Raw genomic sequence first — 68920 nt, 5'->3', positions numbered from 1 at the left:
AGAGAGCCTAATTCCCACTTCCTGACTGAAGGTAGACAGGATCCTCCTGACCCAGAACCTGCCAGTCCAGACCACGGTCTTAGCAAGTCAGAGCCCACAGGCTGTCCAGACACTTGGGCTCCTGTGACAGTTGGAGGCCTCTCTCAATTGGAGAAGGTGGTAAGAAAGCTGATTTGCCCATAAGTAAATAACTGTTGTAATTATGGAAGATTATTCTCAACAGACCAGCAGACGGAAACCAATTTGCATAACAGACGCGGTTCTTCATGGAAATGTTTGTGATTTGTCTACTAAAGCAGATGAAGACCCTAAAATTAATATGTGTATGCAAGCGCCCGTAAACCAAACGCCACTCCTTCTCTTTCCCTCTCTTCTCCGTAATACACAGATGTTGCCCCCAGGTCAGATTCAGCATCTTCCGATCCATTTTCAGGGGTGGGCGGGGGAGCCCTGGAGAAAGTGCAAGTCCAAGAGAGCAGAGCAGGAAGAAGACTGCAGAAGTGCACAAGTGACTTGGTGCTCTGCATTGATCCAAGAGGTCAGAATTGCCAGCACTCCTCTGGTAGTATCTAATAGAAGTCTGGCACGTCCTGGAAATCTATGGCTGCAGCCCCTCTTGGAGAGGGATAGAAGAAATGAGAACTGACAAAGAAAAGTTGTCTGGTGGGTTCTGAAACATTGTCAGGGTTCTGCAAGCGTCAGAATCATTCAGGAGTTTTTCGTGAATCAAGGTGCCTCCTGCACACCCAGGGAACAAGCCCCTTTGAAATTCAGCCACCAGAAAATCATCTGAAAACCTGAGGAATGTGACATGCCATGGAAGTGGGGTTTGTTCTGATGAAAGGTGATCTATGGGACCCTGGAAGCTATTTAAAATTTCCCAGGTGATTCTGACTTGGGCTACCACTGGCGAGACCCAATAAGGCATTCCAGTATCCGACAAAATGGCACTAACCCAGACCCACTGAGTCAACTCTTTCTTTTCTTTTTAATTAGAGCATTATAGTTATACATAGTAGTTGGGTTCATTTTGATAAAATCATACATGCATGGAATTTGACTTCATTCTCTGTTCTCCCTGCTTTCCTCTCCCCCTCCCTCCCTTTATTTTTCTTTCTCTACCCTATTGATCTTCCCCTCACTCATTTATCTATAATTTTTATTGGCACTTCCCCTCACTCATTTATTTATCTATAATTTTTATTGGCACTTTCTACATATACATAAAGGTGATTTCATAGAGGTAAAGAACATGATTTTGTTAAATTCATTCCATATTTCCCCCCCTTCCTGTCTCCCCTCCCTCCCTCTCGATCTCTTTCCTCTACTCCACTGATTGTCCCTCTACCTTTATGGTATCTGATTCCCCCAACACACACAGCCTTCTTTCCTTTATTTTGCTCTAGCTTCCACATAGGAGGGAACATTCCAACCTTGATTTTCTGAACCTGGCTTACTTCACTTAGCATGATGTTCTCCATTTCAATCCATTTATGGCAACTCTTTAAAACCAAGTGATCCATTAAATCAGGAGGCACCATTTTTAAACCACTTGCCTTACCAATGGGATTTTACAGTGAAAACTCTTACAAACAATTCAAACAGGAAGCTACCGGGAGCAGACAGACAATCCCCAAAGGAATCTTTAAATATGGGAGGGTAATTCACACTGGAAGACAAAGTCCTGGGGTCTGTCTTTAAAGTTTTGTTTCCTCTATAAGATTAGCTCTTAAATGCCTATTCTTAACCTTTAATTGTTTGCTTACCTTTTCAAAAAGTCTATGTAAAGGATAGGAAACAGTTCCAAAACCTCAAACTCCGAAACTCAAAGGATTGGGTCTGCTTAAGCCCCCTGCATTCTATCTGTTGTTTTTGACTTAAAGGACATTTATATTCCCCTGGGTTCCTGGCACCATTCAACGCAGTAGCTATTAATTAAATAAGTCAACACTAGTGGCACTTGGAAGGAAGAGCAGGGTGTGGGAGGCTCTTTGATCAGGCCGAATGGGAACCCACGCTCCTGATAAGGATTAACTGTCTAAAAAGAAACCCTCCTGGGAGGAGATCGTGCTGGGTGGGTGACTGGGAGAGAGCCACTAGAAAGCAGCGACTGGAAGATGCAGTCAACATGAAACAATCTGTTAACCTAGCAGGTGGCCTGCTGTGGAAGCCCCCCATGTTCCAGTGAAGGAGGCGATGTCACAGAACGCACAGGCAGATGGAGGGAAGCTACTGACAGCCAATCTCTGCTCAGTCTTGGAAAGCAGAGCTCGCTGCTGCGGCTGCTGCGGAGGGCCGTCCGAAGGGACGAGGGCAGAGCACATCTGGCAGCACAAATGTTTAATCACTAGAAAGGCCAGTACTGCGCAGATCACTCCCGAGGCTTTAAGTCTGCTTAGCCATCTAATGATTTGTTTACTTTTCCAGGTGCCCAGAGGTGGCTCTTCTTAGCAGGAGATGTAAACATCTGGTCACTCCAACGCAGTGACAATTGATGGACTGAATTTCCAGGACACATTACAAGAATGGGAACAGGACAGGTAGGGACCCAGTTTGCCAGAGACTGGTCATTTCTGGTGCCCTATTCTAGGCATTTCTGATCAGCTGAGCCTGGAAACTGAACATAGCTAAGAAACGAGTACAGAGACAGTTTTGGCCAGGTGGGATGAGGACATAGAGCGGAGGTGGAAGGAAAAGCGAGCACATTTGGAAAGTGCAGCATCTGAAAACTATTCCAAGGTTGAGTTTTCTTCTCTATTTTATGAAGGTGGAGAGACTTATCCAATCTAGGAACAACTGACCGTGCTCAACTCTGCCCCCTACCTCCTGGGGGTGAGCAGCCTCAGAGAGGCCCCGTTCTGCTTTGCCTCTCTAGGGTCCTGGTCCTCCCCAGCCCCTCCCCTCTTCCTGGGCATTATCCAGCCACTTGATTAGCAGGTCTGTACAAGAAATGATACTAACTTACTAATGTCAACTTTCTAAGCATTTGGATAAGGCAGAGGTCGGTATTTATTGGGGACTGCAACAGACTTGGTGGCAGGATCCCAGGGTTCGAAGCTAGGAGTCCAGTTCTGTTGTCTTCTATTGTCAGAGAGTTTGGACAGGTCATTTAACTCAGCTGTCCTCCAAGGGTGGTGCTTGAACCCCTGGGGCTTCAGGATCCTTTCAGGGGGACTGAGGATCATAACTATTTCAATAATAGTTCTGAGATGTTATTTTGCTTTCTCATAGTGTTGACATTTATGCCGATGGTGCGAGTCACGGTGGGTAACACTGCAGATGCCTTATCTCAAATCAAGGCAGCAGCACAAACCCAATGACTAGTCACCATGATCCTCACTGCCACACACTTGCAGTAAAAAAGAAGGGGAGAAAAAGCCAATTTCACTTAAGAATGTCTTCGATGAAGCAGTAAAAATGATTAATTTTATTAAATCTCAACCCTTGAATACACGTCTTTTCAATATTTTCTGTGAGGAAATTACACAGTATAAAGCAAGCCATTTAGTACAGAGTACCTCTGGTGAAATGCCTTCCCCTGAATAGTTTCCCTTAGTGCCCGAGGGCAGAGTTCCAGCAAGTTCTGCAGCATGGCACCACAGTGACTTCTCTGCCATTCGGTGAGCTACAGCGGTTCTGGTTCCAATAAGTCTGGATCGCTCTGGCTGGTGGAAGGGGCCTCATCCCTGGTAGCCTATCCCAGCGCTACCTAGGGATGATGGATGCCCCTCATGCCTGCTATTATATCTGTATTGTTTAGCGCTCTCCTTCCCTTTTTCTTCCTAAATCCTCATTTCCCTGATACCCTGTTACATTTCCCTGATTTCCCTGCTCAACTTCCTGCATCGTATGTCTCTCCTGGTTGGATCCAGATTGATTCTACCGACAAGATGGTTTCCTCCACAAGGAACCTCCAGACCATCCCTGCCCTGTGTCCCGAAGTCCCTCAAATGTTCACTAATAGTCCATGGTAAGCCAGGAGTGCTGACATATACCTGTAATCCCAGAGGTTCAGGAGACTGAGGCAGGAGGATTGTGAGTTCAAAGCCAGCCTCCACAACTTAGTGAGGCCCTAAAGCAACTTGGTGAGACCCTGTCTCTAAATAAAAATATAAAAAGGGGCTGGGGATGTGGTTCAGTGGTTAAATGTCCCTGGGTTCAATCCCTGGTATCTCCCCCAAAAAATTCCATGGTAGCAAAAAGGGTGCTCTGGGAAGGACTGGTCTTAAATTGGACTAGGCAGAAATACCTAGTCTAGTTCATCGAATACTCCTTTTGTTTCTGGGGTTGCATCTGTGGCATCTGTTTCTTCTCACAAGATGGATAGAACAAAAATACAAAAATTGCCTTTCTAGCTGAGAGAAGAAAGCCAGAGCTGAACAGCGGTTCCTCTTCCTTCCCCTTCCTTCCCTCTGGCCCTTGGGTTCCTCCTGAGCATGAGACCCTGAGGCAGGACAGGCTTGAGGACAGCCAGGCTCGGGAGACCGCCTCAGCACCCCCTGTCCTCAGGCAGCCCCTCCCCCTCCCTGCCTCAGCCTAAGCTTTGTCTTGGTCTCTGGTGTGTGTGGGGGTGGGAGGTGGTGCAGACACAAGGTGGGAACTGACGGCAGACCTGACTGTAAAGACACCTGATGAGGGGACCCAGGAGTGACCATGGGGACCTGCCACTTCCTACAGTAGGTCACTTATATTCCCTGAACTTCTTCCCATTTCTACGGGTTGCCAGTATTTCCTCAGTTAAGCCACCAGAGTGACTTCTCCAAAGCATTCTAAGCCTGTTGCGAACCACCTGTCATTACGACCACTGTCACTCTCCTAAGGAAGCCCACTGTCTAAAGCTCTGTCACTGTCCCACACTCTTTCCTCTGCCCAGAGCACCCTTCTCATCCTGAATCTGCCTTTAGTTTTCAAATTGAGTATCAGGTCCTTCCAGAAGTCTCCTCAGACTTCTCTGGCGGATCTGAGGACCCTGGGCTTATTCCTCACTGCTTATTCTGGACTGATTTTCTTGTATTTTTCCCCAACCAGACTGCTAGCTCCCCAAGGCCAGGAACTGGATTTTCATCTCCCCATACTAGATCTTGCCTAGAGTTTGTGTGACTATTTTTAACTAAAAAAGTATATAAATAATAAAAATAAAGCAAGACCTATCTCTCTAACTGTGCTTGACTTTACTCAATAAACATCTGGTGTTACTGAAGTCTAGTTAGATGCCATTTTTACTCATGAAGAATCCAAGGCACAAGAGGTCCAGGTGACTTGAGTAAGTCACACAGCTAGTAAGTAACAGAGACTGTATTCTGACATTGACCTCTCTCGTGAATGGCATTTGGAGAGGCCACAGGAAAGCAAGGATCAGGGTGCTCTTGGAACCTGGCAAGAAGGTTCTTGGAGGCTGGAAAAAGGGCAGGAGCACCCTCCAGTTGTCTGCTGAACTCACCTTTCTCTGTGACTTTACGATTGGGAAGCTGTCCACAGTGCGTGCTCAGAAGCGCTGCTCGGTTTCTGTCTGGGGCCTGGTCCACACAGTTGAGGACTAGAGAGGAAGAAGACTGAGGTGTCTCGCCAGAGGATCAGCAGAGCCCCTCAGTCCCCTGCAGATGTAGTGCCCACGTCTCAGGAGCCAAGCTGGGCTGTTTGAAACCAAGTGTTCTCCGGCTCCAGCTCTGCCATTCCCGATCTGCCTCAGTGTCCTGGGGGAAGTTACCTTGCTGCGTTGGCAGATGTCAAGTCCACCAAAGGTACGTTGTGCCAGTCACCAAATGAAAAAGTAAGTGGCTCAGATGACATGACTAATTAAGTCCACTTAGAAGAGCAGGAAAGAAGGGCAGAGAAATGGCTGGGGACACCCTTACAGCACTGTGAGAGAGAGAGGGAAGGACCACGTATGGAATCCTGGGTTGCAGGATGCTCGGGACCTGTCCCTCTGCCATATCAGCATCTCCTGCTGCTGGCCTGGTTATGAGCATCTCAGCTGAGGTTTGTGCAAGAGACACAAATGACAGAAAGTGCTTGGGGCTCAATCACACATGTGCTCTATCAGAGAGACAAGGGACAAATATGATGACTGGACACAATTTATTGATTAATCTGCTGAATGCTGTGTTTGCATTTCTAGGGGCACCACCGAGGGTGGCTGATTGACTGTTGAATGCCTCACGGGTCTGCCTACGGTTGATGGACCCTGAATATGTGTTGCTTCATGTGCCTCATGTATATTTAGTGTGCATCATGAATATTCAGTGCCTCCTCAGCTCCTTTACCCCTTCCTATCTACGGTCACACACATGTGCTTCTCGTTCTTTATCTAGGTCTGACATGTCTCACAAGGTATTGGCTTCTACACTCAGTTTTAACTCTCCTCTTACTTCTTTGTTTCTCTTAGTTACTAGAGAGAATCCAACATCCTCGGACAGTCTGAGGAAGGCATATTGCACTAGGTTTGTGCACTAGAACAACTTGGAATCCCACTTACTACTTGCAAAGGTCTTCATCAGACCCAAACTTCTTTCACCTCTGCCCCCCTCCCATAAGGAAGGGGTTAACATCCTGATTCAGAAGATGAGCAGCCCAAGACGTAGAGGTTAAACAACTTCCCCCAAGCCCACACCACGCACCCAATGTGGGTAGAGAGGACACCAGCTGGAGTCCTCTGATTTCTGGTCAATGTGTTTCCTGTTTCACTAGCCACCCCTGGACTCCCAACTCTCATGGCAGAGTTCACAGAATTCAGATTCTTCTTCAAGCTCCAGAAAAAACCATCACTTCTGGAACCCTGGCTATCAAACTATCTCTCTCCTCTCTCTCTCTCTCTCTCTCTCTCTCTCTCTCTCTCTCTCTCTCTCTCTCTCTCCCTCCCTCCCTCCCTCTCTTCATGGAGATGGGATTGGCTTCTATGAGCAGCCCTGAGCATCAATATTAAGGACCATCTCCAGGCCAGGCCTGCAGGCCAACTGCCCGGTCACTCTGGCATGATGGGAGTCTCAGGAGGTTTCCCTGCAGCTCAGGACCCCTGAAGTGGATGTGCCACTGCAGAGGGGTGGAGGGTGTTCCTGCAGAGGGCCTGCGGCCGCTTGGGAACAGGAGCACCTGCACCCTAAGGACACCACAGTCCTCTCAGCTCCCGCCCTGGGCCTGGGCACTCTCACAGTTTCTGATTCCTCCCTTGTCAAGAAAGCCACCTACCTGGGGGAAATGTTCTGCATGAGTCCCACCCACCAAGCTGCTCCCAGGGAAGCCACCAGCATGAAACTGGAGTGTGTATTAGTACACACACCAGCCTTGCCAGGAGGCCTGACCAGGCCCACATCTCCATGTGAGCAATGCCAAGTGCGTGAGGAGGGCTGGCCTGGGGCCCCCAGTCTGCCCCACTGGGCCTGCTTGAGTGTGTTGCAGCTGACTGGGCCACTTCAGCAGTGTAGTGGCTGCTCATGAGCAAATGGGTCCCCACGGCTAGATGAAGGGAAAAGACTAACAACTCAGCCTCCCCTCAACCGGGGTCTGGCTCAGGACCTCCCACTACAGCCAGAGCCTCCACTCTGCAGCCCCAGCCTAAAAGCAACAGGCTCTGAAACTTGCCCCAACTAGCCTCCTGGGAAGATAAATTCTAGAAGTATAAGAGCAAATGATACCCAAGTTATGAAGAATGTTGTCAGATGGAGTCTGTGAGGGTTTGGGCTGCCCCCTCAGCCAGGGCCTGGTGTCTGGCAGGACACCCAACCCTATGCAGCATTGGGGGCCTTTTCAGAGAGATGTCCTATGTTCTTTAGCAAATCTCACATACTAATATTTTTGGTTGACAACTGAATAGATACTGTTTTGTTTTTGTTTCTTGTTGTTTGTTTTCTGGGTGTTTTTGTTGTTGTTGTTGTTGTTTTGTACTAGAAGTGGAACCCAGGGGCACTTAACCTACTGAGCTCCATCTCCAACCCTTTTTATTTTTTATTTTGAGATGAAATCTTGCTAAGTTGCTTAGGGCCTTGCTTAGTTGCTGAGGCCAGTCTTGAACTTGAGATCTTCCTGCTCAGCTTCCCAAGCCTGTAAGGAATTCCTATAAGCAATTACAGGCATGTGCCACCAAGTCCAGCAGGACTGGGTTTTTAAATGACAGGATTCACTTAAATTACCTTCAAAACTTTCATTTACTAAATTCTTAAATACTAAACATGAGCTAAGCACTCAAACAGACCCTGGGACACAAGGGTGCAGCCTGGGTGCCACTGTAGTCCTCAAGAAAATGACTTAAAATGAGTGATTTAGTAAATGGTTTACTTTTCTCAGAAACAAAAATGCAGGGTGTAAAATACAGTACATTAACTAAAAAACTAAGCAGAAAAAAGAGGCAAGAAAAGGTGAGTGAGTCCCAGTGGGGCCAAGTCAGGGTAGCAGGACACTGAACTAGCGGAGGGGTGGGGGGTGGAGGGGGGCGTTCCGAGGCTGGCCCTGGCTGGGGCTGTCCTCTCCCAGGGTCGTGAAGGAGCCCTTGTGTGGGGATAGCGCGCCATCTAGCGCTGGCGTCAGCCTCTGCATGTGCCGCAAGTGTGGAGAGGAAGGTGCCCCGCCCCCAGAAAAATGGGTGGAGCTCAATCAAGCCATTAAGCGCCAAAGGCCACAAGTGCTCACAGAGGTTAGGTGGTCTAGAGGATACGTGAGCCCCTTGAGGTGGACGCTGTTGTCACCATTGCATGGATGAGGCTGAGTGATTGAGAAAGGTTAAATCATTTGATCAAAGGCCTCTGAACCAAAGGCAAGGCAGGGATTTGACTCAGTTCACCCTGTGCCCTGCTGAGAGGAAAGCCTTGGGCTACTCGTTTTCAGACTTAGAATTCCTGGGTGACACTCAACCCCTTAGGATAGAGTCCAGATGCCATGGCAGGGCATGCAGGGGTCAGCCTCTGCCTGCCTGAGTGGCCCAGCTCATGCTGCTGTCCCCAGTACCTAGCGCAGTGTCTGACCCACTGTGCTAGGAGCTTGATAAACATTTTCCAATGAATGAATGGATGCTCGAACCGCCAGATGGATGGCCAGATGGGCGAAGTGAAACTCACTGCCCAACTGGCTTCGCCCTTCCAGGGCCTCATGAGCACCACATGCTGACCAGCTGAGTTCCAGAGCTGTCCATCAGGAGAGAGCGTCTTCCTGCCCACAGAAGCCTACAGGGAACTATTGTGTTCCAGGTTGCCTAACTTCCTTTCCACCACTAATGTCACTCCAGTTCTAGGAAACAACTGCATTGCCCAGCAGAATTTCTGGAAAAATTCCTGGTCAGCACTGAGTCACCTGAAGTCAGTTGGTCTATGATCCAGAAAACCCCTAGTTGGCAGCCTGGGGTTCTGAAGTATAAACCCGTTGCATCTCAGGTTAGAGGTAAGCGGAGGGCAGAGACCTCCCAGAAGTCTCTGCAGCTGAACTTCTTCAATGGAGCCTTGGGCAGTCCCCACCCCACCCCTGATGCCACACTCAAGAAAGTGGTTTCATACATTCAGAGAGGGAATGTGGAGGAAGAAAAGGAAAATATAACATGAAGGCTTGGGTGTTTCAGAGAATGGTCACTATGAGCGAACATGTCCTTTAAAAACAAAAATGAAAGACTAGTAGTACTTGTAAATATACTTGAACTGCCCAACAGGAAAAAATAGGAGCTTCATTTCCTGAGGGCTGTAGCACACTGGTGTTATTTAATCTTCAAAATGACCCAGTGACATGGGGATTCTGGGATCCAGTCTACCAATGAATGAACTGAGGTCCCCTGTCGCACAGCTAGACTGTTCCTTCTCAAACCCTCCTTGTTTTTATTCCTGTTGGATTCTGTACCCCTCTGTCCTGAGAACACTGGAGAAGAGGTGGTAACTTAGGGTCTGAGGCCAGAGATCCCGTTGGTCCTCATTCCAGAGCTCCCTAGAAGCTGGACACATGGCCTCTTCCTCCATGAAGCCAGGCGGGGCTGGCCCACCTTTACTTACCCACAGCCACGACATTCTTTCTCCTTTTTTTCCCATTATAAACACATATATTTCACCTGAGAAATATCAGATTGAAAGTCCTGGAGGCTAAAATCATTTCTCTAACCCAGCATGGTGACAGCAGGAAAGCAGTGCTATTTAGTCAGCCGCTGACTGCCCTGCCCAGGCCTCACCTGGTGTTTAGAAGGTTCTCTCTGGTGACTGAGCTTTTATATAAAATATGAAATAAAGAAAGAAGAAAACAAAGAATAAAGAAATGGTAGTGGAAGGACAGTGGAATGAAACAGACATTATTACCTCATGTACATCTACGACTGCATGACTGATGTGATTCTACAATATACAATCAGAAAAATGAGAAATTATACTCCACTTATATATGATTTATCAAAATGCATAAATGCATTCTCCTGTCATGTATAACTAATTACAACAAATTAAAAAATAAACTAAAAAAAAAAAAAGAAAAGAAAAGGTAGATATTTTAGCTGCCTCCTCTACTCCTTTTCCTTTCTACTTCTTTTCTTCTACCAGAGTCACGTATTTCCCCTGAGATTTTTGACCACCAAGAACGGGTATGTGCTCTGTGGACAACCTGACCTCTGGATTCCCTGACCTTCCTGGCCTCAGCATAGGAGGACTGACATTTGTCCCTCATTGGCTGCACACTTGCCCCTTATTCTTGGTCACACTAAACTTGGCTTTCAGCTTTCCACACTGCTGGTGTCCACCTCCCATAGCTTCAACCGGACCCTTGTCACCTATCTTGCCCCAGATCTCTGCTTTCCCTGGAATGACAGAAGATGCAGAGAGGGCCGGGCTCTGCTCCTGATCTCCAGTGCTCAGCTGTGGGGAATATTGCGGATAAGTAGCAGAGCACAGGTCATCTTTGAGGTGCCTTAATGATGCATGGACTCAGGGGGCTGGGGTGACACATGAGAGAATAAGAGGGCAGTGCAGACCACCAGAGAGACAGAACCCAGACTCTCTCAGACCTAACTGGGAAAGAGATCCATCCATGCCAAGCACAACCAGCACACTGTCATCTAAATGTCATGAATGGGAAAATGCTGTCCCCTTCCCACCACCTCAAATCTCCAAACATCATTCATGGATCATGACCAATGACTACTTTATAAAACAAACTTTATTAAAACTTTATTAATACAATGGCAGAATCTAAGGACAACCACACTAATCAATGAAAGGACATAATTTAAAAAAAAAACTATAAATATATGATCATCATTTATAAAATCAGTGACACCTCATGTATCTGGCACTTTATGGCAAGCCATTACATTTTATCATTTGGAATAAATGAAGGGTTTTTTTTTCCTAAGGAAAATAATTTTCTACCTCCTTGAACTTTGCTTTGAATGTGCTCCATTCTTCTAGTACACTGCTCATCTATCAGGCTGTCAGGTTTCCTGTGTCTTTAAGTGACACAATCTTAGCCCTGCATTCAGCTGCTTCCTTTAGTCCACTGTGGACCTGGAGACCAGGTAGACACATTTGTTAGACTTGTTCGTATATCAAGAACAAACAGAATAGTAATTAATGAAGGCGCTGGGGTGCTGACCTATGAGCAAAACATGTGGGCTTTGGAAAAACAGCCTTTGTTCTGCTTTTGCATTTGAGTTTGGGGTTGGTAGGGATGCCACAAATAATGACGTATCATAGTAGCTGAAAAAAATCAGATATGCCAACCATCTGCTGACAAACTCTATAACTTGGCAGGGATTTGTTATTCTTCTTTGCAGGAGGTACACAGAGAAGTTTCGAACTGATTTAAAATGGGTCCAATAGTGCATAGGTCAAGAAAACAGACTGATGCCTGTCACTAGCAAGAAGGCCTTTGAGAACTCAGGTTTCTTAAATCCACAGTTGTCCCAAATCTAGTCATCTGGAGATATTGTCAGCAGAAGACAAGAGTGCCCTCAGATGCCAGAGCCAGCCCACCCCACCTGGATCCAGTTGATGCTCTTATTTTCTATGTTCTTGAAAACCTACTCTGTCCCTAGCTCCACTCTAAAGAAAGAAAACTTAACCTATACCTGTCCATTTATAGATGCTGGTGCAGATATCTAAGGATGCAGCATTCCTTCTTCCAACCTTGAAACCTAGAGTGTTATCTCAAGTGTGATGACACCTGACAGATGTAAGGTCATTTAAATGGGACCGCCATGGATGTATCCCATAGAGACCAAGCACACCAGCTCCACAGTTGGATTGCTTGGGCCATATCAGGGAACATCTCTGATTGTGACAAGGTTATGGGCAGGACAGCTGGACTTAACAAATCCAATGCAATCTTTGCCACCTTCCTTTCCTTTTGGCATACTGAGCATCTGAAGGGGAGAGCTGCAGGAGAAAAATCTTCCCAGCTGAGAAGGTGATGTTGGTGCACAGTCCTGAAGAATAGTAACTGGGGTGAGCAAGGGTTATCCTCAGCCAAAGTACCCTTGGACCATATGCAGAATCCTTAGTGAAGATGGATAAGGCTCCAGACTTCTCAGGAATACAGGGTCATCATCAGCCACTGCACATGAGGAGAAAGCCAATTATGATCAGTTCAAACCCACCTGACTTGAGACCTCTTCCCCCTCATTCCTGGGGAGCCATGGAGATGAGACATTAAAGAATGGTTTAGCCAGAGGGACCACAGCACCTGGTAGTAAGTATAAATCAACCTGAAATATAATCAACCTTGACTGCTCACAGTGCCTGTGAATGATGACAGTCAAGATCCAGGCTGATTTTGTATTCAATTCTCAATGAGTTTTCCCCCCTTGTGAACTCAGTTTGGCATGTTCACCCTCTGCAGGTGTGCAAGCCGACTGGGTAGCAGACATCTTTCGAGCATATTCTATGTGTTTACAGTCCCTCTGATCTCTCATTGAGGGGATCTCTGGAGAAACTAGACATTGCATCAAAATGATGATGCTGATGATGAAGGTGATATTGATGAAATGACCAGTGGTGTCAGAGGAAGCTTCACCGGGCAATGGAGCTGAACCCCACATTCACATCAACTACTGGGGTGACTGGAAGGACACACATGCTTAGGCTCTCTCCATATCTTAGGATATAGAATATAAAATTGACATTTGAGATCAAGAAAGACATGTCATCTTTTACTGGGGCCTTTCTAAGCAGCTCAAATGCAAAAAGTGTTACAGAATAAACAGAACATGTGAATCAACTCCAGACTCCAATATCGCCGCAGTGAGCACTAGCGAGGACCAGCTCAAATCAGGCAGGTGCTGGATAAAGCAGTGCGTTTTGAAGAATCAGAGGAGACAACTGTTGTCATACATGTATTTGTCTTCTAAACATATCACCTTATTCATTCAACAAACATTTGTCAAGTGCCTACTATGTGTAAAGCACTACACAGGATGCAGGAAAAGGTCACAAAGACACTGAATGCAGTGCCTGAACTTGAGGTAAAGCTGTGCAAGTTCTTCACTGAGGTTTATTTCTGGCCTGCAAGTCTTGCCTGATCTGACCCTGATCTTGAGACTCACCTTGAGCCAGTTCCGCTCCCTCTCTTCTCTACCCAGGATCACACACACCAATCCATCCAGCAGAGGCCTTTCCTCCTCTCTATTCTTCCTGGCCGGTTCTTTCTTGTTCTTAAGGTTTTCGCTTCAATGTCACCTCCTCCAGAGAGGCCTCATGGAGTGCCCCATGGAGACTAGATCTCTCATTACTGTCTGTGCTGGAGTTCACTGCTGGACCCGGCTCCTCACCCATCTCTGTGTGCATGGTCTGCTGTCTGACGTGTGGCATGAAAAAGGAGACTATTTCCCCATCTGTTGAAATGAACTTGGTCATGTGACTTGCTTTGAATAACAATGAGCTGCAAGGAATGTTGTGTCAGATCAGAGCCGTGGTCTTGGAGGCTTTGTGTGTTAAGCTCACTTTCTTGTTCTCTCTCTGTCCTCAGAAGGGCAAGGTTGGTCAGAGTTTCCTCAATTAAGGTAACCCAGCAAAACTTCCAGCCAGCCCAGAGATGTATGGACAAGCCAGTTGAGACCCACTGGCTCCCAGTCATGTGGCTTGTGAGCTAAGTAAATCCTTGTCATACATTGTGGAAATTTTGTAGAGATGTCACATGGCACTATTGTGAACAGAGCTAGTCACTCCCCTGTCCCATCAGACACACCAGATACAAAGTGGGTACTTTGTAAATATTTCATAAATGAATGAAAAAGTCAATAAATGCAGTGCCAAATCTCCAACACAGTAAAATGAAGGGCCCCCAGAACCCTTCTACTTCACAAGAACCTGGACCTGCAATGACCACCTCTACCTAATCAATGACAGCTGACTCTTTGGGGAAAGTCTTACCTCTGACTTCCGGAGGTATATCCCTTTGCCATCTTGGGTTAAGTTTTGGAAGACATCTGTGAAAAATACAGCAGAAAGAAATACAGCTACTTTGTGTGTGTGTGTGTGTGTGTTTGTGTGTGTGTTTGTGTTTGTGTGTGTGTGTTTATGTGTGTGTGTGTTTGTGTGTGTGCGTGTTTGTGTGTGTGTGTGTTTGTGTGTGTGTGTGTGTGTGTTTGAAATTTTATAAACTAGTTCCTCCCACACCTCCCCTTACCTTAACCACATCCATGCTGAAAATGCAAGGGAAGCCAATTTCCACCTACATGTAACCACAAATGGCCACGCTTATTATAAGCGAAATACCTCAAACCTTTGCCTCTGGAGCAACGCAGGGTGTAAATTAGTTTAGACAGGCACATGGCCCACGATCTCCAGAGATGCCCAGCCTTGTGTCTGAACTGGCACTATGCTCTCTAGAGCTTGAACAAGGGACAGGTGGGTAACCATGGGACATGCAGAGAAAAGTCCCTCACCCCCACTCACTTACTTGATGCACGCAGCATCAAGTGCACAAAGCTGACAAAGTCAATCTGAAGTCTGGGGCCACCGTAGCGAAGGAGCATCAACTGGCAGACGTCATCTTTGAGCACGATTCCTGCATTAAGCACAGGCTCCTGTGCTGAGTGCTGAGGCTCTTGCACCCATGTCCCCACCCATCTGAGACTCCTTACATTGTCCCTCCACTTGAGGGACTTGAATCCTGATAGCATGGAGATCTTTTTTAATGATGTTCATTTCAAATCTTCTAATCATTTAATCAGTTAATTCTACCTCCATCCTCCATGCCTGCCCCTTTAGACCACTAGCATGGAGATATTTTTATCAAGTGGTCATTGGCTTTCAAGGCAGAAGACAGACTGCTTAGAGCTCAGACTTAGTGCTCAGTGCTTGACTTGGTACTCCTGGGGCCCAGGTGTCCTGCATTGAAACCCCAAGCAAGTTCTTTACCTTCTCCAAGCTTCAATTTCTTCCTCTGTAGGGTGGGGATTTCAACAGGGTGTTGTTGGAGATTAAATAAGAGACCAGATGTGCCAACCCTTGACAGATCTTAGCTATGATCATAACCATCATAATAATCAATGCTTTGTTACTTGCAGATCCACACCTTTGAGCCTCTGCATTTGGGGAATCACTTTGGAATGTCATGCGACCCCGCCTCCCCGTCTGGGGAGTGAGCACCTGTCCTGGCACCAGCTCCTCCATACCTACCTGCCTCCTTCACAGCAGTCCGCAGCTGCACCCAGTCCAGGAATCCTGACCTGCTACTGTCTTGCTTGTGGAAAACTTCCTGCAAAGAACCAAAACCAGAGGCTAAGGAAGCCAGGCATGCCCAAGACCATCTAAGAGCCCCCATGTGTGCCAGGGTCAGTCACAGGGAGACTGCTGATGGATAGGAATTAGGCAGAAGGTCCAGGCCAGGAATCTATCATCTCACGTCATTTACAGGCTCTGAAAAAGGCAAAGGTTTTCTTCTCTTGGGTTATAGACCGTCTGGGTGTAGGTAAATGTGCTTGATTTAAGTACATTATCCATACTTGGAAGTGGTTCCAACTTTATGACTCAGGAGAAAAGTGAAAGAGTAGGGAGAAGCCAATTTCTGAAGAACTTTAAATGCCACCTTGCTGAGGATGTTGAACTTCCTCTGAAAGTAACGGGGAATCTTTAAGAGGTTTTTGTTAAGAAGCGACCTGACCAGATACATGTCTTAGAAACTCAAGAGACCATTGCAGCAGGCTGACAGAGTTTGGGAGAGAGGAAGAGCAAGCGCTCACTGCGGGAAGAGCAGAGATGTGACAAGTGGTCAGGTTTAAAGGGGGAGAGGAGTATCTTGCGTGGTGTTGAAGAACTGCCATCTCTGTTCCATTCCCCAGAGGAGCATGGCTAAGGCTTGTCCTTACCTGGTAGAGCACCAGCTGCTTCCACAGGCCCCTGAACTCCTGGATGCTCACGGTCCCTGATGCATTAAGCTGATAACAGGTTAAGGTGAACTCTGACAAGAGAGCATTCCATCGTCAGCTCTGGAAGCACCAATGGGCCCTCTATAAGAAGTGTGCAATTTGTGGATGACTCTGATCAAGGTCTGATGTCCCTGCCGGGCTCCTTTCACTGGCCAGTCCAGCCTAGATTTCTCTTGCCCTTGCTAGGAAAAGACAGTGGCTTTGCAAGAAGTAAGGATGTCCAAAATGATGGTAGCAATGACAACAGCCATCATCCAGTGAGGCAGGAGATTTCGACATGGCCAATGGATGTGATTTAAATAAAAGCCAGTAACTTTCTCAGAAGAGTTAAAACCAATGTACAGAAGAACTTAGGCACAGGGTGGCTAGACGCCTCTTTTACTTACTCATTTATGAAAAGTTCAAAGCAGAATGGGTGGCCTTGTAGACAATGTCAGAATACCCCAGGCATCAGAGAGACTGGGTCAAAAAGCCACCACATGCCTTCTCTGGGTCCTCACTAGCACTGAGTTGCTGTTTTACCTGTGTTATGTCCTTTACACCTTGTAGCATCAGCCCCGCTGTGGTCTAGAAGATGAAGTGAGCTCCCAGAGCCGGGGACAAGGATGGAGCCTGTCCCATTGCCTCGACACCTAATCCCCATCCTGCACCACCTCTGAGTGTCTGCAAAGGATTTTGTTTGCACAAAACTCCTCAGACTATCTGTTCTCTGCCTCTCTGCACTATAGATTATCAAACTTTGATTTAACTGCCCACTCAGAAAGACGAAGCATTTGCTAGGAAAATCACAGGGTTGAGAACCAGGAAAGCTGAGGCACAGTGTGTTTTTGAATTCCCTGAGTTCAGGTTTCCTGGTATGTAAATGGGACCGCCACTACCCATCACCAGATGAAAGATTCAGAGCCCCGAGGCTCTTGGAAGGCCTCTTATGAAGGCTGTAGCATGACTACCAGGCAGTACTCTTTAGCTGCCGCGTCCTTACTCTCAGGAAATAAGATATGTTTTGGGGGTTTTGTTGGTACTAGGAATTGAACCCAGGATCTTGCATTTGCTAGGCAAGTGCTCTACCATTGAGCTACGCCCCCAGACTATTTTATTTTACGTTTTAAAATATTTCATTTGCTAAGTTGCCCAGCCTGGTCTTGAACTTGTGATCCTCCTGCCTCGGCCTGCTGAGCGGAGGGGATCACAGTCATGTACCACTGCACCCAGCAGATTATCATTATCGATAGTTAATGGATGGCAGTTTTTACCTCAGCACATTACCTGCATTATCTATTTGCATTTTTACACCAACCCTACAGAGTAGATTTAAATACTATCTTAACTGCATTAGATGAATATCTGCAGGCACGATGAGGTTCAGCGAAGTCCAAGATCAAACAACTCACAAGGGCTGGGGTTTGGATTCAAACCCAGTCAGGCTGATTCCAAAGCAAAGATCTCAACCAGCAGCACACACCCACCCACAAACCTGAAAAGATACGTCCAGGAGGGCCAGGATCCCCTGGCAGGCATCAAGGCTGAAGAAGGGCTGTGGGCTCCCCAGACCTGCAGGGAGCAAAGGAGTCTCTTTTATGAACAGAATGAGGCAGTGCTGCCCAGGGCAGCCAGAGAGGTTCTGGTGACACCATGTATGTGGGGTGGAAAGAGTAAGGAGAAAGCAGTGGAGAGGGAGGGGACCAGGTGGTGGCTCTTACACCCTACAGAGGACACCTGCTCCTGGCTGGGCTTTGCTTACACAGTGGGAGAAAGGAACATATGCTCTGCACCTAAGAAGGGCCAGGATCATAGCCACAGACTCCCACACCGAAAGGAGAGCTGTGAGGACAGCCAGTTCAAGTCTCCACCCACACTGAGGGATTCTCTCTTCAGGTTTCATGATGGTGGCTCTGTCAACGATAGGGTGTTCATTTTTCCACGTGCACAGAGTTTCCAGAGAAACTTTTTTTTGAGTCCACAGGATCCTCCTGTAATATTCACTCACTGACTCAGTTCTGCCTCCAGAAAAGCATAAAATGATGTTTGTCTCCTCTCTGACAAACATCTCTAGCCCCAACTGTTCCTCAGATGAAATGGTTTCTAAATCCTTGTCACCCTTTTCTGGAGCCTATACTTTGTCAGTGTTTGTCTGAAATATGACAACAAGACTTGAACGCACTCCTTTGATGCAATTTGATTGCAGCAGGTCTATTGCTTCCAAAGTTTTCAGTCAGTATTTCCCAATTATGTTCCAAGGGAGATGTTCTGTAGAGAGTTTTGTGATCAAATGTATATAGAATAATTGGTGTCTACAACCCCTTTCCTCCCTTCACCAAGCTCCTTGGCCGATATTGAAATTTTGTGTCCTTAAAGAAAAGGGGGACAGTAAAACACTATGTCCCTGAAAGCCCCCTTTCTGTTCCCAAAAACCTAGCCAAGTTAAGGGAACAGTGAGAGAGAGCCGGAGCTAGAAGGTCTAGATCCGTATTATCTTGAAGGACACTGTGTTTCTCTTGTATACACTGGGAACTAGGGCAAGTTACTATTATCTGTAGAAAGCTACTTTCTTGCATGTACGCCAGGACAATTGCTCCTTGGGATGCCGATCATATGAGCAAATGAAGAAAACTAATGTTGATGGTATCACTGCTTCTGCAGCCTAACACAAAACCCCTCTCTCAGTGGCAACTGGGGTGGAACTGGGGTCACTGTGGAGAGGATACCTGTCACTCAAATAGCTGGCTGCCACTGGAAATAGCACCATGAGGGACAAAGACACTCTTTTCTGGAACAGTGTCATGAGGGATGGAGGCACTGTGCTTGGCAAGGCACCTAGGGGGACAGAGCTGCTACCAGTTCAGCCTGTCGCTGCTTGAACTCCTCTTGGAACAGTTACTGATCTCTTGTGAGTGTTCCCCAAAAAATCATATGTCTCCCATGCCACGAGCAGGCACTTTCTTGGGCCTTTCAGCAACCTACCCCACTGGCCTGGCACGTCTGAGCTGTGGACATGATGGTGTGACATGGAATTTCCCAAGTACCACTGACCACAGAAACGAACTCCTTTCACTTCGTAGAATGCTTATTAAAACCACTTAGTTTCTAACGTTACTTGGAGAACAATTTCATAAACACAGATCTAAATGCTTCCATTAAATGCAGCTGAATTTGCCTAGCTTATTTAGCAGCAAGTTGAGATTACTAGTTTGTAAGTTGGAGGTCAACTAAATTAACCAATGTCTCTCACCTAAACTGTCAAAAGAAAAAAATGAGGTCTTTAGAAAGTTAGGAACCAGTGCACCTAATTTTAAAAAATAACAATGGCAGTGTTTTATGATCATCCTGGCTATATTTCATCTTTTTTGGTTTGGGCACAGCTTGTTGAGAACATTCTGGAATTTGATTCTGTTGTCTCTTGTTTAGGTGATTCTTCCTAGTGTAGGATCATCTGCAGATGCACTGAGGCTACCTCCTATGTCTTCTTCTAAGCCACTGATTAAATTAGGGAAATAAAGGAACCAAGGACAAAATCTGGGATTCTCATCTAGACACCTAAACATATACGTAGACTTTCACCAATAATAAAGAATTATTTCTCTTATCGTATATTTGTGTAGCCCTGGGAATGGTGTTAAGACTTCTGAATACATCTAGTATTACTATTTTCCAACTCAGATTTCATTATTTACTATGGGAGATTTTGCCAAATACTTTGTCAAAATGTACAGTAGTTCTCTGACAGAAAGTTCCAGAAATCCTCTCATAAGACTAAACAAAAGCAATTTACCCACCCATCTTTTAGGAAAAGTGTTTTGCATACTTTGCAATTGAGACATTTAAAAAAACTTTAAATGGGTACAAGTCATTTCCTTTAGATAATTTTTCTAGAATTAGCCTAGAAATTTTTCAGGGGTTTTTGATGTCTGAGAATTTCTAAAATCTTCCTTTCTGGATCTTTCACTGATAACTGAATTAGACTTTGAGAAAGCATCTGGAAACTATTTCAAACCCTGAGAAATACAATACCCTGAACTGTAATGTGTCTGGGTTTAGAATCTTGGCTTCATATAAAGAAGCAATCAAATATCTTAAGTAGGAAATGCTCGTTAATTTTTTATCTTTCTCACTTTGAAGTTAATTTGCCTCCCTACAGAAATCAGTCTATTTCCTCTATGGTCTTCTTGTGTATGCAATGTTTTTGCTTGGACTTCAAGTTTTCCTAATAATGTATCCCAGATGCCATATGAAAGCTCCCCATCTGAAGTCCTCCTAGATGATATGCTGTATTCCTCCAGATTTTTTGTAGCTCGATCAGTTTAAATATGAGTTCATCAGAGAGTTCCCTGGTAGTTGAGTCAATAATGAATATTTATAACCCAGGTTGAGGAAATGGAATTGATATGCCAAGAAAGGAGTACTTGGTTCTTCCTCTCAAACTAGTAAAGTGGAGAAAGTGTTCATTTCATAACCATATATCTCTACACACCCAAAATGAGCAAAAAATAAGGATTTTTAAAGCTCTACTGCTTTGCCAGATCACAAAACCCATCCTGCTGTCAAATGTAACTGCTAGGTGGGGTCAGCTCTCAATGATTCACACATTGCACTAAGCAAAGAGAAACAAAGATGGAATATAGAAAATGTGTGTCCCCTCTGAGTCCTACAGGATGACTCCAAAGCACTTACTTGACCAGGTCATGCGGTTCAGGATCTTCTGCAGCGGAACTGCATTTATTTCTGGATACTGAAAGGAAAGCAGAATGGAGAGAGAAAACCATCGTTACTGAATACTCACCAGCAGAGGGGTCGCAAGTTAAAGGGGCTGGGAACATCCTGTCCAGCATAGGTTCAACATGGTATATGTGCCACTTCTGAGCAGAAATAAGTGACACCATTATATTGTACACAAAGATTTTGGCCAGACATGTAATTCAATCTGAGGTTTCATAAAAACTTTACAATGCTCTTTGACTGGTTGCCAAGTCCAGAGCACACCAGCAGGGCAGAACCCTTAAGAAGCAGGCTTATAGGAGCAGCGATTCTCAGTGGAAGTATTTTAGAAGTTCAGCAATTTGCTTTGAATTTTCTTCCTCACAAAAGATCATCAGCCAAAACTCCAGATTTTAATTTTAGAGTTTACCAAAGTAATCTTTCATATTAAAATTTGACTTTATAAAATATCAGTGAAATACAAGTACCATGCATTTGAATTTATAAAACTGCTACATAGTCATAATGTACATTGTTTATGGTGCGTGTGCGTGCGTGTGTGTGTGTGTGTGTGTGTGTGTGTGTGTATTTGGATTCACTATTAGATTTCATTTGATGAAAGGACTGCGGCATAAAATGTTTGGAAACCCCAGATATGGAGGAAAACCTTTATAAACAATACATATAAGATTCCAATTAATCCGCTTTGCTTTTCCCATGACTAATCAACACAGTTTCCAAAAACAGATCATCATCTTAACTACTTCTGGAGACAATGGCTCTTCGCACTTGTCTGAAAATGTGAGAACTTTAATAGAAAGTAGCAACTGAGGGTTGTTATGGTCTAGACATGAGGTGTTCCCCAAAAGCTGATGTGTGCTCTATATGAGAAGATTCAGAGGTGAAATGATAATGATATAAGCGCTTTAACCTTATCAGTGCATTATTCCATTGATCTGAATTAACTGGGCAATAACTGTCGGCAGGTGGGAAGTGACTGGAGGAGTTGGGTCACTGCCTTTGGGGTTTATATTGTGCTCCTGGTGAGTGGAGTTTTCTCTCTGCTTCCTGTTGCCACGTCCTGAGCTGCTTTCCCCTACCCCACTCTTCTATCACCATGTTCTACCTCACCCTGAGGCCCAGAGCAATGGAGTCAGCCCTCTATGCACTGAGACTTCTGAAATCATGAACTCCAAATAAACTTTTCCTCCCTTAAGTTGTTCTTGTTGGGTATTTTGGTCACGGTGAGGAAACAGCTGACTATAACAGGGAAATAGGAAGCCTTAAATCGCATTTTACACACAGCATCAAACAAATACAAACCCACATTTCGTAAAATTTTATGCTCCACTTCCTTACCTCCTCCTTCCACCCCTGCCCACCACACTAACCTTTGCAAAGAGTTTGGTGAAGAATTCATTCTGTTCTTCATTTTGTTCTACTATTTCCTGTAGGAACAGACACACAAAAAGAACTGCATACATAGACTCTCCTGCAAACATTGTTGTGTCATGGCTTCTAGGTCTCTGAAACTGACCTTGAATCATCTTAAATTTCCAACACAGCATTCACAAACATCTCTGTTGCTCAAATTCTCCCCGATGTTGGGGAAGTAACATATAATGAAATGAGTGCGTGAAACGCCAGAAGCAGAAGCAGAAGAAAGTTCAGATATGCTCTGGAGCTCTGGACCCTTGATCATGAGAACCTGATAAGAAGGGCAATTATCCAGACTTTCTTGTTGCAAAAACAGCTGACCTGGGCACTTTCAGAGCACAACAGATGGCACGGTGCCTTTGCCAGATCCTTGCTGATCCTTTACCATGATGTTAGGTGCCCACCACCTTGGCACTGGAAACAGGCTCAGTCAGGGCTTCGCCAGACCTCTCACCTTAGAGAAGACCACACTGGAGTTGTTGCCAAGTTCACTGAGGAAAGAAAAAGACAGAGAGTTTCCTCTGGGGGGTCGTCTTGGGAACCTTTGAACAAATATTGGCCCTCCCGGGGAGCTTATCCTCTGAGTTCTGGAGCAGAGGTGCCAGCAGTCCTTCCCGGCTCACGTCTCTCACCTCCCACTTCTCCTCAAAGTGTCCAGTCCAGCCACATGACATAGCTCACTACTCCTAACTTCCCTAACCTTCTCTAACTACCCCTACTTGTAGTTCAAAATTCAGTGATCTGGTCTGGCAGTGAGGCCTGAGATCAACTCAAACTACTATGGCCAAGAGAGAGAGAGAGAGAGAGAGAGAGAGAGAGAGAGAGAGAGAGAGAGAGAACCAACACAAAATACCTGGTACTGAAAGACTATCACTTTAAAACAATCACAGGCAAAATACTAAGTTTGGTTGGGATGTGCATGAATAGATTCAACTGCACACTAGTGGTGACTGAACCTGCTAGTGAATGACGGCCACCCTTCATCTGAACAAGCCTTGTGCCTCTGTCAGGAGTCACCTGCTCCCTGAAGCCATCCCTGCTTCCCCAGGACTGTCAAGTCAGCTCACATGCCCCTCTCTGATGCTCCTCTAGCATCTGGGCATCTTAATGTTTATACTGAATATATTGCAACATCCATGACTTGCCCATGACTGTGTTCTTCCCAGGTCTTCAGCTTTAGAAGGGCCTGGGCCATGTCTGTTCTCTTTTTATCTATGGCATCCAGCATGGTTAGTTGGTAGGTGGAAGGAGAGTGGAAAGGAATGACCTCTCTATAGAGAAGCACCTTGGTGCCCAGTTTTCCTTATTCCTCTTTCATCCTAAGCAGCAGAGACTCCGGTCTCCACCATCTCCAATCTCGACCTCTTAGCCTGCAGTGGCCCTCGTGGGTCCCAGCCTGTGTCCTTACTGCAAGATGTGCTTCCTGGAGAAGAGTCTGAGGAGGAACTCCGACTCCTGGCAGGCCTCAGACGCACAGGGCACGATGAGGTATGTGCCTGGTTCCAGCCACAGCTCCCGACTCACTTCCTTTTCTTTAAGGAACTCTTCAGGCCAGCGCAGGGGAGCATTTCTCCAGAAGAACTCAGGGGGCAGTCTCCTCTTGTCATTATGGTGCTGTGGGTGGGGGACAGAATGACACCAGTGGAGGTGGTCACCCAGGGCTGGTGACCAGGCCTGGAACTCTCATCCGGGAACCAGGACTGAGTTGGCCTTTGATCAGGCAACTTCAATTACCCCAGTGGAGGATGAGGCTGAGGGGCGTGGAGGATGGAGAGAACTAGAACATGCTGGGGGGCACCTTTGCTGAAACCAGTAAGGGCTGGTGTGAGCTGATTTGATATCACATTAAAAACACATTGGCACAAATGATGTGAGAAATGTCCCTGTGACTGTAAGCTTCATTTCACCATGCAGGAACCTTGGGCTCAGCCACGGTACGTCATCTGTCCTGGAGAGTTCCATTCAGGACTGGAATTCAGGAAAGCTGAGTTCCATTGTTCTTTGTGCTTTCTATGCCTTCTCCATGTGTGTGACACAATCTCAGGGTGACTGAGATGTGACTGATGACCACAGGTGCAGCTGGACCACCACCTTCCCTCCCCCTGCGTCACAGCAGCTACATACAAAGCACTGGACATGGCAGGTCATCCCAGCAGAAACAGCCACAGAAGAGAACTGGATGAGAACACAGACCCGAAGCAGCGCTCTGGATCTCACACTGGGCATGCGCTTTGTCATCTGCTTTTCTTTCTTTGTTCCCTGCCTCTCCTTACTTTTCTCTCTTACTTCCTCTGCCCCTTGTTCTCACTCAAGGCTACAGAGAAAGAAGAGGTTCATACCAGGATCCCGTCCTGGGTTTAGTTTTTCTTGTACTATCAACTGCCTTCTCTCATCCCTTTATGACTTTTTTTTTTTTTTTGCCTTTTTACTTTTATAAGTGATTCCCAGTTTTCCTTTGCTTACACTTTTATTATAGATCGACCCAAATTCTATGTAGATGTAAGCGTAATATAAATAACTTCTTTTCAAGTTAATAGGCAACTTTGGGAGCACCCCGTGTTCCTGCAGGAGGGAAAAACAAACAGAAAACCAAAAACATGATCCAATGCAAAATGGTTTCTTTATAAAAGTCCTTTTGCTTGATTCAGTCCAAAACAGGAGAAAATGAAGGTTTCACTCCTGTTTTCTTGGGAAACAAAATAATAGCTGCCACCCTCCAGTGCTGGAATCCCTCAGACTTCTTCCCCAGTGCCTCCAGGTGGTTCTTGTCCCCATACCCATTTCCCCAAGCTGTTGTTTTTGTTGTTGTTATTATTATTATTATTTGGTATGGGGATTGAACTCAGGGGCGCTCAACTACTGAGCCACATCCCCAGCCCTTTTTTGTATTTTATTTATAGACAGGATCTCACTAAGTTGCTCAGCACCTTGCTAAGTGCCTGAGGCTGACTTTGGCTCATGGTCCTCCTGTCTCAGCCTCCCAAGCCACTGGGATTACAGGCGTGCCCTACCACACCCAGTTCCCCAAGCTTTTATCCTTGTTCCTGAGGAGGTGGGTTGTGTGGTCTCTTGATGTCCTGTATGTTTTAGGTCTATTTTATTATGGGCTCCATAGCTCAGGCAAGGTTGTCATTTATCATCCTTCCTCTGCTGCGACAGCCTTCAATATTCGTACTAGGTATTTATGTAGGGGTTTAATGAATTCTCAAATTTATTGGTTCTGTGCTAGGCTGAGATTTCCTTATAGAAGCGTAAGGATTTCTTAGGATCCTTAAGTAAAAAAAAGACACACACACACGCATGTGCACACACGCACACATACACAGTTGGCATTATCCACTGACATCACTGACATTCTCAGCTTCTTGCATAGGATGCTACAGTCAACGCCAGTCTCACAGTGGCTTAGTCACAAACTAGGCATCAGTCCAAACTAGGGCTTCTGGTCAAGGTCAAGTGTGGACCTCACCTTGCTTATCTGAAAAACAAAGAAAGAAAGATCTAATTAGTTACTGAAAGACTCCAAACCCTGATGGAATCTGACACAGAAGACATCTTCCGGGGGCCCCTTCCTCCCTTGGGCACTTTGATCCCTGGTGGGAAATTGGGACAAAGCCTGAGGCAAAGAACCCCTGGCTGCCTGGGAGAGGAAAAGGAGCCAACTCTATCTACGAGCCAGGCTCTGTGAAAAGCACAACCACACCGTCTTCTTTTGTGCAACCCTTTGCATTAGCTTCATGGACCCCATTTTACAGGTGGAGAAACTGATGTTCAAGTGCAAGGACGTGACTTGTTCTAGATCGCATATTCCTAAGCACAGAGTCAGGACATAAACCCAACCCCAAGGACAGGGACAGAGAGCTAAGAGGACAGGGACGAGGAAGAAGTGGTAGCTGTTGGAGACCCCATGCTGGACCTCACACCCTCAGGTCCCAGGGGCCACCTACGCTGAAGAGGTAGAAGCCAATGGCCAGGCGAGACTTCGGGTTGCGGCACCTGTGCCTGGGCTTTTGGAGCAGGGACACCAGCACTCTGCAGGGTCTCAGGGACTGCCTCCCCTCCTCAGGCCTCCAGACAGACAACAGGAACTGTGGATTTTTCCAAAATGTGTCTGGGCAAAACACAGCAAGGTGAGAAGAGGACCCTGGTTCCACTATCATCTGGCTTCCCAAACCACCCAGAGGTACATATCTGAGGACACCTGCACCAGGCTTCACATCTCAGTTCCGTCTGGACAGAGCGGAGACCCTTCATCCTCAGCTCTGTGTCCCGTACACCCCCTGCTCTTCCACCTCAGGTTCTCCTACGCACACCTGCCCAGAGTTGTTCCTATGCTGTTGCCCCTTTGCCCAGCAAAGCCTGGCCCAGACACCACGCCCCACGAACACCTGCTGCTTGAATAAGTGACTGTGTCAATTTGCTGAGGAGAGCAGGCCCAAGATCCCAGCAGCCTTCACACCTTGGCAGAGGTGAAACCTTAGCCTAAGGACAGATTCAGTCATCAGGGGATATGGTGGTGGGAGGGGACACCAGAGCTACGGCTGCCCTGCCCCACTGAGATCAGACCCAGAGGTCTTTCCTTCAAAAGGGAGACCCACCACCTCCATCACAGAAGAAGGGACATGGCCACCAACTTCCCATCTCAAGAATTTAGGCACGTTTTTCTGTTCTAAGGGAGAGCCCGGGAGCCCTGGGTCTGTGTCCCCATCAGATTCCAGTGGGGAACACCTGATACCTGGGATGTGATTACTGTTTGAATCCTGCCCGTCACGAGGTGGTTATTTTGATGCACCCGTGGCCTTATCCCAAAACTGATTTCACCTATTCAGTGACCATGCCTGCGTGCCTGTGTGCCACTCTTGTGGATCAGAAGAGGCACCCCTCTGGAAAGCTGCAGACCCACAGGTGACAGCCTGACAAAGAGGACTATCTCTGCAAACTGGGGCCAAAGTTGCCCCCTCTTCCCTATGGACGCATCCCAGGACTAGAGTGGGTGGCTGACAAGCAGGGCTCCCTCCTCCTCAGCCACATGTGCAGGGCTGTCTGCACCACCCCCTACGTGACACCCCGAGTCCAAGAGCCCGCTGCGTGCCCACCTCGCCGCGGGGACTTCATCCGGCCTCCAGCTGTGCTCCCCTTTTCCCATCTTCCCTCTCGCATGGTGTACGTCCACTTTTGGCCCACCTCCAAGCTCAACAGACCTGGGGTCAGTTTGCAGATGACCAGAAGCACAAAGTGTGCTCTAAAGTCCTGCAGTGTCATCCTGAAAAGAGGCGGAAACAGCACAGACGAGTGAGATGATGTCCTGTCCCGAGGACCAAGAAGCAGGGATGGGGCCTTGGTCTGGGCACCCCATCCTCTCCCAGACCCAGGACCCATCGTCCTCCCTGCTCTGTGCAGAGTCCAGCGGGTCCCGGATGCAGGAGGGGGGCCAGCCTGATCAGTGTGAGGGTCCATCTGGGGAAGTGGAGCCCCAGGAAACCCCTGCCCTCTGGCTTTTAGCATCATTACACGTGGCTTACTGAAGATAATGGTCCCGCTTCTTTGTGACAGTGACAAAAGCAAATTGAGGTGTTCACAACCAGTCAATTGACTTATGATGTTCAAGAGAAATTGTGTAGGTCAGTTCCCAGTCATTAATTAAGAGCTTCACCCCCACATGCTAACTGTGCTCTGAGTCCTGCTGCATAAGCTGTCTGGGGCTCAGTTTATTCATCCACAGAGTGGAAGTGATAGAATCTGCAGTAAAAGATCTTCAAAAGCAAGGCACTGCAGCAGTGTGGACAGGTCAGGGGAGACCAGCAGTCCATGGGACTTGGGCTGAGGTAAACAGAAAGGGTGGGCTGCCTTGAGGGGTAACTTTGGGTTGCCTGGGATAGTGTGACTCCGCTCTGCAGGGCCCAGATCAGGAGGCTTGTTATTTGGCAAGACTCTGTAGTCCATTCCTTCTTCATCTCCTTTTCGGGACAGGAAAGCTAAACCCTGTGTTGAGGACACTGAGCAGAGAGCAGAATGGAGGCCAGAGAGGCAGCCGCCCCCAAGCCCTGCTCAGAGCACATGCTGGTCCTGTGCCTGAGGTCCTGCCCTTAAAATGCCTTCTTCCCTGTTCCTAACAATATTTAAGTTTTTCTTAGGATGCAAGTGCAGAACCCTAGGGCTTGCCCTAAAATGACCTTTGAACTGGATGGAATCAAAAGTCTCCAAGGGAGAATAATGGAGTCTGTAGGAGAACAGTGCATGGTAGACCTAGAGTAGAAGGGAAGGGTGCTGTCAGCAAGTGGATGGAACAGAGACTCACCTTCCACCTGGACTTGCATACAGACTCTGGCTACAACCAACCAACCCTGTTTCCCCTTACCCTGGGCTGCTTAAAATCTTCCCCTACTAGCTGATCAGGGAGCAGAATTTGAACTTGCCACCTGTCCCTTTGTTTGGTGGCCTCCAATGAAAGGTCTTTTCATAAAAAATGGGAACCACAGAGTTGGCTTCTATGTGTGTTGTTGTTCAGTGTTGTTCTTATCATAGGGACTGTGATAAGATTTACCTCAGCTTTTGGCCCTGCTGGACTGGAAGCCCCTTAAGGGAGTATGTCTTACTGACTTCTTTATACAAGATGCCTGGCATACATGAGGCACCCAGAAAATATTTGCTGGATGTAAGCCAGGGCATTTGTCCCAAATCCCCAAGTCAAATACCAGAATTCTCCATCATTATCTTTCCTCAGAAGCAGAATCTTCTCCTTGGGGCTCAGCAGCTCCCATGTTCTTGAACTGAAAATAGAAAAGATACATTTTCATGGGGAATGACAAGATTGCAAAGAGCATGCCAGAAATTCTTTAGTAAATGCTCTGTGGTGTCATCATTTAGAATTATTTTCAGACTGTTTTGCAGATGACTAAATCTTGCATTCTGCATTATAAGATCAACATGTAACATTAATCAATCACTTACTCTAAGCCAAGCACCAGGCTAGGTTCTTGACATACTTTATTTCACTTAAGGCTAGCATCACTTAAGGCTAACAACAACTTTGACAGAGAGACATCTATCTCCATTTTAGAGATTAGGCAACTAAGATTAAGAGAGATTAAGTCACTTGCTTGAAGTCACAAAACTCTTCAATGTCAGAGCTGGCATTTGAGTCTGCAGTTGCTTATTTTCAAAGCCCATCATATTGAACTTCTATTTCTGGCCATGAAAGAGCAAAGCTGTCCTGTATTAGCCTCCTACTATAAATGACCCAAAGTAGGACAAAATATAAGAAATGATTTTCAGACATTGGGCAGCAGTCAGCACAGGATTAAGATCCTGGGAGGAGGGAAGCCAACAGCCTGAGCTCTCACATCGCCTTCTTCCTGAAGGGAATTTCCAGCACAGTGATGCAGGACGTGGAATATATTCTCCAGCTGAATGGAGAAGACAGAGTCCGGAGTTTCAGGAAACCAAGGCAGCTAGAATGTAATGGGCAAAGTGCCTCGAGGAAGGGACTCCATAAAGAAGCTCCAGAAAACTTCACAGGGGTTCCCTTGAGCTGTGGTTGAAAGTTTATCTGTGCTTTTTTTTAAGTGATACTGCATAAGACTGGTCTGTAGACAGAGCAGGGAATCATGTGAATTTCCGACAGCCAGAGTTTAAAGACTCTTTTGAAAACATAAAGTCTTTACTAGAGATTCCAGAGGGTCTTCAACTTAGTAATGGAGTCAAATCATCACTGAAATAAAAATTTATCGTAACCTGCCCTACAAGTGCTTGAAAACTTCAAAGTATCAGAATGATCCCTAAGCAATGTGACTACCTGGCAGAAAAAGCCCAACACCTTTTAAAGGGATACAATGGAATTCCACATTCAGAAACTAAAATTTACAATGTCTAGCACCCAATTAAAATAATTACTGGTCACATGAAGAAGCAGAAAAGTGACCCCTGACCAGGAATAAAAACAGTCAGTAGGTACCAATATAGAAATGAGAGAGAAGATGGAGTTAACAAATAGGGACGTGAAGATAGCTATTATAAACACACTCCATATTCTCAAGGATGTAAAAGAAAATACAGACACAATGAGGGAAGAATGGGAAATTTAGAAGTGGAATATCTAGAGCTGAAAAATATAATATTTGAAATGGAAAATACACTGGGTGGGATTAGCAGTTGATGAAACATTGTGGAATAAAAGTCCATCCTTCATTTAATCTTTGTCACACCTCTAGTTCAGAAAAATTATGAAACTTGCCTGAGATGATACAGACAGAAAGTAACAAAACTATAATTTTGCCCATCACCTTTCTGTAATGTTCATTCTTGTTCTATGAAATGAGGAATCACGACCAACACTACGAAGACATATTTCTGTAGCACTTTAGAATTTAAGCATTTTTTGGGGTGACATTTTTCCATATAGACCCAGTTCCTCTGTTACTTCTGTCAATTCATTCAAAGCAGCACACACTATCAGGAGTAAAATTCAACTTGCTTTTCCAAGTCTTTACATTCACCTATAAAAATGGTCAAGTTTAATGCAGATGTGAACATGTTTGTGTACTCTGTAGTGTCACACGGGGTTAAAAATGACAATTCTTCATAATGACAGGGATGTGGTCTCTCACACTTGGCCTCCCTTTCTACCTGTGCCCTATACCCAGTCTGTAGCCTATAAAACCCACATTTCTTTCAGGCTTCCTTAAGGCAGAAACAACCCAAATGTAGACTTTCAGTCAGGATGCCCGGAGGTCACTAATGTAACCAAACAGTAGCTATCAATTCCAATATCTCTACCTTTGACTCAACAAGCACAAGAATGCATTGGACCACTCCAGAGATAGAAGGCTAGACTAAGGCACCAGAGACCTTCATTGAGCCATGCTATGTGACCTCAGGTAAATCTTCATCTATGCATCTGTTTTTCCAATAGTAAAGTGGGGATGCAACTACCAACTTTATATAGCACTGTCTGGGGAAACTGAATTAGGTAGTAAGAGATCAAAGGATTTAGCATAGCTCAGTTCTCAATGAACCTTCACTTTAATTATTCCAACAAAAGAGAAAGTGACCTACATACCATAAAGCATCTTATATATGTGAGGGATTGAGTTCCACACTCTAAAACCTTTTGATTCAGCCTGATGCCAAAGGAAGCACACATCTGAATTTCTGTGCAAATGGCAGCCTCCTTTACAGCCTTCACCTGCCTGATTCTTCCCGCTCCCCAACAGTCCAAACCTGTCACTCCAGTCTCCTTTCCATTCCACCTTCCCCCAGGGGTTCCGTAGCTTCACTAGATATTCCGGTCCATATTTGCAGGTCACCTACACAAAATGAGAAAAGGTTTAGTGGCTGGGTTAAGTGCCAAGTGTTCCAGATATCTGGGTGAGACTCAGGCCTGCAGCTGAGAACTTGCAAAGGAAAAACCAAAGGCCTAAAGAGTTGGTAGAGGAGAAAGTGGCCCTGCTACTTGCACTTGCTAGCTGTGGGACCCAGGACCAACGATTTAACCTCCTGTCTCTCAGCTTCCGGATCTGTAAAATGAAGCTAATAGTCACACATATAGTGGTGGCTTGCATGGTGGATCCCCAAAGCATATGACCACCTGGAACATGTGAATGTGATACTATTTGGAAGCATCTTGAGATGAAAGCATCCTGGATTAGGATGTAGGGTCCTAAATCCAAAGATTATTATTCTAAGAGAAAGGAAGAAGACACAGAAGGAGAAGACCATGTAAAGACGAAGGCAGAGATTAGATTTATGTAGCCCAACATCTAGAATAGTATTTAGCACAAAGCAAGTGCTATATAAATTTGTTAAATAAGTACAAAAGTAAATGAAAGTTCATGGCTGTTGGTGATCAAGAAGAAGGATGAAGTTATATATGAGTTGAGTGTAAAAAATGTGAAACAGTTAAAGGAAGCTGGAGGTCTTTCGGAGTCTGGCTCTCAAGATAATGTCAGAGGATCTTTAAGATTGACCCCTCTGACTTCTTATCTCCATGCTTTGCCCATGCAGCTCCCTCCTCCAGAATGACTTTCTCTTTCATATGGATCTACCCATCTTGAGGGAGCCAACCCATACTAGCTCTTCTATCCTTTTCTGACTTCTCTCCAAGTCAATTGGCGAATGTCTTCTCTTCTACCTCTGAACCCCCAAAGTCTTCCCTGTATGCTCTCTTCTCTCCATTTTTACTTTGCTTCCTTATCCTTCTCAGGTATGGGTTGTCTCCATATTTGACAGTAAGCAATTTGTGGCCAGAGTCCCGGTCTGATCCTTCTTCTCAGTGCACAGTGGAGCTCAAAAGACAAATATCAATTGGAAGAACTAGAAAGATTGTTGGAAAGCAGCATGTGAGAGAGAAGCAATAACCTGGGAAGGAAGAACCAGAATGAAGTCTGCCATCAGCCATCTAGTGAAGTGAAGTTTAAGGAAGTGTTGTGAAGCACAGCAGAGCTAGATGGCTGATTGGCTGAGGGGTGACCCATTGGGAGAGTCTGGGATGATGCATTGAGAGTAGCAAAGCTTAGACCCAACACTTTACACCAGAAAATAGGTACAGAGTTCCTGGGAGTCCACCATCAGTTTTGGCAGGCCCTGGAGCATCTACCAGAGACTTTATTCCCACCTCACTCCAAGATTGGGCACAGATAACATTCACCAAGATGAGCCATGGTCTTAGTAGGAAGCCCTGGGAGAGAAGCAGGAGGCTGAGAGGGAAATGAGGGACCCAGTTCACCCCACCTTCCTGATTCCTGTGAGAGTATAGGCATGGCCATCCACCAGTCCGTTCTCCTGCACCCTTGCCTTCTGCAAAGACAAAAAAGACACCCCAGTCAGTCCTTAGTTGTGTGCAGCTTATTCCAGGAGTCGTGGGATGCCTGGAATGGACTTGGCTGGAGCAGTGGGTTTTGGAGAGCAGTGGAAGAGAATCATGATGCGGTACATCACAACAATTTCCAAAACTCTTCACAATCCACAGTCTCATTTGACCTTCTCAATAACAAATGTGCCGCTTGGAAGTGATAAGAACCTACATTTTACAGAGGACAAACTTAGATCAATTGCTAAATCATTGTCTGAGGATACATGGATCATTGAGCCAGGGCTGATCTAAGGACTTCCTACCCTGGCTCTGAGTTCTTTATTGTAGTTAAATTGAACGTTAAGTGCCATGCGTGTAGTTGATATTTAATAATTATCACCTCCCTTCTCTGAATACCATGTTTATTCTACTGCTGCCCTGTCTGTCCTCAGGACTCAGCTCTGGTGGCCCGGTTTGAACACCAGGACTCTAGGTATGGGGTTGGGCAGAAGCCCGGGGGCTCACACAGGAGACAAACAGCTGGTGGATGAGGGGATGGCAGCAGGAGAGGCTGCCACTGTGCATCCCACTCTCACCCCTAGATGAGTCTGGCAGCCAATGAGAGTTCTGCTGTAGGTAGCTTGGGTTAGGATGTCCCAGAGGTTGCCAGGGGCTTCTGCCAGGTTGATGGTCATTGTCACCCCTCCGGTGAAGTCCACAAAGGCTTCAGACACCTGTCCAAATTGCAAGTCTTCATAGGAACCAGAAAGCCTGCCCAGAGAAGGAATTAACATGAGAAGAAAAGGCAAGGGCATTTGTACGACAGATGGGTTAGCCCAAATGAGCAGTGAACCATTACTCACTTGTTCTTTGGCACATATCTGCTATTCCTTCCTTTCAACCAGGATAAAAAGAAAGAATGTCTACTAAGAGTTCCTTAAACACCTCCATCCATTAGGGAAAGGTAAAATTCCTGAATACTTCTTCAGATGAGGTGACCCCCATATCAAACACCTTGAATATGTTTTCACTTCTACGTTGGCCAAGGCATGCCTCAGAAACTCACTTCATAAGCTTTGCTTGATTCTAGTCCCTTCCCCCAACACTGAGAGAGAGAGAAAAAAAGAAGACAAAGAGGGGGATATTCCTAGTGGTTGTCTTACTTGGCATAGGCCTTTTCCAGAAGAGCTCCCCAGAACAAGTTCTTGTAGGTAGAGGAGACGAACACCAGCTGGCCAGCTTCACTCACAGGCAGTCGGTCATCTATCACCACAGGAACCCATTTCCCAAAGTGCCAGAACTGGAGGGAGATAGTGCCCACTGGTGAATGAGGACTGCCCTGGAAGGTAGCCCAGAGGCAAAGGCATGGCTCTTCAGTGGGCCCTGTTTCCAACGGCCCCCTTCAGGCTGAGGCACCAGGAAGACACTCACCCAGAACTGGAAGATGCCAGCATACTTCTCCGTGAAACTCTGATTCAGGGGAACAACCCGGCTCAAGATGTCCTGTGCAATGTCAGCGCTTGCAGAGCAGCCAAGAACCAGCAGTCTCCTGCGCCAGAGAGCACACTGTAGCTGCGGGCATCTGTACACGCATGCACATTCTGCCAGCATCTGCATGTGCCTACTGAGGATGTCTTGCGTGTAAAACACGCCCAGTCCCAAGTGCTGTCCTCTCTGGGCTTAGCCTAGTTTAAGAGATGGGAATTATAGACTAAGAATGGGTACAGTGAGGGACCAGAGCAGCGGATAGGGAACGTTGCTTGGAATCTGAACTTGACATCAATAACTGAGCTACATTATTGGATCAGCTTTCAGCTTCCTAAATGTCCCATCTTCAGGAATTTGGACTCAAACACAACCAACTTTTTCTAAATTCTATCTCTAAAATTGATCTATGTTCTTTGGAGAAAGTCTCACCTCTTCAGGACCCATTTTCCCATCTGCAAAATGGGTATCATTATACGCGTGCCATCCCTGAGGGCCAATGGTTGTTTTTATTTACTCTTTCAAAAAGCCAAGTTGATGATAGGCCTGCTTGGATTCTAGAGAGTCTAATAACTGGTGTCCCAAGAACCCACCATAGGGAATGAAATAAAGGGCACATTTTCCTCAAACAAAATTTAGACCTGTAAACTGATACTGAGGACTATCTGGGGGCTTGGGCAAAGTGTGACATTTCCACACATCTCGAGAGGACAGATTTCTATAAACTTCCAGCACAGGACTTAATTCATCCAAGTATAGTTAGGTGGAGATTGCCACTGAGTGACCTTTGTGATCTACCTGTCCCTCCTCATTTGGGATCTCTGGAGTCCCCTGCTTACCACCCCTGGGTGGGTGGGCCAGGCTTTCAGACTTACCTACCACTCCCTGGCACAAATCCAGCCGTTTAACCTTGGCAGAATAGAACTGGGGGTTGCTGTGCAGCTCCTGGAGGGACAGACAGAATTGTCAATATGATCAAGAACAAAGGACCCTCCAGGAGCTACAGTGACTGTGATTTCCCATTTCCTACAACTGAACTTCACAGGACAAAGATGTAAAATCAGTGCTGTCCCAGAAAAATCTGGGATGTAGATTCTGTCCATTGTACTTCTCAGTCCTTCTCACAGTTCACAAAGATCAGAGCCCTGGAGAACTCTGTGTGAATACGGAAAAACAGCACTTGTTCCAAAAGTGCTTTTTCTTGAAATTTCAATTAAAAATGAAAACGCCTTTTTCAGAGGGAGTCTCACTTTTCCTAGAGAAGACTGCTTCTCTTTCCTCTCCCTCTTGGACTCCTGGCTTTTCATGCTGAGATGTGGATTGGATGGGGGTGGAAAGACCAAGGTGGTCTCTCCTCCACGGCAACTGATTCCCTCTGTCTTTGCGTGGCTATGACTCCCCCAAGGATCAGGCATGTGACAGAGTCTCTATGTCAGAGTTTCCAAGATTTTCTAAAAGAAGTAGAATCTTGACTGCCATCTAGGTTAGGAGGATCCCTGGGAATTCTATACATGCTAGGGATTTCATAAGCCTCGGGCTAAAGGTAGAAATGATGACAACTGAGTAGGGAACAAAAAGGAGAAGAATCCATAGCACAGATGGACATCACTCTGTTCCCTAGCTCTGTTCCTGAAATCCTGTGTGTAAGTCAGGTTTGGGGAACACATATGACATTTGAAGAAAATTGTTGCCTTTTAAAGGAATTGTTGGTACAGCTTATAAAATGAGGAGTACTTTCGTAAAATGATTAATAGTTTCTTAATTGACAGGTTTCATGAGCCTGATTTGGGGGGGCTGGAAAAAAATGGAAACTTGTCTCTTGAGCAGATGACATTGGCTGTGACTCAGGATGACTTGCCATTTCAGTTCAGGCCAAAAAGAACCTTGATCTATTTGTGGTTGCAGCTGCCTTGTGTATTTCCAGTCTGGACCTGGGAGATTAGTCACCTCTTAGACCACTCTTAGGTTCCTGGTCTCCTCCAACTGGAAAATGGGAATGTGAGAACTTACCCAATTCCCATCTCTTGAGTAAGACTCAAGTAAGTGAGTAAGACTAGGGTGATACTGTGAAATATATGTTTGATCTCTCTCCTGTTCCATCACGTTTAGTTCCTGAAACCACTGGAATCACCAACAGGCTGATGAATGCCTTTTGTATGCTAATGAGAGGCTGGGGTCTCCCTAGGTAGATTCAGGATAGAGGTTGGTCACTGAAAAGACTAAGGGCACTTCAACATCACTCTCCAGGACCTCTAGGGAGTGAAGAGAGACTGAAGGTTGAGTTGATGACCAAATGCAATGATTTAACCGACTGTGCCTTTGTAATGAAGTCTCTATAACGCCCCGCCACCCCATGCCCTGAAACCCAAGGTTTGGGGAGCCTTTGGACAGCTGAGAACATGGAGGTTCCCAGAGGGAATACAGGAATTCCACATCCCCTTCCTACACACCTCTGCCTATCTCTTCCATCTGGTTGTTCATGATATCCTTTATAATAAAAATAAATAATGTGTTTCCCTGAGCCCATGAATCTCACTAGCAAATTAAGAGGACCCAAGGAGTGGATCATGGTAATACTGAACTGTAGTCCAGGGGTCAAAAACACAGGTCAACCAAGGTAGACACCAGCCTTACAAGACTGAGCCCTTCAGTTCCCAGAAGACTTCACAGATTCTGCAAGCGGGCCGTGTCTGCCATGCTCTGAGAGTGTGAGGCAACCCCTCAGAGACTTGGAATCTTACACACATCAAGATCAGCGACTGCAGGAGACCCCAGGTGAGGTCTGCATTACAGACTGGTCCCCAGGCTCCAAGGACCAGCGGGTTTGTCAGGCAGTTCCTACATCACATGGACCCACCTCTCTGAGTACAAAAACAAGTACTGAGGGTGAGTTTTCATTCTGCAATTTGCAGTCTCCTCTGCATTCTCTGGGTGGGGTGTGGGAGCAAGGAGCAGAGGAGCGCAGCTGTACTCCACTAGCAGGTTAGGCCGGTTTGAGCTAGAGCAGACAAGGAAACAGCTGGACTACAGTTGCTTCCCTGAAACCCCCAAAGCCATGTTTCTACAATTAGAAATCCTGGACAGAAGTACAGAAGTGTCTCCATTTCAATTACATTAGCATAAGGGAATTCTGGAAAAAAAAGACTGAGCCCTCAACCCGTGAGATCCAAAGCAGTGGCAAGGTAGATAATGTCAGAACTGGACTGAATTAGCGGACACTCAGCTGGCATCCACTGAAGACTGCCTGGTGGGAGGGGTCTTCCACACAATTTGGTGTCAGAAGCATTTGATGTGTTGAGTGGAGAGTAGAGAATAGGAAAAGCACTTTTTCCCCTATGCTTCTAAGAGTTGTTCACCACGAGTCCTGAGCCCCCAGCCCTGGGCACTGCCACATCTTGTGACTGTTCATAGCCCCTGCCACCCTTACCGGGGGTCTCCTCCACTGCAGGCGTGGTGGCAGCTTCCTAAGCAGGGGCCCGCTGCCGATGGAGCTCCTGGTGGCCGGGAAGCTGCTGTCCTCAAAGAGGCAGTGGTCCCGCAGGCAGCGGTCCCGCAGGGCCTGGTAGTCCTGTTGGGGTTGCTGTGAAGAGCCCCGCGCGGAGTCCTTCCACCCCCGCTTCCTTCTGCCTGGGAGAGAGGACCACAGGAACATGGCAAGGCCCCCACGCGCCTTGGAAACGGGCTCTACTGCTCCTGGAAACAAAGTGTGGACCATCAGTTCACTCCTCCTGGGGAAGATGGAAGGACCATGAGAGGAGAGAAGAGCCCGTGGGAAAGGCTGAAGCAGCTGGTTCCATTCTGGCCCCGCAGGGTGGGGTCCTTGCTCATTGGCTCTGATGATCAGGTCCTGGTGGGGGTCCTGGGGTCAGAGGGCAACAGCCTTTGTGAAAGGAGGGGTCTCACCAGCCTGGCCCCTGACTGCACCAATGTCCCAGGGGCTGCTTGGAGCTAGGAAGCAGGGAGAAGAGAAACAAAAAGCTGAAGCGCAGCCCTGAGCTCAGGGGCCAGGGGCCATGGGACTCCGCAGGGGGCAGCAGTGGTGGCCCTGCCAGTCCTCCACCCAGGGCTGTTGGCGGCACACATGGTCTCTCCTACTCCAAGGTCTTCCTCATTTTTCCCTGCAAAGCCTCCTACATTTTCTTTAATATGAACCCTTTCTGTGAAGGGTTTTTGTTTGTTTTTGCAAAACTAAAACACACACACACACACACACACAGGCATCAAAATTAATAATTATGGTAAATATTAACGGTTACCTATTCTCCACTTTTCCTTGTTAACAGAATACCAGTTTCAATCACACAGTTATGAAACTCCATTTCCTGGGTCTTTGTCCAGGACACATGGACCACACATTATAATTCTAGCCAATAAAATGAAGCACTAAGTGGGGCCTTTGCAAAACTGACTTTTCCAATGAAAAAACACAGACTCCACTGATACCACTCTGATGTCCCTCCCACTCACCCTCACTCCCAACCCCTGCCCACAGTACCCTCTCCCCTTGCTAAAAAGCAGACGCAACGCCCAGGATGAAGCAACTGTCTGGGGACTGTCGCTCCCGCCAGCAAGAACGACCCGGAGACGTGATGGGTGGCAAACTTCCCTATTAACAGCTGATTCTTCTTTTTATTTCTTCCTCTTTTAGGGAAGTTATTGTCACTTATATAGGTTATATCAACTAATTAGAATATTCATGATATGTGGGGAGAAGATAGACGTATATGGGTATAACTTGAAGCACCTAAGAATCACGCAAGAATCATGCAGAGGCCCTGACCAATTACTGAGACTTCCTCAAGGTGAAGTTAGTTGTATACGTGCAGAATAGCAGTTTTTCAACCTCACTGGCAGCTTGCCAGGCGCCATCTTGGCCAGGCTCCACCTAGGGCCAGGGGTCCGGCCGAAACCCCGACAGTTCCCCCTTTTTTCTTTTAAAAGAAAAGCTCGGGACCAAGCCTGTCTTAGGCGGAGTGGCCAACTACCGTCCTTACCCGTCATCGGATAACTGTAGAGCATGCTACAGCTCCTGTCTTAGGTCGGTACGGAGTTACCTACTACCTTACCCGTCTGGTCAATGGTCCAGCCTCGCGAGCCACACTTGTGGGGAGCTGCCGGCCTCTAGGGCAGCCATGGCCTGATGGAAGATGATACAATCTCTAACTTGATCTCGGCGCATGCGCATGATAAGGCGTGTGAGGAAGATAACAGTAATAACCATGAACATACAAAAGGCTCCCATACCTGCCCATTGCTTACAAAGCTGAAAGAGGAGGATAGCCAACTTAGCACTTCGGACATAGGGGCTACATTAACTCTAGTAGCATTGAGACTAACAATTTGAGATCTAAGAATAGCAGTAAGATTATCAAATTCGTAAGACCAGTTTGTTTGTAGCTGAGCAGACAAGATTCTAGACAAGTTTGCTGCATAGCTGAAGTTATGGTAAGCTACAGGTGTAACGCACAGTCCCGCCAGATGATAAATACATCCCACGTTTAACAGTTCCTGTAAAATGTCCATTTGTTCTTGAAGTAAGTCCACTCGCTGGTTCATAAGGAGTATGCCTGCTGTTAGATGTTGGTTTAGGGTCTCTTTAGTCTGTAAGGCTGCAGCTATATTTTCGGCCAAGTGATTGACTGCTGTTGCTGTAGGTATGGCAGTTGCTAGTGCTGCTGTTGCAGAAACCACTATTGCAGTGACCATAGCCGCTGTGATGTCAAATTCTCTCCTGTTTCTTGATAGTAACACTGGCAATTTTGCATCTGTAACAGAGACTGGGACTGGTAGGAAGGTAGGAACACACATTAAGTCTGCCAGCAGGAATCTAGAAGCATTTTAGCACAAATCTAAAGTACAATTGAAAGAAGCGGTTGTTTTGTTACATAGTTGAACTGTTCCTCCTAAGAGACTAAAAAGAGGTAGTAAGTTAGTTTATTCCGTGGAAACACACAAACTGAGCCACAGCTCCAGTAAAGCACCGAGTTACCCTTATTACCCAGAGTTAAAAAACCCCAAACAAAGAGACAAAGAGAAAGTTTATCTTTAGGGGACCTGAAGGTCTCCTCTATTCCCCCTTTTTGTTTATAAAGAACATTTTTGAGGGTGAGATGTGTATGTTCAACAATACCTTGTTTTTGTGGGTTATAAGGTACATCTGTGGTTAGAGTTATTTTAATTTTAGTGAGGAATTGGTTCTTACCAATTTTAGTTTTTAAAGAAAAATTTAGACTTTATAACGTAGTACAATCTTTAACAGTTGTTTAACCATAATTGTATAAACCCCTATTTTTAAGACAATTGTTCTAAAGAATAAAACTTAAGAGACACAAAGTTAAGAGTAAATTAGTGTTTCTAAGAAATCCTTGTCATTTTACCATGTCATTTTACCCTATAGATTGAACTTTGGCTTATATCAGAACATTAGTATTTTACCTTAGGAAAAACCTTAAATAGCTTTAGCTGTTTTACATACACACAACCAACTTAGTTACACACAGACTTGTTGAAACTTGCCCTTTGTTACACACAGACTTTTTTATCCAGAAACATTTTCTTTTACCTTTTACTAAATATATTTTTATACCCAGAACCTTTTATTTATTTATTTATTTATTTTTATCTGTTGACACCTTTTTGTTCACATTTTGAAACAACTCTTATGAAATTTCTGAATTTAGATAAATCACCCTATTTTAATAAGATTAAATATTTTGTTGTTTATAGTACCCTTAATTGAAACACAGTTGAAACTTTTGGGACCCTTTATATATAGAATTCCACTTGTTAGGACATAACTTCTAATAACCTTGTTTTTAGTTTAGTGATGACACAAAGCAATTTTAAACCCTTTTATTTACCATCCTATGAAAACACCAATAATGTTTAAGTATGATACCCCATGGAATTTGAGGAGTTAAAAGTACTTGATGTTATTTAACAATTAGCATTTTAACTTTGTAAATTAACCAGACGTCTCTACAAACACATTTGAGTAATCCCATACATGTTAACTCCAATTTATTTATTTTATAAAAACCAAGATATCAGACAAGTGTCCTGAACAGGATCTGCTGCCTCTTTCCTGTTGAAGAAAAGTCCTAGAAGCAATTGATATTAGACATTGTTTAACATTAACATTTCATTAGTTTGACCACCTGGAAACTTGCAAGTTATTTTTAAAAATATTTTACTTTTATTAGTTTACCCAATTTAAATTGAACCTTTTAAATCATGTGAATAAAAGTATTTGGATCCATTTTTAAATTTTAATTTTAAGAGCTCTCAGTTTTGATGCAGATAAGACATAACACCAGACAGTACGACATACAAATAACACAAAATCAAAGGCCTTGTAATTTATAGGTAAATGTTCATTGCAATGAAACAGCTGTTTAAAAAACTTCAGTTGAATAAAAAATAGAACTGATCAAAAATAAAATCATTAACCTAGGTATGTAGGATCAAAATTATGAGCTCAAAAATACAGCATTAAAGAAAAAACAAAACAAGAATCCTGAAGAATAAGTTAGTTTTTTGTAGCAGCCCAGGAGTTAAAACGGACACTTTTTTTTTTTTTTTCTTCTTTTCTTCTTATCTTTAGGTTACCCCCCTTTTCTCCTTGAGACGCTGTAGTTACATTCCAATGTGGCAGGGGGAGGGAGGATCACCCAGGACTTTTTAACCCCTTTTTTGCCTGGTTGAGAAATCAGGTTAGGTTTGAATGCAGAAAATCAGAAAACATTATTTTTTACTACTTTTAAGGAATGGAGCTGCTGAGCTCTCTGCCTAGGGGGACCCTCCCCTAAACTGATTTTTCTCTTTGTGCTCTGTTTGTGGTTTTATTTGTACTTTCTCCCTTTTTTTTTTTTTTTTTTTTTTTTTTTTTTCCACTGCGCCACTGCATATTTTTGTAAGCTCAACTCTTTTGAGTAACTCTTTTTTTTTTTTTTTGTAACGCCTTTTTTTTGTCTTCTAGCTGCTGCCCTATGTCCTCCAATTCCCTTAATGCCTGTTGACTAATTGAACCAGCTTGAGAACACTTTGTTTCTTTACTAATTTTATTTAACTCCATCTCTGAGAGTCCCTCTTCGCTCTCATCAGAATCTGACTGAGCGCTAACAGAGCCCTTTTGTGACTCTTCTTTTACCTTTTCTAACACTTCCTCTCCCTGCGCAACTGCCTTTTGTAAAGCCTCCCGAGGGGAACGCAAACAAGTTCTGACTAATGACCAAACTGCTAACGTCCCTGGGAGCGTTACCGGACAGCGCTTTAAATCTTCCCCCGGGTGTTCCCACTGTGGGATAGTTAACAATCCTTCTTCCAGAAACCAAGGTGAAATCTCCTCTACCTGCTTTAAAAATGCCCAAGCAGTTTGTCTTTAAGGAAGTGCCGTTAGCTTTAAGAATTTCTTTCAAGGGACCTTCCATTCTACATCTAGCAACCTCGTTCCCCATTTTTTGAGGAAACTTTCACCTCTCGTTCCTAGGAACTTTATCACAATCACAATATTATCGTCTCTAGGAAACCTCCCTGTCCACTGACAGATCTGGGTGCACACTTTCACCGATCCGTTGCTCACCTCACTCACCTCTCCGCGGCACGTAAGATTCCCGGGGCTTCAGCACCACTTGTCGCTCCCGCCAGCAAGAACGACCCGGAGACGTGATGGGTGGCAAACTTCCCTATTAACAGCTGATTCTTCTTTTTATTTCTTCCTCTTTTAGGGAAGTTATTGTCACTTATATAGGTTATATCAACTAATTAGAATATTCATGATATGTGGGGAGAAGATAGACGTATATGGGTATAACTTGAAGCACCTAAGAATCACGCAAGAATCATGCAGAGGCCCTGACCAATTACTGAGACTTCCTCAAGGTGAAGTTAGTTGTATACGTGCAGAATAGCAGTTTTTCAACCTCACTGGCAGCTTGCCAGGCGCCATCTTGGCCAGGCTCCACCTAGGGCCAGGGGTCCGGCCGAAACCCCGACAGGGGACCACTTAGAAAAAAGCCACATGCTAGAAGCAGCTTGAATCTTGACGTCTTCTTTGAACAAATGCACCAGCCTTGGGTCCCCTGCCTCTAGACCTCTTATTATAGGATAGACCATTTACTTACTTGAACCACTGAAATGCTAGACTTTTCTGTAGTGTTCTGTCAGTCACCGCATGCATGTCTGTTAAGCACAGCCATTATAGCTCTCCTAACTGAGACACAATGACATGTGAAATTACACACATCTTTAGGGGACAAGGGGTCCCTCTTCTGAAGCCTACTTGTGAGTTTTGTATAAAGAATTCTGTAAGCCAGCTGGGCCCTCTGGACTCCAATACTGTAGCATCAATTTACTGTTCAGCAGTGATCGGTTAAGTCAACAACTTTATAGCCTCTATTATGTGCATTCTTATCTACTTAGAAGAAAAAGAAGTCAGAGTTAGAAGAGGCCTTAGAAACCATCTACTTTAGTATTTCTCAAAATAGCCTTGGAATTCTTCCATCAAATGAAATCCTACAGAGACTCAAGGGTAGAGAGGCTTGGGTTGGTAGGCTGGGCTACAGCGCAACTTCGTAAAGTTTCTCACTGTATGATTTGGAAACCACCGATCTATCCTGTGTCCTCATTTTCTCAGATGTTAAAACTAAAAAACCTATTCATTCATGTATTCACCAAAACTTTTGTTGGGACTTACCTTCTTCCAGGCTTGAGCTAGGCATCATTCACTAGAGATAGTCCCTGCCCTCATTATTCTTACAGTCTAATGGGACGGAAAATATTCTTCAGGGAGCTGTATGAGGAGATTTCAGCAGAGCCAGAATGCAGGGCTCTGACTCCTGTAACAGTGCTCAGTCCTCAGTGCCATTGTGCCTAGTGCAAAGCTTGGGGTGCAATATATCAAACATGTCTATTCCAAGAGTGAGTACTCTCTCATAGCTGTAGGAGTGATCTGAGGATCCTCTGCATTTGTGAAGATCATGTCCACCATCCAAAGACCAACCTGAGTACCTCCCCCAGGAAGTCATCCTTGTGTACCTGGCTCCACTGAGTTCCTGCATATTGACCTATTGCAGTCAGAGACCCTACTGTTCTGGGGTGGGATGGGGGGGTACTTCTCAAATTACCACAAGAGGAGGACTGTATTTTTTGATTTTTTTTATTCTAATTTGTCACAGAAACACAATGAAAATGAATTAGAAGAAACATTAAATTTTAAAAGATCTAGATAATTGAGCTCTTTCTTTTAAAATGTTTTCAGATTCAACAGAAATAAAATTATTTGATTCTATCACTATACAAGTGTCTGAATACCCACGGTTTCATGTTTAGCTATGGTGTGCTGCCAGCAACCAATTGTGAAATGGCCCTGTCTTCAGACCCACTTTGGTTTCTGCTCTGAGTTGATTCATGCACAAACGCGTCCTCTGTCCAGTGCTGGGTTTTTTTAATCCCCCATGGATTAAACGCTGGTGGAATGTTGCTTGCCTAAAACCTTATCTATCTTGCGCTTAGGGCAGCCTGATTGTTGGCTACTCTTTGTTACAGTGCACCCACACTTCCTGGGGGAAGACCTAGCCCTTCTAACCCAGGTTACAAAGACCCAAAGGCTGTTGCACACCTCTCCTGCTTCTTCCTGATAGGGATGACTAGGCGAAGCTTCCTCCAGCCCAGCCCCATTTTCTTCCCAACAAGTTTCTCTATTGCCTGAACATTTGTAAACAAATTCAAGACTCACAAAGGCAATGTCTTCCTTTTTTGTCCCTTCAAGCCTGAACAACAGGTCTTACTGCTTGTGATACTTGTGACAAATGATAGAAGGTCCCTTGACTTCAGAACAGACTCAGGGTCCTGCCCTCCTTACCAAGTCCTGGGTCACACTCAAGTTCCTCTTCGAGCCTGAAAACGTGTCAAGTGTGACTCAGAGGACAACATACCTATCGCAAGATCCTTTCACCTTCTGAATTGCAACATTCGCTAATATCTTATTTTTAAAAAAATATTCCTAAGTCACTTTGAAGAGAATCTATGTGGGTGGTTGGCACTTGTCTCCTGGGTGTTATAAGCTGCAAATGAAACTGACTCATGCCCAGATTGGCACAGCTCTCTGCAAAGGACCGATGGGTCTGGGTCATACTTGGAAATTCATTGACTATTGTCAGTGAATGGTGTTGGAGCGAGCACAGGAAATATGAGTCTGCAAATGGAAAGGGGAAAGCCAACTAGGGCGCCAGAGTTTAGAGTATGCAACCTAGAGGTATCCTGACGGCGCCTGAGCGCTGTCTGCTTGGCCTCCCAGAGGGGCTAGACTGTTCGGTCCTGTGCTTCAGGTCAGGATTCATTTGTACTCAGGGAACAGAGTCAGAGCCTCAAGCTTCACTTTTCCCATGTTGGCTATTCTAACCTTGTCTACAGATGCTGGGTGTCAGGGTGTGCATTGTGTTGGCGAGGGGGATTCCTGGTGCCAGCAAGCCTCAGCTCCTTGATCCACAGGAGAAGTAATACTTATTTTTAAATGGATATTCCACGTTAAATGAATATTCCACGTTAAAGAGAATCTAGGCCCAGATGCGGGTGGTTGACAGTTCCTGTGTGTCTCCTGCGTTGCCGACTGACTGGTGAACATCAACAGAGGATCACCAGGGAGACTCCTGTGGGTGCACTCAGTCCACAGTGCACTTCCTGCCTCCCAGTCCCTGAGTGCAGGAGTGGTTTTCCCATGTCTCCTGACAATGCTCTGTCTACTTGACCTGTTCGCGTTTATTGTACAGGTAACTGGGGACATTTTAAATGGGGAAAAGTCTAGATACTCTTTGTGTTAAAATTTACCCCTTAGGGTTGAGCTCAGTGGTATTATTTCAGTAGCTGGTATCTACAGGACCATAAGCCAGTTTTTTATCTCTTCCCAAGTTGGCTTTCAGGGATGTTACCTTAGTAATTTGTAACTGGCCAAGATGCGGGTATTTGTACCCAGAATTGGCAAATTGGAACTACTTTGCTTTTGAAACAAAATGTTGAGAGCTGTTTGTTACCAATACACCACTGGTAAGCTCGAGAGAGCAGATGGCCTGTTCCTGTGAGGCTGGCGTCTGGGCATTTCCCTGAGCTCCAGGAACAAAGAGAGTTCATAGCCTCTGCTGAGAATCCCCGAAGGGCTTACTATTGGTGGTGTATCAGTGCTCTTGGGAGAAGGGGTCAACCTCTGACAAGGTGGACAGAGATAATTATATCCCTACAGTGAAAAGTTTAGCCAGACTCTAATATAGGTCTTTATATTTCCATCCTAAAGACTTTAAAAACAGAATGACTAGCCCAGTATTGTGCTGCACGCCTGTAAACCCAGCAGCTCGGGAGGCTGAGGCAGGAGGATCTCAAGTTCAAAGCCAGCCTCAGCAAAAGTGAGGTGCCTAGCAACTCAGTGAAACCTTATCTCTAAATAAAATACAAAATAGGGCTGGGGATGTGGCTCAGTGGTTGAGTGCCCCTGAGTTCAATCCCCCGTATCCCCAAACAAAATAAAACAAAACAACAACAACAACAGAAAAACCAGAATGACTTCCGCTTAGCTTTGAGTTTTTTCCAAAACATAAATATGTATTGTAGGAACATCAGGAAAAAAAAAGGTATAAAAGTTATCCATATTTCCACTACTCAGAGATAGCCAGGAGTAACATTTTAACTTTTAGAAAAATGTCTTCTAGGCTTACTTATGCATTTTAAAAGTGAGACGATAATATACATTTTGTTGTATACCTTTTTTTACATGTGACAATATCTAATGACAGTTTCTTTTGTTGATAAATTAAACATATTAAATATATTTCATTATAGCCAAGTATGGCATACCATAGGTCATCTAAAATTTACTTTTAAAATCAACTATTTCTGAAATATCTTGCTTTTGTCAGTTTTTCATTGTTCTATACAGTACCAAAATTACTACATCTTAACTATGTCTTTGAGTACATCTTTAATTGTTTTCCTAGGACAAATTATAAATAGAATGAAATTTCTTTGTCTTTACTGTATTATGTGCATGTACATATAATAATACTGACTCTGGATAAGGTGACTACCTGAGATTTTATTTTTCTCTGTTGTATTTTTTAATGTTTCTGAACTCTGCATTAGCATTTATTGCTTTTATCTTGAGGGGGGAAATGGGCTGAACAAAAGTATAATATAGAAAAAGTAGGCCAGGATAGAGAATTGGCTGGGGAGTACAGGGGAACTCTCGGGGCAAGGAAATGTTCTCTTCCTTGTTGGTGGTGGCTGAGCAGGGATATGCACGTTGAAATTCAACAAACCATACACATTACACTTAAAAATCCACAGTACATTTAGCTATACATAATTATAATATAAATTTAATTTGAATTAACATTTTAAAGCTAATTGTAGAAAACCAAGGAATCAGTTATACATCTATAGAATGAGACTAGATCCTTATTTCTCACCCTGCACAAAAGTCAACTCAAAATGGATCAAAGATCTAGGAATTAGATTAGAAACTATGCAACTCCTTGAAGTAAATTTGGGGTCAATGCTTTGACATGTAGGCACAGGCTATTATTTTCTCCATAGGACCCCTGAAGCTCAGGAAATAATGCCAAGAGTTAATAAATGGGACAACATCAAATTAAAAACTTCTACACAACAAAGAAAACAATTAAAAACGTGAAGAAAGAACCCACAGAATGGGAGAAAATCTTTGCTAGCTAGTCTTCTGACAGAGGATTAATATCAAGAACACATAAAGAACTCAAAAAACACCAATAATTCAATGAATAAATGGGAAAATGAACTAAACAGATACTTTTTAAGAAAGAAATACAGACAGCCAACAAATATTTTTTTAAAAAGTTCAACATCTTTAGCAATTAGGAAAATGTTAATCAAAACTGCACCAAGATTTCATCTGACTCCATTCAGAATGGCAGTCATCAAGAATACAAGCAATAATAAATGCTGGAGAAAATGTGGAGAAAAAAGGAACTTTTACACTATTGGTGGAATTGTAAATTAATATAACCACTATGGAAGTCAGTATGAAATTTCCTCAAAAGGTTAGGCATGGAACCATGATAACATCCAGTGATACTACTCCTCAGGATTTATTCTGAAGAATTGAAGTCAACACAATTACTCTAGGTAAATGTATGATTACACAAATGGTATGCCTCTACTTCATGTACAAACAGAGAAACAAGATGTACCCCATTTGTTTACAATAAATAAATAAGAATTAAAGTCATCATACACACATACCCATGTTTACAGAAGCACCATTCACAAGAGTCAAACTGTGGAACCAGTCGAGGTATCCATCAAGGGATGAACAAATAAAGAAAATGAGGTGTATAGACACAGTGGAGTTTAATTCAGTCACAAATAAAAATGGAATCATGTTGTTTGCGTGCAAATGGATGGGACTTGGGAAGATTATGTTAAGTGAAATAAGCCAAACTCAGAAAGCCAGGGGTCATATGTTTTCTCTCATATGTAGAAGCTAGAGAGGAAAAAGGGAAAGAAAGATGGTGGTGGTGATGGGGAGAGGAGGGATCTCATGAAAATTGAAAGGAGATCAGTAGACTAGAGGAAAGGGGCCAAGGGAGAGGGTAGAGGGGAGTAAGGAGAATTACTGGAGAATGATATTGGTCAAATTATATTGTTATAATGTGTGCATGTATGGATATGCAACAACAGATCCCACCATTATGCACAACTATAATGCACGAATAAAAAATATATGGGAAACAAAAAAATAAGGAATCAGTCTGACTTCTGTCCCATCAACATCATTATGGTAAATTATTGCCTTGCTTTGGAATAAGAACATCTGCCAAACCACTGGCATTTGTTTGTGGTAGCCACTTGTACAACCACCTCTGAAGCAGTTGAGAATTGTGAGCTCCATTTTAAAGCCGGGGAAACTGAGACTCAAAGAAATGGAAATAAATTTCCCCAAATCTCAACAGGGTAAAAATAAAAAGATAAGTTCCAGTAATCTAGCCCACATTCTAAGTCCCTGTGCTGATATTCAATTTATTCAGATGTTAACTGAACACCTATTATGTACTAGATATTGTACTCCAGATTTAGCATCAACACTAGGCCCTTGATTCACCTCTAAGGGTAAAGCCAGGTCACTTAAAAGCAAACAAAAGAAAAAAGTACCACACCTTTTCCTCCCAGGTACTGTGACCTCTACAGTCCTCCTAGGGGATGATGGATTTCCAAAGAAGTCTGGCATCTTGCCCCAACACACTGCATTGTCAAAGGTGAAATTGGAATTGAAACCCAAGCTCCTGGCACAGTGCTTGTCTGCATGATTAAAAGCTCTAGATTGGAAAAAATGATTAATTCCATGCTCTTGAGAGTTGGAACAAAAGAACAAGACTAACTATAGGCTCCACCTGATTTATCTTGAGTAGGGACTCTGTTTCTTTTGTTATAAGCAGTATACAGTGGTCACGGAGGGCTAGGTTTGGAATTAGAAAGCCCAGGGGCAGTCGGGTTTTCTACTTACTTACCTTGCAAACCTGAGCCCTCTCTGCTCTGGTTTCCTCACCAATAATGATGGGATGCAGCTGACTGTGCTTACTCTCAGAACTCAGAAGAGATAACATATGAAGGGGCTTGAAAAAAATTCTGAAGTAGGAGTCGACAAACTGAAGCCTGTGGGCCAAATCTGGCACCACTGATTCTTGTAAATGAAGTTTTGTGAAACAGAGCTACATTTGCCTGTTTAAGATTGTCTGTGGCTATGTTTGGATTACAACTGCAGAAGCGAGTAGATGCCACCGGGATCTGATGGCCAGCAAACTTAAAATATTTATTCTCTGCACTTTGCAAATTTTGCTGATCCCTCCTTTAAAAGCACTGTCAACCCTGGGGCAGTGTGCGCAGTGCTACACACAGAGGCAAGCTGCAAGTAAAAGCTCAGAATCAAAAGTGGTTGGCAGAATTCAGCCCTAAGAATTTATCTTAGTGCAACAGAATTTTATCTGTAATTGATTCATTGATATTTTATACTTTTAACATTTACAGTTACATTCATGTCTCACAACACTTGAAGGTGTGGCCTGCTATTTCTGTAACGCTTGTCTTTAATCCAATTTTTTTTACCTGCCATGACTTCAGGCATTTCTGGATAGTTTCCAGATAGTTCTGTGCTTACTGATTATGAACAGGAAAACACATCTCTATGTACACATCATGACTTGGTCATAGAAGAGGAAATGGTTTGAAAAGCTTTTAATTAATTAATTTATTTTTACTATTTAGACATCTGTCAGTGTTTAGACTGAATTTCTAACAGAAGACTCCAAAAGGTTCTGCATTAATTAGAGCAGACATTTGCCTTCAGGAAACAGTGAAGAATGTGGCTAGACTCTGAGCTCCAGAAGGCAAGAATGTTGACTTTTGGGGAGCTGGGCAGAGCCTGGCATTGTATCATGAAGCATGGATGCTTGCTGACTGGCCAACTGAATGCATGGATGTTTCCTCATGCGTTAAATGTAAAGAGACATAAGCCTTCCCTGCCCGGCCCGATCCTGCCCTCCTGGAGAAGCTGAAATGAGACAGAGAGTGTGCAAAGTTTTGTGGACAGTTAGCCCTTTGGCTCCTCTCCTCAGAGACCACATTTCTGAGAACTGATCCTGGTCAAGGGCCTCCTTGGCTCTCCAGGTTTTCCTTAAGGACTATTTTTTGGGGGGGATCGGGGGGGATCAGGACAGGGCCCCCTGAGGAAGTAAAATCCAGGTCAGTCAAGTCCAAAGTCATTTTCTATTCCCACTTCTCCATCACCTCCCATACTTCGGGGTCCAACCCTTTGCTTTTTACCAGAAAAGAATCTTAAAGCAGATGTCAATTAGTCCTTCTTGTTCTGACGGGTATTTGTGCCTTAAATGAGTCATGGAATTTGAGCTGCATTCTGTGGTGAGATATTATGGGGTAGCTAGTCTCTCCACCCTAATCCGGCATTCTCCTCCTGACTGGCTCCCATCACCCGCCTCAGAACCATGCAGCCCAGGTGGCCAGTCTCCCCACACTGTGGTCCCTTTCTGTGCAAATAGCCTCCAGGAACTCATCCTCTACCTGTCCAAACACTTGAAAACACATTTGGATGGTGAAGAGTCTAGCATGCAAGGTGTTTCTTCCCTCTTAGCCTCCATCTTGGATCACACGCATCCTTCGAAGCCCAGCACAATTTTCCCTCCATCTGGGAAGCCTTCTCTGGCCACTTCTTACCTTCTCCTCATAGTGGTGTCCTCACTACTATACAGATGTTTTTATCTCAGAAAAGGTATTGTAAGGATTAGTGAGCTCATGTAATGTTCAGGGTCCTGATGTAAAAGGAGCCGCCATCAAGAAAGAGCCCTGCATTTCTGATCCCGAGTTTGTCTTCTGATCAAGCTCATGGACTGCAAAAGAGGCTACTAGTTAATTGTGGGGAGCCCTCCATGTTTAGCAGAATCAGACTTGGCTGAGCCATGGGATACAGAGGTCTGACTCCCAGCAACTGGCGGTCATGGGAGACTGTTTCAGACAGCCGGGGAGTAGGTGGCCCTGTACAGAGTGTCTCAGCCCTGAGGAAATGCTAATTCTCTAGGCAAATGGCTTCCCTAACTCCGCCCCATCCTGTTCCTCACAGAGGAAGCCCCTCCCAGTGGGGGCCCCTTTACCTGTGGGACTATAAAATAAAGGTGAAGGTGGGCTTCTCCATCTTGTTGGAGGCCAGATCTGGTATGGCCGGTCCATCACACCTTCTTCCATTTGAAAAGAATATTGACTCTTGTGTTTATTGATTAGATAAGTTTATTAATAATTAGTTTATCACCAGCACCATCGTCCTCCAACAGAAACTCTCCCCCTCATCCAAGCAAGACGTGGAAACCCCCCACAGGTGTAATGGTACACCCCTCACTGAGGTTCACTCCTGGGCTGGAGGAACCATGACCTCTCATCTTAACCTATGACTTATACTATTCCAGAATACCAAGTTATGCAGCTAGAAGCCCAGACAACACTTTGGAGAAACTAAGTCAATCAGAAACATCTTTTAGGAGAATTAGTGGTAAAGACTAAAGTTAACCATACATATACCCTATGACACAATAATTCCATTCCTGGATATTGACCAACAGAAGTGCTTAAATTTATGCACAAAAAGACACATAAAATAATACTCATAATAGAATTATTCAGAATAGCTCGGGACTGGAAACTACTCAAATGCCCATGAACATGATACATAATTTTGAGGTACATTCACACAATAGAATAATATACAACACTGAGAATGAGCAAAGAACTACATACTATAATACCAATTGGATTCACAAACATAATACTGAGTGAAACAAAAAAACCCAGACACAAAACCTATAATTGCATTTACATAACTTTCAAAAATAACAAAATCAATATATGTTAGAAATCAGTTTAGTGGTTACCTTCAAAGAGGAGTGATTTATCACCAAACCCATTATACCACTAATTGTTAAATCAGTTCTATTCTTTTCTATTGATTGTTTTGATGGTCAGGAGAGATGTTTACAAGGGAATTTGAAAAATGGTAGGTTCAATTGATACAATCAAAGCTTTATGAGCACCCCTCTGCCAGGTGTTGCCCTAGATGGGAAGGATACAAGATGATTTCATCACAGTTTCCAGCCTCAGGAAAGTCACAGGCTAGTACTAGACTCACACGGTACTGAGAAAGAAAGGCCCCTCTTTCTTCACTCTGTCCAAGAATCTTAACTCCAGAAAGTCAAAGATATCCTCATCCTGTCAGGCCTGGAAGGAATCCCCAGTCTGAAAAATCTAGGTTCACTTCACTGGCTCATGCTAGGATTCACAGCTAGGCTTCCAGCCATAAACACCTGTAGACCAGATCTTGCATTTCTGGGACACAAAGGTCTAACCCATGCCCAGGCTGCATCCCACACCAGCATCATCACCTCCTGCCTCCCTCAGAGAAAGTCAGAAGCTGACCCCAGAGCTGGCTGCCATGCTCCATAGCAATGTCCAGTGTCCATAGGCAGCACACTGCTCAGAAAATGGCAGTTTCTAGATTTCTAGTGGAGGTGAGGGCCACCCCAACACTACACTGAAAACTGTCCTGCAAGGAATATTTCACTCTCACGGAATGTGGATGTCATCCTCAGCATCTTCTTCTTGTCTCATTAAAAAGGAACTCAAACTAACCTCGCTTCCCTACAGAATGAACTGGAGAATGAACCAGCCCGTACCCTTGACCTTGGAAATTCCACAAAGCTATGAGCAGGCCTTAGCCACTTCCAGATCATTCCCAACTAGGAGCGGTCCAGGACTAGAAAATGACTGCACCTAGCAGCATCAGCAACTCTACAAAGTAACCATCTACAGAAGTCAGAGCAGGGGAAGTCAGAGAGAGGCCCAAAGACACCCCTACTTTTTTTTACTTTTTTTCTTTACTTTTAAAGAACAGACCAAGACCAAAGGGCTGAAGTCTATTCCTCACAGTCACATTATTTTGTAAGCTGAGCCCAAAATTGGGATACCCATACTCCAGGGTTCTTTCCACATACACTCTGATCAACAAAGTTCAAACTGGGAGAAGCAATTACCTTCCCTTCACCTTCTGAACCCAGACTTTGTGGAGATCCACAGGGACTTTGGACCAAAGCAGGCCTACCCTTGGAAATAAAGAAATTTACCTGCACAAGAGATCTTGCTTCTTTAAACAACGGGACAGGATGCAATCCATCGAAGCCTGCAGCCTGACACCTCCTCTTATAGGTGGGTCCTTTCTACGTGGGTTCTTGGCGGAGATCCCATCTCTCAGAGTCTTGGCTCCTCTCACTGTGAGTTCTCTGGAAGGGAGGGGAGCAGCAGGGCTTTGCGATGCTATTATACAAACCCATTTTTTTTTTAAACACTCTGCAAATAGAATTTCTTCCAGTAATACCTTGGGACCTAGAGCATTATTTGGTTGCAGGAGTACATCACCTGACTTTCTCACATCCTCGCTCGCAGGCTGCCAAAGAGCAAAGACGGAGATTCCTATTCCTGTGTTTAAGCAGACCTCAGCAGAAGACAGGGAAGTATCAGCAAGTGGAAACTCTGGCTTTTCTTTTGTGGTCTTCAGACGCTGGCGTATCCCTCAGGGAAGTTTCCCCTAAGGAGAGACTTTGTGATTTTCTTTGTGCTATTAAGAGATCTCCCTCTTCCTTCCCCCATCTCCCTCTTCTAAATCCCCCATTTGGGCCAATTTTATCTGCAAGTCTTTTGCCACTCAGCTAGGAACAAGGACCCCTCTTGACTGTGACCTCACATTTCATCCTGAGTTAAGCTACTTCAGTCTGGTTATTTTCCCCTCATAACACCTCAGCACTCAGATGTCCCTCTAGTGTGAAGACCTCTCAGCTCTTCCAGGATTCTTCTCCTTGTCTCCACTACCACATGCACATTGTCATTATGGCCATCAAGCCGTTCTAGCTTGCCTACCCCCAAGCTTACGTACCTTGGTTCTAGAACCTAGAACCACGCTTGGTACCCAGTAGGTGCTCCATCCTGGTCAGCAGAGTCAGCGTGCTTACCTCTGGAACCCCTCCATTCATTCCCTCCCCACCTGCTCTTCTGCCTTTTCCAACTCTGATCTCTCTTGCCTTGATCTTTTTGGATGACTGACACTTCACTCATTTTCTTAGTACTACTAATAAATGATAATGATGAAGTAACCAATATATATTGAGCACTTATCACATACTAGGTACAGAGTGGAGCACGTATGAGAAACAAGCTCACCTGCCAAATCCAGAGAATGGACTAAGAGACACATACCCATAGCAAAAAGCAAGGTTTTTACTGACAGTCTTGCAAGATCAGTTGTCTGAGGAGCAGGCACATCTGGGTCAGTTACAATCAGTATTTTATCCCCTAGTACACAAGGTCCCTCCCCTGTTCCTTGTTGGCTAACTACTATGGGGTGTTCAGTCTTTCTGAACATCGCCTAGGTTATACTGTTTCCTATTGGGTTATTTAAAGAAATGTTCCTTTACTAGTCCCTGTCTCCCTTTGTTCCCTTGTGGCAGCAAAGCCTTCTTGGGTTGTGGGTGCATTTTGGCACACACTTGGTTTATTCCTATTTCTCACAACGTTCATGCTGTATCTTCTTGAGTCTTTTCAACTTTAGGAAGTAGTCCTATTATTATCCCCATTTATAGAAAGGAAACTAAGGTACTGAATGGTAGCATGCCCAAGATAGCACAGCTAATAAATGGCAGAGAGGGGACCAAGCTCCAGGCCAAGACTCACTAACTTTTGGTCAAGAAACCAAGTCTCCTTATCAGTCAAATCCAGAGCGTTCCTCCAGAGTCCAAAGCTCCTTGGATCCTTGGTCCCACCTCTCCTCATGTTGTTTTTGTTTGGGAAAAATACAGAAAATTATGGCAATGGAAAGAGACAAACGGCACTTGGAGAACAGAAGAGCAAGAAAGCTTCAGCACTGGGTGGGTTCAGCGGAGTCTTCTCCAAAGGCGGAGCACCATCCTGTGCTCTCAGACTTCTGGGTGTCAAGACTTTCCCATGCAAGTACCCCAGACCCCTTCCCTTTCCCCAGGCAGCTCTGGTTCCTGCCTCAGCTGCTGAGTGAGGAGATTCAGAAGCAGAAACTAGCAGGCTGTAGCTGCTAACAGGGATAAAAGAAACATCTTAGGAAGGAGTTGCCACTTGATTTTGTCTAAGGTCGTGTGGGGATAGCATAAGCCGATTTGGGAATCGAGAAACTAGGTTTAAAAATCTGCTTAGTTTAGCAAGTTTTAAACTTTCTTTTCTGAAGAATTGGAATAATAATCATCTCTAACCTGAGGCTCACATCAAGTCATGAATGTGAAAGCATTCTATGAAAACTTGTAAAAAGCTGTCTACACACAGGTAAGGCGCATTGTTGTTACTGATCTCTGTCTCACAGATATAACATTCTTATTTTTATCTCCTCATCCTGACATTTCATCATCTCCCTTCTATTGTTCATTATGTCTGGAACTCTAGGTGGTGGGGAGGGCTGCATCTTGTCCCTTGGGACACCACCTCTCACAGTGGACAGGGCTGGGAATCACTCTGTGTCTGAGTTGTTTGTATTGTGGTCATCACTGGGTTGACCAGGAGTTGTCCCAAGGAGCAGCAGAGCCCGAAGTTCATTTCCTCCCATGACAACTCTTGGAATTACTGTCCTGGGTGACAGGAAACAGATGGTTAGAAAGACTCACTGACCTCTCACACCAGCCCCGTGAACTGCATTTAAGAAGTCATCTGTCCCCTCCCCAGGCTTCCATTTCTTACCCAGGACAGTCTGGTATTCCTGAGATGAAGGCAAGTCCATCTGGGGCGGAGCCTTCTGCCTCTGTAGGTGCAGGAAGTCTCCAAACCAGCAGTGGACTGTGGAACAAAAGTGGATTGGCAAGTTCATGATTTATGACTAAGAATTCACTTCCTGTGGAAACAAGTCTAGAGGGGTGGCGAAGTTCCTGGGAGGGCTCCCGCCGTCTGCATGAGCTCCTGGGTAGCTTGCTGGGTTCTGGATCTTGGAAGCAGAGCAGAGGCAGGAAGGAAGTAGCTCCTCAGCCGGGTGGCACAGCAGAGGATTGAAGAAGGAGCACTGGTTCAGGGTCAAGAAATAGGAATTCAGGTCCACAGACTACACAAAGTAGACAAGCCATCTCCTCTCTCTCGAAAATAACGGAGAGGTTGTGTTCATCATCTCCCAACTTTCTGTTATGACTTTCTGTGACTCTGTTCAGGTTCCAGTTTTGAGTAAACATTCAAAAGAGGTTCAATTTGTGTGTAATACTTTCTAACCTCCTATTCCCACTTCCGGATATGCTCCTCCAGGAGAGTCTAAGTGCCCTAAACATCCAACCCTCCCACAAACCTGGGTGCACTCTCCCAAGTGTCTCCTTCTATTCCTCCAATCAAAATTCCCCTTCCTTCAGGGCACTGGAAAGCAATCTGTTTAAACTCGTTGTCATCCGTATGTGAATGGCTCACAAGTCATTTACCGTAAGTTTACATTAAAAAAAAAAAAAAAAAAAATCCCTGATTGTTGGAATTTCAGGCAGTGAATAAAATAAAGTACCTGGTATAATAAATAATAATCTCTCAAAAGTATTCATTCATACTCACACAGTCATTTTTGTTATTTTATTAGATTCAAAGTCAAGTAAAACTCTTATGTGTCCAACACAACTATAAATGGGAAATCTACTGACATACTTATGAGTGAGTTCTAAACATTAATTCCCCTTTTTTTCAGAGATTAGAATAAAGCAACGAAGCTGTAGGATGTCACTGCTCTGCACAGGGTCACTTTTGCCAGTGCTATAGGTGGACTTCATGTTCTAGGGAAGTTCCATAGCACCAGGACTTCATAAGACCAACTGACAGCTTTTACTATTTCTTGATGTTGTTTCTCATTTGATTTTTGTTCATTTGTACACATATATTTTCAAACGGGAATCCAACCAGGAAAAGAGAGGAACTTTGATTTATGAGTACGAGAAAGGATAATAAGAGGTTCAGAAGACTGAAAGGAAAAATTGGTGGTTCCACATATACCTTTCAAGTGTTATGAATTTATCCACAAACTAAGATAATAAAAAGAGACTTTGTAGGCTAGCTCATAAATTAGAAGTCATTTCCAAGGTTCCAAAGTAAATTCTAAGACCCAAGTTATTAATTCCTTCATACTCCCAATGTTTTCAGAGTGTCACAGGAAAATATTCTTTAAGAAATTAATTGTGAAGTTTAGAAAGAAAAACAGATGAGTTCTTTTCTCAACCAGAGGGGTGTTTTCCTAAAATATCAGAGAGCTAATTAGAATTTTGAGGACACATTTTTTTAAATAAAACATCACCTGGTAAAGTAGAATTGAGCACATGCGCTGTTTATGGGATGGGCATGGTACCACACCATGCCCCATGGTGAGAAGCAAGGCAAGGCAAGCAGAGGGCGATATCTGAGCACCAGCAAAGAGCACTGAGGCAGGTGGGGGCAAGAAAATGCAAAATATACCAAGGTCAAACTCCAGGAGGCAACAACATTAGATAGGGTCCAAATCAGCTGTGGTGACCAACCCTGGAGCATAGCTGGATTCTTGGAAAGGCAGCTGAGGCAAGACTGAGCTCATTCTGACAGGAAAGGAGCACTAGGCAGAGAGCCCTGAGTGGCATTGGCCTGCAAGGCAGTGGCTTGATCATAAGAAATCTAACAAGAGCAAAGTTATTGAAACAAGGACTCAAGGAACCTACAGGATATCTAGATGGGTCCTAGATATTTACCCAGTTTGGGACCAGAATTGGCCACTAAATCTTGAGTAGATAGAGATTAAATGGAGAGAGGCAGGGGCCTCCCTCTCTCACCCTCTCTTTTGGTTACTGTTTTTTATACCACATCTTCTGTGCTCTAACATTGGTCCAGGAGAGCAGGTTTATCCAGCACTTGGAGTTCCATTTGGGCAATACCTGGGACACACTCATGCATACGACAGGCACAGAACATTTCAGTGAGATGGCTGGTGCACTTTGGCCCTTGTCCAGCATGCTCAGGCAGCTGACCTTCATCAAGTACTCTGGCCTTTGTTTTGTTTTGAACATGCATTCTTCATGGCCATTGGAAAGAATCTGATAACCTAATTCATGAAAAGATGCTCATAATTCCTACCAGTTTAATTGACAAAGGCCAATATTCAATAATAATAATTAAAAAAAGAGACCTGGAAGCTCAGAACTTTATCCTTCAACAATAAGGCACAGAGAGAGATCCTTCCAGTATGGTGGACCTTCCTACTATGACTGGAAATCACATAATCGCAAGGTGATGGCCTCTTCTTCAAACAAAAGCTGTCCAAAGAGAGAAAACAGAAGAGGCTCTGCAGTGTGGTCTGTTTTTTCATTTCCTTTTTATGCTCTGAGTCCAGTTCCTGGCCAGATTAAAATGGCGCCTATGCTTGGTTTTTTGTTTTTGTTTTTTTCAGTCTCATCTCTTATTTTCAGCCTCCATTCTTAATTGTGAACTTGGCATTGTCAAATATATGAAGATCAATATGCTGCTAAGGAACACATTTCTAACTCTTCTTTCTATTCCTGACATCATTTCCCCATTTACCATTTTGCTTCTGCTTACCTGTTTTCTTTGGTTTGTTGGGTTTTATTTTTTTTTTCTTTTGACTTATGGCCTGGCATATCTCTCTTGGCAGGAGTATGTAGTTGCGATTGTAACACCCACAACAGGGAAGGTCAATTGCAAGAATGGTTTCTACACTTCCTCCAGAGGGGTGGCAGCAGGATATCTTTCACATCATGGGAAGTACAGTTAGGATGGAATCCCTGACGGTAAGTAAACTGTGACTGTTCTCAAGGGTGCAAGAGTGACTAGGACGTTGAGAATGATACCCAGAAGATGCGAGAAAGGAAGTGCAGAGTCCTGAGGTCCACAGCAGCCCAGCTAGAGTGGTGAGTCCAGTGGTGAGTGATGAGTTCTTTATGAAACTGTGTGAGATGAAATTTTCAATAGAGGTTTTTGGCAAGGATTTAGTTTTTGGCAAGGATTTACCTACAGTTCCCTGGAAAGGTTTGGCTTTGCCTTTTAATGCATAAAAGACCAAACACCCCTTTGAATGAAAAGCCTAATCTCTGATAATCCCTTGGGTCTGGGCTTTCTGGAACAAGGAAGCAGCGCTGAAAACATTAGTCAGCTGGGTGTCCTCAGACCTGGGCCTCCCCAACATGTGGCGAGTTTCACCCTAATTTGCCCTTTCTGAAATTGTGGAGTCCACACCCTACAAAGAGCTTGCCTTTGGAACCAGATAAACCTGGGATTTGATCCTGATTCAATCTCTTACCAGCTGGACAGCCTCTGGCCACTAATTTACCTCTGAAAGCACCCGTTTTATCATCTTAAAAATGGGAATAATAGATACTTTGAAGGTTTGGTGGAAAATTGCAGCTACTCATTTTGTAGGGAATATAAAGCATTTTTCCCAGAGGGTGGTACATAGTAAGACTCCAATACATTTTTTAAAATAATTATGAGAATTCCTTAATGATTAGATTTGGTGCTTACTGTGAGGTTTTGGGGAGCCCTTAACCACTGGGACTGAATGTGGTTTGTTATAGGACATCCAGGTGAAGACATTAAAAACAGAACGGAAGGTCAAAGATACTATGGACTGCATGTTCATGTTCCACCCCACTCTCCCACAATATTCATATGTGGAAATCTTAACTCTAATGTGATGGTACTTGGCAATGAGGGGGGCCTTTAGGAGGTGATTAGGGTGGAGCCCTTATGAATGGGACCCCAGACTGCTGTCCTGCCTACTTCCTGCCACATGAGGAGACAAGATGTCAGCAATCTGCAACCAGAAGGAGGGTCCTCACCAGAGCCTAACTGTGTTGTACCCTGATCTCAGACTTCCACCCTCCAGAACTTTGAGAAATAAAGGTCTCCTTACAAACCACCCAGTCTATGGTGCTTTGTCACCACAACCCAAACTGACAAAGACAGAAGAGGAGGCTGGAGATGCACAGAAATGTTCAAGATTATCTGTACGCGTTCCCTGAAATCCGGCAAGCGGGTGATGTCACCTGGTAGATGAATTGTTCTTGGCTCACTCTCTATCCAGTTTTTGCCCTCCCTTGTGACAGCCCTTCAAATAGCACTTTTTAAAATTTTAGTTTCTTACATTAGTCATGGCACAGTTTAGTGATCTGCTCCTTTGCTGCCAAACATGCCACTACAGACCACATCTGCAGTCTCTCAGTCAGCTCTGGATCCCATGCTGTGTCCAGAAAGCTAGCACCTCCCTGCTCTGCCTGGGTCTAGGTCCTAAGCTTCCATTTCTTTTTTTGCAGGGAGAATAGTGACACTTGTGAACATGGAACGAAGTTCTTTTTGAGAACACCCCACATAATGCCTGACGTGGAGCAGGCTTTCCATCAGCATCAATGGTTGTTTTTTCCCCAGGTTTATGTTCATGCAGCTAGAAACTTATAATCATTCTGGCAACTACATCTCAGTGTTGATGCTATGGAGTTTTTTTCCTCCATAAAATTTGATGCCTCTTTAACATGCGAGCAACATTTTCATCCTGCAAATCCTTTGAGAAGTTGACAGGACAGAGTTTCAACCTTGAGGCTCTCAGGAGACAACTCTCCGACCTCCTACCCCGCTATGTTCTCAGGTCCTAGTGATGGAGTCACCGGCTACCCTGACTTCCAAGAACACCCCATTACGTGCCTATGTACTCAGGTATGTAGGGTTCTGCATGCACACAAACACATATGGCTGTTAAATCTGAGAAGATGCCAGATCTTTGTTTTGTAAAATATTTTTACCAACCAAAAGGAAAAAAATAAGTGTTGAAAGAGATCATAACTCCCAAGTCAATGTGGCAGTGCAAAAGAAAAAAGAATCCAGATAGGCATCAGAATATCTCTGAAATCAGGAACAAAACAAGAATGCTCATTTCCCTTTTATTTTCAAATTGTTCTGAAAATTCTAACCAAAATATGAAATGTAAATCATAAACCGAAATACTGGTTCATATATAACTGCATGACTGATGTGATCCTACAGTGTGCATAATCAGAAAAATGAGAGATTACACTCCATTTATGTATGATCTATCAAAATGTACAAATGCATTCTACTGTCATGTACAACAAAGTAGAACAAATTAAATTTTTTTAAAAAAGAAAAAACATAAGCTGATGATCCCATGTAACTGGAAAATTTGAGTGAATTAAACAATTATTTAAGTTAATAAGTAGTAAGTAAAATAACTGTGTACAAGATAAATATTTTTAAATGTAGTGATATCCCTACATATAATAGAAATAAGTTGCCATAATAGAAATATCTTATTTATAGCAATAATGAATATAAAATAAATGGGATTAATCTTTTTTAAAATTTTTAATTATTTTTTATTTGTTCTGTTTGATAAACCCCCAGCCACACTAATGAAGAGAAAAAGAGAAAAAACCCAAATTACTAAAATAAGTGATAAAAAAGGAAATATCACAACGGACACAACTGAAATACAGAAGATAATTAGAAACTATTTTGAAAATTTATACTCCAATAAAATAGAAAATATTGAAGACATTGACAAATTTCTAGAAAGATATGACCTACCTAAACTGAATCAGGAAGTTATACATGATTTAAACAGAACAATTTCAAGTAATGAAATAGAAAACACTATTAAAAGCCTACCAATTCAGAAAAGCCGAGGACCAGATGGATTCTCAGCCAAATTCTACAAGACCTTCAAAGAAGAATTAACACCTATACTCCTCAAATTATTCCATGAAAGAGAAAAGGAGGGAACCTTTCCAAACTCATTCTATGAGGCTAATATCACTCTGATACCCAAACCAAAGACATATCAAGGAAAGAAAACTTCAGACCAATATCCCTGATGAACATAAATGCAAAAATTCTCAATAAAATTCTGGAAAATCTCATAAAAAACCTATTAAAAAGATAGTGCACCACAATCAAGTGGTGTTCATCCCAGGGATGAGGAGTTGGTTCAATATACGGAAATTAAAAAATACAATTCTTCATGTGAATAGACTTAAAAACAAGAATCATATGATCATCTCAATAGATGCAGAAAAAGCCTTTGACAAAATACAGCAACTCTTCATGTTCAAAACACTAGAAAAACTAGGGATGGTAGGAACATACCTCAACATCGTAAAAGTCATACATGCTAAACCAGAGGCCAACATAATTCTAAACGGAGAAAAATTGAAAGCATTTCCTCTAAAAACTGGAACAGGACAAGGAGGTCCTCTTTCACCACTTTTATGCAACATTGTCCTTGAAACTCTAGCCATAGTAATTAGACAGAAGAAAGAAATTAAAGGTATACAAATGGGATTAATCTTAAAGAAAATGTTCTTAATGTATTTGAGGAAAACTACTAAAAGTTTATAGGGAATTAAAAGGTGTTTTAAAAAATAGAGAGCCATGCCACATTGCTGGGTAGAAGGAGTAAGCATTAATTAGTTGCCATTCCTCCTAAAATTAATTTATAGTTTTAATGAGATTCTGATAAAAATTCTAATGATCTTGCGTTGTGGGGGAGAGAAAAGACAAAGAGAAGGTAATTGGCAAAACTTCAAAATTAACCTGGATTAGACACAGACAAAAATCAGTGTCCTTACAATAAAAATAAGGAGTTCTTTCAAAACAATAAAGGAAACATTAAATGTTTTTAGAAAAATGAGGTTCAAAATAGACAGAAGAAATATAAATGATTAATAAATGAAAATCATCAAACTTCCTGTGATAAAACATATACAATTTTTAAAATGATCTATTATTTCTTAGTTTCCATATGGGTATTTTAAAATAATAAAGTTTGGATTACTAAATAAAACTAATAAATTTTTCTGACTACTGCATATTTCCTTTAACTGACAGATGTCAGATGATGTCCTAAAGGAATGAGTGAATAGAAAATGAAAGAGAGTATCCCTTTTTAAACTCCTGAAAGAAGAAGATGAAGAAGAGAACTTTGTCAAGAATGCAAATGGAAAAGCACACAATATAAAAATAACAATGACAAAGATGTTTTACATAAACCATAAAAAAAGATTAAATATATGAATTATTGAGAATCCTAATGAAGTGCCAGAAAAGAAATAGGCCAGAAAAAGTGATAGAATTTCAGGAAAAAATGTTTTCTAATTTAAAAATGGATCTTGAGAGCATCTTTCAAACACTAGTTTCATTAAGTGCAAGTTACACAGAAGATAGTCCACATTTATAAATATCAAATAAGAATTTTGGATTGTGTAGTGACAATAAATTTTTATAAAATAAAAATATGTTAAAATAATTTCATGGTCTAGAGATATAGCTCAGTTGGTAGAGTGTCTGCCTCACAAGCAAAGGGCCCTGGGTTCAAACTCCAGCACCGCAAATAAATAAATAAATGAAAAGAATTTCAATAACATATAGTGAAAAAGCCCTAGGAATTCTAATATTGTGGTTAAGACATAAACTTCCTTGGGAAAACAATTTGGTGATAAATATGAAAAGCATTAATACTGTTCCTAGTAATTCCATTTATAAAACATATACCAATAAATAGAACCTTGGGTGAAATTTATGTATAAAAATGTTTGTCTTTCAATGATGATCACACAAACTGAAAGGATAAGTCTGAAATAGAGCTTTTATTATTGTTGACCATAATTTTTCAAATGACTTAAATGTCCATCATTGAGTATGCTTAATTTAATTAAGGAAATTCCATATATTTAATATTAACATTCCCTCCAATTTAATTATGTGAGTAATTTTTTTCGATATGTGAAAATATCTGTGGTATGACGTTAACTGGGAAAAAAGAACAGATGGCAAGTAAATATATGTGCATAGAATGAAGCAAAATTATCCCCAAATTTTCATAACTACTTTTTATTTTCTTGGTAGTAGGGTTTGAACACCAGAGGCACCAAACCACATCCCAAGACCTTTTTAAAATTCTTTTTATTTTGAGACAGGGTCTTTCTACATTTCTTAGGGCCTCCCTAAATTGCTGAGGCTAGTTTTGAACTTGAGAACTTCCTGCCTCAGCCTTCAGAGCTGCTGGGATTATAGGTGTGCACCACCGTGCTCCACCAAAACTACTTTTCAATTAGAAGAAATGAAAAATGGAGAGAGAGAAAGAGGAAAAAAAGAAGGACAATGATGTCAATAAAAAGAAAGAATATTTGAGAAATTTTTACAACATAACAGTAAGAGCAATGGACCACTCTCATAAAGTTACAGCATCATAAATCTACAATAAGTTCCATGGCGTGTTACAAAAAGTAGGCAAATAGCTCAATAAACAAAATAGACAACTCTGAAGTAGGGCTGATGCTATTCAACCATGAGTATAACACCTTGAAGGAGTACTAACAAATCAGAAGAAAATGTAAGATTTTTCAATTGAAAAAACTAGTAGAGAATCTGGAAATAACTTCAAGTAGATTATCACCCCACAATTTTATACAAAATAAAACAGGTGATGATTTAAAAGTCATATACAAAATTTTTAAACCACAGAAAAATTACAAAACTTAGGCGAAAATAAATTCCCAAGCAGGGGAAGTCTACCTTTGGGATAACAGAAGAAATCATAAACATAAAATCCATAACTTTTGCTATAGAACAATTTTAAACTTCTGTAAGTAATAAATCCTATCATCAAAATTAAAAATCACAATACAAACAAAATAATGTAAAAATCAACAGAAAAAAAGTGAGAGGCGACTGCCGAGTAGCAGGCTTTTAAAGACAAGGACTGCCCTAAGGCAGCAGGCTGCAAGCACCCCCCACACATGAACACCCCTTTTGTACTTTTAAATAATCCTCAGGATCCTATCTTCTGCCTTTATCAGATTCCTGGTGCTCATAAACATTTTTATAAGGGTCATAGCCTTTTGTTTTATGATCATTGGTCAACCACAGGCAATTCACATTTCTAGTCTTCCTGTTTGCTTAACAATTGAGTCAAGTTTGGAGCCTGCTTGCCGCTTCACAGGAGAGCTTCCCTCTGGGAGGGCTCTCTAGCTCCCCCTAGCTGGAGACCACATACCACCCAAAAAAGATGTTCAGGAATTGGTACAGATTCTGGATAGTTCTGCTTCAGACTTTTGTGCCTCTTGGAGCTGCTCTTACAATCAAGATCTTGCTTGTGGGGCAGACTGGTATGCCTGGGCTTGGAACCAAGAACTTGTTTCTGGTTTTGCTTTGACCAAGAATTCTGCTCAGAGCCAAATGTGAAGCTCACCTCTAAGAGGATGCTTACTCTACTGTTGTCACCCCCACCTCCCTCTCTTAACATTTTATGTGCCATCTACCTTCCCATGGCTCTCATAACTGCTGAGTCCAGGGTTAATTCACTTTTTTTAGAATTCCATGGATTTTGGCACACTGCCTCAGGCCTTTCGTGGGTTGAGGGGGAAAGTAGGCAAATGACAGCTTAATAAAGGATGCCTGTGTGTGCAAAGCTTTCAGCCTCCTGGGGCTTGAGTTTCCCTCTGGAACACATCCCTCCCTTTCCCTTCAAAATTGCCACGAGGACATGATATTGCAATAACAATGACAGCTTCTTTAAATAAGCTGCGCCACTAAGGCAGGGACTGACTATAAAGGGATGAGAAGGGCATTTTCTAATCAGAGCTCACGTATTGTAGGGTACAAATATCTTTTCTTTGAGAGTTGAGATTCTTGGAGAGAAAACTGAGCTCACCAAACAGGCTTTTTAATAAAATCAGACATATCCTCTACTCTGCCTCTTTTCCTTGGAATGGAGGGTTCCTCAAGACAGTTCCATTCTGCTTGCACCTGGGGATGAAGCTAGGAGAAAGCCAAGTCCCAGGAGTTAAGTACATGTGGTGCTCATGGTATGAACAGAGAATGCTATTCCTGGACATTTGGACAACTGCCCAACCTTCTTTTTGATCTCTTTTCCACTGTATAAATTTCCAAGGCACAATTTCCCCATGTCCTTGTTTTTATTCCAGACTTCCCTTCCCTTGTGCATATTCAATATTCATTCACTTGGTGGGGAAGCGAATTATAATTTATTGAGGACATACTACAGATACATGAAAATCGGGCCCTTGACCTTCATATTTTACTTTATCCCCACTGTGAAGTATCATTGTTAGCCTGGTTTCACCTATGAAGATATTTTCATAAAAAGAGGTTAAGTAATTCCTGTGGTTTGAATATGTACCCCCAAAAGTATGTGTTGGAAACTTAATCTCCAACGTGACAGTATTGGGTGGCGGGGTGTCACGGGAGATGTTTAGGTAGCAAGGATTCCATCCTCGTGATGCTGATTATAAAGGGCTGAGCTTGTAAGTTTAATCTCCTGCTCTCTCACCTTCTCTTTGCCCTTCTGCCACGAGATGACACAGCAGAAAGGCCCTTGCCAAATGGCTGCCCCTCAATCTTGGACTTGCCAGTCTCCAGAACGGTAAGTCAATACACTTCTGTTCATTATGAATTACCCAGTCCCCAGCATTCTGTTATGGCAGCACAAAACAGACCAGGCCAATAATTCAGCCTGATTCTCAGCAGTAGAAATTGGCCAGGCTGAGGTACCTTCCCCGCCAACTGAGGGGAAATGAGTGCTGAGGAATGCACTGTCTTGTTGGGAAGCAAATAATTTCATCATATAATTACAGTAAATTCAATAAGAGGTGCAAGTGAGGGGTCTTGGAAGTAGAGAGAAGGGAGTAGCTTACTCAACCCTTGGGAAGGGAGAGCCACAGGGTGAGTCTTAAGGGAGGAGTCAGCTCATGCTTTTATTCCAGGTTACCATCTTCCCTTCCTCCTGCCCAGGTCTTGGTGGTCATAGTGAGAAAGGGGTGTGAAGCGAGAAGACAGGAAATGTCCCTCTCCTGTTTAGTAGTGATATCCCCAAAGAGCTGTGAAAAATGCCACAGATCCCACTATGAGCCAGCGGATTCAAGTCAGTGAGCCATCCTCAATTAAGATACAAATGAACCAAGAAAAGCTACTCATTAACTTATTAGGTGCTGGCTTATTAAGTAGCTTATTAAATATTAAAATTATTAAATATTAACCTTATTCCTTAGCCCATTAAATAGCTTACTAAATAAGATAAAGGGCAGTACCATATAGTGAATAAAAGTAGTAGTGATTTTAATATTAAGAGCCAACAATGTATATCGAGCACCCCAGTGGACTAGGCACTGGGCTAAGTGTGCTATGTACATTATCTCTCTCAATTCTGAAAAAAAAAGCCATCATCAACTACCTTACAAAGACCAGGGAGCTGAGGTTTGAGAGTGAAGCTGCTTCCCTGCAAGTCGCAAGGTGAAGACATGGAGGGACCAGGACCCCATCTACTGCAGGTTGCCTGACTGGAAGCCCCCTTGTGCTGTCAGGTGGCAGAGCAGAGGCACCATGCTGGGTGAGGAGAGGCACCTGGCAGAAGCGATGCTCAGAGGAGCCAGAGGGGGCAAAATATCGAGTGGGAGAGAAGTTGATTTCCAGGGGAACAATACGCAGCAGGATATGCTTTTTATAAAGTCCCAACACAAACTGCAACAAGATGTTCTTCAGGTTTGCATATATATGTGATAACAGAATTTAAAAAAAAAAAAAAAAAACAA

General features: G+C 43.8%; 1 protein-coding gene across 1 annotated transcript; it reads right to left on the bottom strand.

The window, feature by feature from the left end:
* Positions 1-12477: 12477 nt before the first annotated feature.
* Positions 12478-34690, bottom strand: Capn14 (calpain 14). The gene is made up of 18 exons (XM_047523548.1): positions 34668-34690; positions 33833-34007; positions 33176-33238; positions 31667-31752; positions 29143-29217; positions 27544-27710; positions 26395-26558; positions 25917-25925; positions 23856-24061; positions 22902-22938; positions 22402-22458; positions 20987-21044; positions 17805-17869; positions 16259-16327; positions 15570-15648; positions 14848-14955; positions 14319-14374; positions 12478-12504 (listed from the first exon to the last, which is right to left on the bottom strand). The coding sequence occupies exons 1-18, from the start codon at positions 34688-34690 to the stop codon at positions 12478-12480; spliced, it is 1524 nt and encodes a 507-aa protein (XP_047379504.1).
* Positions 34691-68920: the final 34230 nt, after the last annotated feature.

Source organism: Sciurus carolinensis, chromosome 13 (genome assembly GCF_902686445.1).
Source record: "Sciurus carolinensis chromosome 13, mSciCar1.2, whole genome shotgun sequence".
Lineage (NCBI taxonomy): Eukaryota > Metazoa > Chordata > Mammalia > Rodentia > Sciuridae > Sciurus > Sciurus carolinensis.
Note: the sequence above shows the minus strand (reverse complement) of the source record. Positions and strands in the feature narration are given on the sequence as shown.

Excerpts from the sequence above, each read along its gene's own strand:
- Capn14 (XM_047523548.1), bottom strand. The coding sequence starts at position 34,690 with ATGCTGGCATCTTCCAGTTCTGG. Across the intron at positions 33,239-33,832 it reads GCTGCCAGACTCATCTAGGG|GCAAGGGTGCAGGAGAACGG; the intron begins GTGAGAGTGGGA and ends TCTTTGCAGAAG. Across the intron at positions 26,559-27,543 it reads GATGAAGTCCCCGCGGCGAG|ACACATTTTGGAAAAATCCA; the intron begins GTGGGCACGCAG and ends TGTTTTGCCCAG.